The sequence below is a fragment of the Pavona decussata genome, unplaced genomic scaffold, assembly GCF_977016875.1.
Source record: "Pavona decussata unplaced genomic scaffold, jaPavDecu1.1 SCAFFOLD_336, whole genome shotgun sequence".
NCBI lineage: Eukaryota > Metazoa > Cnidaria > Anthozoa > Scleractinia > Agariciidae > Pavona > Pavona decussata.
This window is the reverse complement of record NW_028145724.1, coordinates 476,236-548,324: the sequence shown is the minus strand read 5'-3', so window position 1 is coordinate 548,324 and position 72,089 is coordinate 476,236. Positions and strand designations below refer to the sequence as shown.

General features: G+C 36.3%; 2 protein-coding genes, 1 long non-coding RNA gene and 1 pseudogene across 4 annotated transcripts; all 4 read right to left on the bottom strand.

Moving 5' to 3' along the window:
* Positions 1–32,788: 32,788 nt before the first annotated feature.
* On the bottom strand, positions 32,789–34,100 carry LOC146453358 (uncharacterized). Its single transcript, XR_014859524.1, has 3 exons — positions 34,027–34,100; positions 33,626–33,766; positions 32,789–33,341 (listed from the first exon to the last, which is right to left on the bottom strand). It is a non-coding gene; the product is annotated as an uncharacterized LOC146453358 (long non-coding RNA).
* Positions 34,101–34,107: 7 nt separating this feature from the next.
* LOC146453357 (Fanconi anemia group I protein-like) lies at positions 34,108–60,244 on the bottom strand. 2 transcript variants are annotated; one of them, XM_085096726.1, is made up of 9 exons: positions 60,151–60,244; positions 59,753–59,829; positions 59,068–59,118; positions 57,616–57,684; positions 56,746–56,848; positions 56,379–56,524; positions 35,690–35,734; positions 35,531–35,587; positions 34,108–34,623 (listed from the first exon to the last, which is right to left on the bottom strand). In XM_085096726.1, exons 2-9 carry the CDS (start codon positions 59,801–59,803, stop codon positions 34,555–34,557), a joined length of 591 nt encoding a protein of 196 aa, XP_084952852.1. In that variant the 5' UTR covers positions 59,804–59,829; positions 60,151–60,244; the 3' UTR covers positions 34,108–34,554. The 2 variants fall into 2 exon arrangements, 1 of the variants encoding a protein (XP_084952852.1); XR_014859523.1 differs by lacking the exons at positions 34,108–34,623; positions 35,531–35,587 and having other exon boundaries at positions 35,714–35,833; positions 56,182–56,524.
* Positions 60,140–62,828, bottom strand: LOC146453356 (Fanconi anemia group I protein-like). Its single transcript, XM_085096740.1, has 5 exons — positions 62,541–62,828; positions 61,694–61,796; positions 60,976–61,058; positions 60,309–60,431; positions 60,140–60,193 (listed from the first exon to the last, which is right to left on the bottom strand). The coding sequence occupies exons 2-5, from the start codon at positions 61,770–61,772 to the stop codon at positions 60,140–60,142; spliced, it is 339 nt and encodes a 112-aa protein (XP_084952866.1). The 5' UTR covers positions 61,773–61,796; positions 62,541–62,828.
* Positions 62,829–69,610: 6,782 nt separating this feature from the next.
* Positions 69,611–71,128, bottom strand: LOC146453355 (uncharacterized; annotated as a pseudogene).
* Positions 71,129–72,089: the final 961 nt, after the last annotated feature.

Sequence of the window (72,089 nt, the reverse complement as noted above, 5' to 3'; positions counted from 1 at the left end):
AGACTTGACGCAAATCGCATTTTTTGGCAAGAGAGCGTTAAAATTTTGAAAAGGAGAGTTTTCCAACTAGAAGTAAATTTAAACGCAGTTTTTAGGGGCATAATTTACTCTTTGTGCAGATTTGACCCAAAACCCATGTTTTGGAAACAGAAACTTAAAATTTGGCCAAAAAAGCTAGTTTTTTATCGAAAATTTTCGTTGTCCCGGGCGAGCATGGTTTCTTTATTCAAAGTGGAAAATATTCCGTGGAGTAATTGTGTGCTGCACACTAGTCCTTAATAAATATAAAAAAATTTAACAAGAAAAAAAATTTAAAAAATTAAAAAATAAATATAAATAAAAAAATTAAAAAATTAAAAAAAAAATTAACGAAAAAACAAAAATAAAAAAAACATCAATATACAAAAAAAATAAAAAAATTAAAAAAGAAATATGAAAAAAAAATTTAAAAAAATTAAAAAAAAATTAAAAATAAATAAAAATAAAATAAAAAATTAAAAAATTAAAGATTTGAAACAAAAAATTTAAAAATTAAAAAATTAAAAAAAAATTAAAAGAAAAATAGTAGGGTTTTCAACGGAATACTACGGTTTGCAAGGGTATACTAGCCCTTACAACGGTATGCTACGGTATCCTAGGGTTTGCAAGGGTATACTAGGGTTCACAAGGGTATGCTAGGATTTACAAGGGTATAGTAGGGTCAACAAGGGTATACTACGGTTTACAAGGGTGTACTAGGGTCTAAAAGGGTATGCTAAGATTTACAGGAGTATAGTGGGATTTACAAGGGTATGCTACGGTTTACAAGGGTATATTAAGGCTTACAAGGGTATGCTAGGGTATATTTATTTATTATTTTTTTTTATTTCTTTTTTGTTTTTTTAATTTTTTAATTAATTATTTTATTTTATTTTTAATTTTTTATTTAATTTATTTTTTTTGATATTTTTTTTATATATTTCGTTGTCCCGGGCGAGCATAGTTTCTTTATTCAAATTAGAAAATATTCCCTGGAGTAATTGAGGCTTAAAATTTGACAAAACCCAGTTTCCAACACAAACTAGAGAAAACCAGTTCTTTTTGGTAAGAGAGGCTTAGAATTTGATAAAAGCCTAAGATAACCTAAAGTAAAACGCAGTTTTTAGAAGCGAGTCATTCTTTGAACAAGGTTCACGCAAAATGTATTTTTTGATAACAGATGCTTAAACTTTGACAAAAGCCAGTTTTCGACAGAAACTAGTAAAACAGACAGCTTTTAGAAGCGAGATGTCTTTTTTGACCAGATTTTACGAAAAAATGCACTTTTTCGCAAAAGAAGCTTCAAATTTGGCAACAGCCAGTTTCCAACAAAAACTAGAGTAAAGCGCAGTTCTCAGGAGCGAGTTGTATTCCATGTGCAATTTCCACGCAAACCGCATATTTTTTGAATACAGGCTTAAACTTTGGCAAAAACCAGTTTTTAACACAAACTTGAATAAAATGTAATTGTTTATAGCGCGTTTTATTTTTTGTGAAGATTTGACGCAAAACACCCTTTTTGGCAAGAGAGTCTTTAAATTTAGCAAAAGTCAGTTTCCATCATAAACGGGCGTAAGACGGACTGATTTTGGCGCAACATACATATTGTGGCAAGAGAACATTAAAATTTAGAAAAGGGCAGTTTTCTAACAAAAAACTGGAGTTAAACGCAGTTTTTAGGGGCAAATTGTATTCTTTGTGCAGATTTGACGCAAAACACATGTTTTGGAAACAGAAGCATTAAAAGTTGGCAAAAAAAGCTAGTTTCTAACATAAACTGAAGTAAAACGCAGTTTCCAGGAGTAAAGCATATTCTTTGACTAACTTTAACCCAAAACATATTTTTTGGTAACAGAGGCTTAAAACCTAGTTTCCAACACAAACTAGAAAAAAACAGTTTTTAAAAGCGAGTGGTATTCCTAGTGCAAGTTTTACGCAAAATGGCATTTTTGAGCAACAGAGCCTTAAAATTTGGCAAAAACCATTTTTTGCACAACCTGGATCTAAAAGCAATTTTTCAGTAGCGTCTTGGACAAAAACGTAGTTTTCATGACCAAGTTATAGTTGCTTCCACAGGTTTGACGCAAAATTCTTTTTTTTTTTGGAAGAGATGCTTGAAAATTAACAAAAGCCAGTTTCCAACACAAACTAAAGTAAAACGCAGTTTTCAGGAGCGAGATGTGTTTTTGGCGCAGATTTGACACAAAACCTTTTTTTTCGGTAAGAGAGGCTTAAATTTGGGCTGCCATATTTTGAGATAAACTGGAGTAAGAGGCATTTTTCATGAGCGAGTTCTCTTCTTTGCGCAGACTTGACGCAAATCGCATTTTTTGGCAAGAGAGCGTTAAAATTTTGAAAAGGAGAGTTTTCCAACTAGAAGTAAATTTAAACGCAGTTTTTAGGGGCATAATTTACTCTTTGTGCAGATTTGACCCAAAACCCATGTTTTGGAAACAGAAACTTAAAATTTGGCAAAAAAGCTAGTTTTTTAACGAAAATTTTCGTTGTCCCGGGCGAGCATGGTTTCTTTATTCAAAGTGGAAAATATTCCGTGGAGTAATTGTGTGCTGCACACTAGTCCTTAAAAAATATAAAAAAAAATTAACAATAAAAAAAAATTTAAAAAATTAAAAAATAAATATAAATAAAAAAATTAAAAAATTAAAAAAAAATTAACAAGAAACAAAAATAAAAAAAACAGCAATATAAAAAAAATAAAAAATTAAAAAAGAAATATTAACAAAAAAAATTTTAAAAAAATTTAAAAAAAATTAAAAATAAATAAAAATAAAATAAAAAATTAAAAAATTAAAGATTTGAAACAAAAAATTTAAAAATTAAAAAATTAAAAAAAAAATTAAAAGAAAAATAGTAGGGTTTTCAACGGAATACTACGGTTTGCAAGGGTATACTAGCCCTTACAAGGGTATGCTACGGTATCTTAGGGTTTGCAAGGGTATACTAGGGTTCACAAGGGTATGGTAGGATTTACAAGGGTAAAGTAGGGTTTACAAGGGTATACTACGGTTTACAAGGGTATATTAAGGCTTACAAGGGTATCCTAGGGTATATTTATTTATTATTTTTTTTTATTTCTTTTTTTATTTTTTGTTTTTTTTAATTTTTTTAATTTTTTTTTTTTTATTTTTTAATTTTTTATTTATTTTTCTTTTATTTTTTTTTATTTATTATTTAATTTTTTTTTGATATTTTTTTTAGATATTTCGTTGTCCCGGGCAAGCATAGTTTCTTTATTCAAATTAGAAAATATTCCCTGGAGTAATTGAGGCTTAAAATTTGACAAAACCCAGTTTCCAACACAAACTAGAGAAAACCAGTTTTCAGGAGCGATTCCTTGTGCAAGCATTACGCAAAACGCTTTTTTTGGCAACAGGTTTTTAAATTAGTTTTATTATTTGAGCAGATTTGACGCAAAACAAATTTTTTGGGAATAGGGGCTTAAAGTTTAAAAAAAAAATTGTTTCTAACACAAACTGGAATAAAACGCAGTTTTTAAGAGCGAGTTGTATTGTTTTTGCAGCTTTGACAAAAAATGCATTTTTTGTTAAAAGAGGGTTAAAATTTAACAAAAGCTAAATTTCAACTCAAACTCGATTAAAACGCAGTTTTCAAGAGCGAGTTGTATTTTTTTAGACAGATTTAAAGCAAACCGAATTTTTTGGCAAGAGACCCTTAGAGTTTAACAAAAGCCAGTTTCTAATATAAACTAAAGTAAAACGCAGTTTTTAGGAGCAAGTCATATTACAACAGACGCTTTAAATTTGGCAAAAGCTAGTTTCCAACACAAACTGGAATAAGACGTAGTTTTTAGGAGTGAGTTGTGTTTTTTGGCACATATTTGACACAAAACCTTTTTTTTGGTAAGAGAGGCTTAGAATTTGATAAAAGCCAGTTTCTAAGATAACCTAAAGTAAAACGCAGTTTTTAGAAGCGAGTCATTCTTTGAACAAGGTTCACGCAAAATGCATTTTTTGATAACGGATGCTTAAACTTTGACAAAAGCCAGTTTTCGACAGAAACTAGTAAAACAGACAGCTTTTAGAAGCGAGATGTCTTTTTTGACCAGATTTTACGAAAAAATGCACTTTTTCGCAAAAGAAGCTTCAAATTTGGCAACAGCCAGTTTCCAACAAAAACTAGAGTAAAACGCAGTTCTCAGGAGCGAGTTGTATTCCATGTGCAATGTCCACGCAAACCGCATATTTTTTGAATACAGGCTTAAACTTTGGCAAAAACCAGTTTTTAACACAAACTTGAATAAAATGTAATTGTTTATAGCGCGTTTTATTTTTTGTGAAGATTTGACGCAAAACACCCTTTTTGGCAAGAGAGTCTTTAAATTTAGAAAAAAAGAAAGTTTCCATCATAAACGGGCGTAAGACGGACTGATTTTGGCGCAACATGCATATTGTGGCAAGAGAACATTAAAATTTAGAAAAGGGCAGTTTTCTAACAAAAAACTGGAGTTAAACGCAGTTTTTAGGGGCAAATTGTATTCTTTGTGCAGATTTGACGCAAAACACATGTTTTGGAAACAGAAGCATTAAAAGTTGGCAAAAAAAGCTAGTTTCTAACATAAACTGAAGTAAAACGCAGTTTCCAGGAGTAAAGCATATTCTTTGACTAACTTTAACCCAAAACATATTTTTTGGTAACAGAGGCTTGAAACCTAGTTTTCAACACAAACTAGAAAAAAAACAGTTTTTAAAAGCGAGTGGTATTCCTAGTGCAAGTTTTACGCAAAATGGCATTTTTGAGCAACAGAGCCTTAAAATTTGGCAAAAACCATTTTTTTGCACAACCTGGATTTAAAAGCAATTTTTCAGTAGCGTCTTGGACAAAAACGTAGTTTTCATGACCAAGTTATAGTTGCTTCCACAGGTTTGACGCAAAATTCTTCTTTTTTGGAAGAGATGCTTGAAAATTAACAAAAACCAGTTTCCAACACAAACTAAAGTAAAACGCAGTTTTCAGGAGCGAGATGTGTTTTTGGCGCAGATTTGACACAAAACCTTTTTTTTCGGTAAGAGAGGCTTAAATTTGGGCTGCCATATTTTGAGATAAACTGGAGTAACAGGCATTTTTCATGAGCGAGTTCTCTTCTTTGCGCAGACTTGACGCAAATCGCATTTTTTGGCAAGAGAGCGTTAAAATTTTGAAAACTTAAAATTTGGCAAAAAAAGCTAGTTTCTAACATAAACTGAAGTAAACGCACTCTTCAGGAGCAAGTCATATTCTTTGTCCGAGGTTCGCGCTAAACGCATTTTTTTGTAACAGAGGCTGAGAATTTGCAGAATTTAGGCAGATTTGAGAAAATATGCACGTTTTGGCAAAATAAGCTGGAGTTAAAGGCAGTTTTTAACGGCAAGTTGTATTTTTTGCGCAGATTGAACGCAAAACACATTTTTTGGGAACAGACGTTAAAAATTTGGTAAAAACCAGTTTTAAACACACTCGAGTAAAACGCAGTTTTAAAGAGCGAGTCATATTCTTCGACTGAGTGGAAGTGGAAAATATTCCGTGGAGTAATTGTGAGCTGCACGCTAGTCCTTAATAAATATAAAAAAAAAAGTAATAATAAAAAAAAAATTTAAAAAATTAAAAAAAATATATAAATGAAAAAATGAAAAAATTAAAAAAAAATTAACAAAAAAATAAATAATAAAAAAAACATCAATATAAAAAAATAAAAAACTTAAAAAAGAAATATTAATATAAAAATTTAAAAAAAATTTAAAAAAAATTTAAAAAAAATTAGAAAAATTAAAAAAAAAATAAAAATATAATAAAAAACTAAAAAATTAAAAAACAAATATAAATAAAAAAATTTAAAAAATAAAAAAAAATTAACAAAAAAAAATTATAAAAAAAACATCAATATAAAAAATAAAAAAAATTAAAAAATAAATTTAAAAAACATTGAAAAAAATTAAAAAAAAATTAAATAAAATAAAAGATTAAAAAATTAACAAAAAATATAAATAAAAAAATTAAAAAATTAAAAAAAATTAAAAAAATAAATAAAAAAAAACCTCAATATAAAAAAATTAAAAATTAAAAAAAATATAAAAAAAAATTAAAAAGAAAATTAAAAAAAAAATTAAAAAAAAATAAAAAAAAAATAAAAATAAAATAAAAAATTAAAAAATTAAAAAATTGAAAAAAAAAATTTAAAAATTAAAAAATGAAAAAAAAAATTGAAAGAAAAATAGTAGGGTTTACAACGGTATACTACGGTTTACAAGGGTATACTAGGCCTTACTATGCTACGGTATCCTATGGTTTGCAAGGGTATACTTGAGTTTACAATGGTATGCTAGGATTTACAAAGGTATAGTAGGGTTTACAAGGGTATACTACGGTTTACAAGGGTATACTAGGGTCTAAAAGAGTATGCTAAGATTTACAGGGGTATAGTCGGTTTAAAAGGGTATACTACGGTTTACAAGGGTATATTAAGGCTTACAAGGGTATTCTAGGGTATATTTATTTATTATTTTTTGTTATTTCTTTTTTTTTTATTTTTTAATTTTTTAATTTTTTTTTCAAATTTTTTTATTTTTTATTTATTTTTCTTTTCTTTTTTTTATTTATTATTTAATTTTTTTTTTATATTTGTTATTATGCAAATATTTTTTAAGGACTAGTGTGCAGCACACAATTACTCCAGAGAATATTTTTCACTTGGAATAAAGAAACTATGCTCGCCCGGGGCACAAAAATTTTCGTTTTCCCGGGCGAGCATGGTTTCTTTATTTAAAGTGGAAAATAATCCGTGGAGTAATTGTGTGCTCCACACTAGTCCTTAATAAATATAAAAAAAAAATTTAATAATAAAAAAAAATTTAAAAAATTAAAAAATAAATATTAATAAAAAATTAAAAAAGAATTTAAAAAAAGTTAAAAAAGCATTTAAAAAAAATTTAAAAAAATTTTAAAAAAATTTTAAAAAAATTTAAAAAAAAATTAAAATAAACTGAAAAATTAAAAAATTAAGAAAGAAATATAAATAAAACAATTAAAAAATTAAAAAAAAATAACAAAAAAAAAATAATAAAAAAAATTCAATATAAAAAAAATAAAAAATTAAAAAATAAATATTAAAAAAAATTTTTAAAAAAAATTTAAAAAAAAATTTAAAAAAAAACATTAAAAATAATAAAAAATAAAATACAAATTAAAAATTTAAAAGTTGATAAGAAAATTTAAAAATTAAAAGATTAAAAAAAAAATTGAAAGAAAAATAGTAGGGTTTACAACGGTATACTACGGTTTACAAGGGTATGCTAGGCCTTACAAGGGTATGCTACGGAATCCTAGGGTTTGCAAGGGTATACTAGGGTTTAAAAGGGTATGCTAGGATTTACAAGGGTATAGTAGGGTTTACAAGGGTATATTACGGTTTACAAGGGTATACTAGGGTCTAAAAAGGTATGCTAAGATTTAAAGGGGTATAGTGGAGTTTTTAAGGGTATACTACGGTTTACAAGGGTATATTAGGGCTTACAAGGGTATGCTAGGGTATATTTATTTATTTATTTTTTTTATTTTATTATTTTTATTTTTTTATTTTTTTATTTTTTTTAAATTTTTTTTTATTTAATTTTTTTTTATTTATTATTTAATTTATTTTTTTTTTTATATTTTTTATTATACAAATATTTATTAACGACTAGTGTGCAGCACACAATTATTCCAGGGAATATTTTCCACTTGGAATAAAGGAACTATGCTCGCCCGGGGCATGAAAATTTTCGTTGTCCCGGGCGAGCATAGTTTCTTTATTCAAACTGGAAAATATTCCCTGGAGTAATTGTGTGCTGCACACTAGTCCTTAATAAATATAAAAAAAATTTAAAATAAAAAATAAAATTAAAAAAAAAATTTAAAAAAACATAAAAAAATTAAAAAATTAAAAATTAAAAAAGGTTTAAAAAGGTATAATACGGTTTACAAGGGTATATTAGGGCTTACAAGGTTATGCTAGGGTATGCTAGAGTTTCCAAGGGTATACTAGGGTATACTAAGGTTTACAAGGGTATGCTAGGGTTTACAAGGGTATGCTAGGGTTTCCAAGGGTATGCTAGGGTTTACAAGGGTATGCTAGGGTATACAAGGGTATGCTAGGGTTTACAATAATATGCTAAGGTTTACAAGAGTATACTAGGGTTTACAAGGGTATACTAGGGTATAGAAGGATATACTAGGGTTTACAAGGGTATACAAGGGTATACTAGGGATTACAAGATTATACTAAGGTTTACAAGGGTATACTACGGTTTCCACGGGTATACTAAGGTTTACAAGTTTATGCTAGGGCTTACAAGGGTTTACTAGGGTATACAAGGGTACGCTAAAGTTATACAAGAGTAGCTAGGATTTACAAGGGTATAGTTGAATTTACAAGGGTATACTAGGCCTTACAAGGGTATGCTAGGGTATGCTAGGGTTTGCAAGGGTTTACTAGGGCTTACAAGGGTATATTAGGGTATGCTAGGGTTTGCAAGGGTATACTAAGGTTTACAAGGGTATACTAGGGTTTACAAGAGTACGCTAGGGATTACAAGAGTATACTAGGGTTTACAAGGGTATACTAGGGTATAGAAGGATATACTAGGCATTACAAGGGTATGCTAGGGTTTACCAGGGTATGCTAGGGTTTACAAGGGTATGCTAAGGTATACAACGGTATGCTAGGGTATACTAAAATTTACAAGCGTTTACTAGGGTGTACAAGAATATGCTAGGGTTTAAAAGGACATACTAGGGTATACAAGGGTATACTAGCGTATACAATGGTATGCTAGAGTATTCAACGGTATGCTAAGATATACAAGAGTATACTAAGGTATACAAGGGTACGCTAGGGTTTACAATGGTATGCTAGGGTTTGCAAGAGTATACTAGGGTTTACAAGGGTATACTAAAGTATAGAAAGATATACCAGGGCTTACAAAGGTATACTAGGGTATACAAGGGTATACTAGGGTTTACAATGGTATGCTAGGGTTTACAAGACTTTATCAAGGTTTACAAAGGAATACTAGGGTATAGAAAGATATATACCAGGGTCTACAAGGGTATACTAGGGTATACAAGGGTATACTTAGGTTTACAAGGGTATACATGGGTATAAAAGGGTATACTATGGTTTACAAGTGTATACAGGCGTATACAGGAGTAGGCAGGGTTTACAATGGTATGCTAGGGTTTACAAGAGTATACTAGGGTTTAGGGTATACTAGGGTATAGAAGGATATACCAGGGTTTACAAGGGTATACTAGGGTATACAAGGGTATGCTAGGGTATACTAGGGTTTACAAGAGTATACCACGGTTTACAAGGATCTACTAGGGTATACAAGGGTATACTAAGAGATACAATGGTATGCTATGGTATACAATGGTATACTAGGGTAGAAAAGGGTATACTAGGGTTTACAATGGTATACTAGGGTTTACAATGGTATACCAATGGTATATTAGGGTATACAAGGGTCTACTAGAATATACAAGGGTATACTAGGGTATACAAGGGTACGCTAGGGTTTACAATGGTAGGCTAGGGTTTAAAAGAGTATACTACGGTTTACAAAGGTATACTAAAGTATAGAAGAATATACCAGGGCTTACAAAGGTATACTAGGGTATACAAGGGTATACTAGGGTTTACAGTGGTATGCTAGGGTTTACAAGAGTATATCAGGGTTTACGAAGGTATACTAGGGTATACAAGGGTATACGTAGGTTTACAACGGTATACATGGGTATACAAGGGTATACTATAATTTACAAGGGTATACAGGGGTATACAGGGGTACGCTAGGGTTTATAATGGTATGCTAGGGTTTACAAGAGTATACTAGAGGTTACAAGGGTATACTAGGGTATAGAAGGATATACCAAGGGTTACAAGGGTATACTAGGGTATACAAAGATATGCTAGGATATACTAGGGTTTACAAGATATACTAGGGTATACAAGGGTATAGTAGGGTATACAATAATATGCTAGGGTATACAAGCGTATACTATGGTATACAAGTGTATACTAGGGTTTATAATGGTATAGTAGGGTTTACACTGGTATGCTAGGGTTAACAATGGTATACTAGGGTATACAAGGGTCTACTAGGGTATACAAGGGTATCTTAGGGTATACAAGGGTACGCTAGGGTTTACAATGGTACGCTAGGGTTTACAGGAGGATACTAAGGTTTAAAAGGGTATACTAGGATATAGAAGGATATACCAAGGTTTACAAGGGTATACTAGGGTATACAAGGGTAAACTAAATTTACAATGGTATGCTAGGGTTAACAATGGTAAAATAGGGTATACAAGGGTATGCTAGGGTATACTAGGGTATACAAAGGTACGCTAGGGTTTACAATGGTATGCTTGGGTTTACAAGAGTATACTAGGGTTTACAAGGGTATACTAGGGTATAGAAGGATATACCAGGATTTACGAGGGTATACTAGGGTAAACAAGGGTATACTAGGGTATACAAGGGTATACTAGGGTATACAAGGGTACGGTAGGGCTTACAATGGTATGCTAGGGTTTAAAAGAGTATACTAGGGTTTAAAAGGGTACACTAGGGTATAGAAGGATATACCAGCGTTTACAAGGGTATACTAGGGTTTACAAGGGTATGCGAGGGCTTACAATGGTAAACTAGGGTTTACAAGGGTATACTAAGGTATACAAGGATATACTAGGGTATACAAGGGTATACAATGGTATGCTAGGGTATACAAGGGTATACAAGGGTATACTAGGGTTTATAATGGCATGCTGGGGTTAACAATGGTATACTAGGGTTTACAAGAGTATACTAGGGTATAGAAGGATACACCAGGGTTTACAAGAGTATACAGGGGTATAAAGGGGAACGGTAGGGTTTACAATGGTATGCTAGGGTTTACAAGAGTATACTAGGGTTTACAAGGGTATACTAGGGTATACAAGGGTAAACTAGGGTTTATAATGGCATGCTAGGGTTAACAATGGTATACTAGGGTTTACAAGAGTATACTAGGGTTTACAAGAATATACTAAGGTATAAAAGGATATACCAGGGTTAACAAGGGAATACAGAGGTGTACAGGGGTACGCTAGGGTTTAAAATGGTATGCCAGAGTTTACAAGAGTATACTAGAGTTAAGAAGGGTATACTAGGGTATAGAAGGATATACCAGTATTTACAAGGGTATACTAGGGTATACAAGGATATGCTAGGATATACTAAGGTTTACAAGAGTATAATAGGGTTTACAATGATATGCTAGGGTATGCAAGGGTATACTAGGGTATACAAGAGTATACCATTGTTTACAATGGTATTCTAGGGTTTACAATGGTATGCTAGGGTTAACAATGGTATACTAGGGTATACAAGCCTCTACTATTTTATACAAGGGTATGCTAGGGTATGCAAGGGTACACAAGGGTTTACAATGGTATGCTAGGGTTTACAGAGTATACTAGGGTTTACAACTGTATACTAGGGTAAAGAAGGATATACCAGGGTTTACAAGGGTATGGTATGGTTTACAAAGATTTACTAGGGTATACAAGGGTATACTAGGGTGTACAATAATATGCTAGGGTATGCAAGGGTATACTAGGGTATACAAGAGTATACCAGGGTTTACAATGGTATTCTAGGGTTTACAATGGTATGCTAGGGTTAACAATGGTATACTAGGGTATACAAGCCTCTACTATTTTATACAAGGGTATGCTAGGGTATACAAGGGTAAACGAGGGTTTACAATGGTATGCTAGGGTTTACAAGAGTATACTAGGGTTTACAACTGTATACTAGGGTAAAGAAGGATATACCAGGGTTTACAAGGGTATACTAGGGAATACAAGGGTATACTAGGGTTTACAATGGTATGCTAGGGATAACAATGGTATAGTAGTGTATAGAAGGATCTACTAGGGTATACAAGGGTATACTAGGGTATACAAGGGTACGCTAGGGTTTAAAATGGTATGCTAGGGTAGACAAAAGTATAAGAGTATAGTAGGGTTTACAAGAGTATACTAGGGTTTAGAAGGATATACCAGGGTTTACAAGGGTATACTAGGGTATACAAGGGTATGCTTGGGTATACTAGGGTTTACAAGAGTATACTATGGTTAACAAGGATATGCTAGGGTTTACAGGGATATACTAGGGTATACAAGGGTATACTAGGGTATACAATGGTATGCTAGGGTATACAATGGTATGATAGGGTATACAAGGGTATACTGTGGTATAAAAAGGTATACAAGGGTTTACAATGGTATACTAGGGTTTACAATGGTATGCTAGGGTTAACAATGGTATACTAGGGTATACAAGGGTCTACTAGGGTATACAAAGGTATACTAGGGTATAAAAGGGTACGCTAGGGTTTACAAAGGTATGCTAAGGTTTACAAGAGTATACTAGGGTTTACAAGGGTACACAAGGGTTTACAATGGTATGCTAGGGTTTACAAGAGTAAACTAGGTTTACAAGAGTATACTAGGGTTTACAACTGTATACTAGGGTAAAGAAGGATATACCAGGGTTTACAAGGGTATACTAGGGAATACAAGGGTATACGATATCCTAGAGTTTACAATAGTAATACAATAGAATATCCTAGAGTTTACAATAGTATACTAGGGTTTACAAGGGTATACTAGGGTATAGAAGGATATACCAGGGTTTACAAGGGTATACTAAGGTATACAAGGATATGCTAGGATATACTAGAGTTTACAAGGATATTTAGGGTTTACAAGGATATACTAGGGTATAGAAGGGTATACTAGGGTATACGATGGTATGCTAGGGTATACAAGGGGATAGTATGGTATACAAGGGTATACTAGCGTTTCCAATGGTATACTAGGGTTTACAATGGTATGCTACGGTTAACAATGGTATACTAGGGTATTCAATGGTGTACTAGGGTATACAAGGGTATACTAGGGTATGCAAGGGTACGCAAGGGCTTACAATGGTATGCTAGGGTTTACAAGAGTATACTATGGTTTACAAGGGTATACTAGGGTATAGAAGGATAAACCAGGTTTTTCAAGGGTATACTAGAGTTTTCAAGAGTATACATGGGTATACAAGGGTATACTATGGTTTACAATTGTATACACGGGTATACAAGGGTACGCTAGGGTTTACAATGGTATGCTAGGGTTTACAAGAATATACTAGGGTTTACAAGGGTAAACTAGGGTATAGAAGGATATACCAGGCTTTACAAGATTATATTAGGGTATACAAGGGTATACAGGGGTATACAGGGGTACGCTAGGGTTTAGAATGGTATACTAGGGTTTAAAACAGTATACTAGGGTTTACAAGGGTATACTAGGGTATAGAAGTATATACTAGGGTTTACAAGGGTATACTAGGGTATACAAGGGTGTGCTAGGGTATACTAGGGTTTACAAGAGTATACTAGGATTTACAAGGATATGCTAAGGTTTACAAGGATATACTACGGTATACAAGGGTATATTAGGGTATACAATGGTATGCTAGGGTATACAAGGGTATACTAGGGTATACAAGGGTATACTAGGGTTTACAATGGTATACTAGGGTTTACAACAGTATCCTAGGGTAGAGAAGGATATACCAGGTTTTAGAAGAGTATACTAGGGTATACAAGGGTATACTAGGGTATACAAGGGTACGCTAGGGTTTAGAATGGTATTTTAGGGTTGACAAGAGTATACTATGGTTTACAAGGGTATACTAGGGTATAGAAGGATATACCAGGGTTTACAAGGGTATACTAGGGTATACAAGGATATACTAGGGTTTACAATGGTATGCTAGGGTTAACAATGGTATACTAGGGTATACAAGGGTCTACGAAGGTATACAAGGGTATACTAGGGTATACAAGGGTACGCTAGGATTTACAATGGGTGTTAGGGTTCACAAGAGTATAGTAGGGTTTACAAGGGTATATTAGGGTATAGAAGGATATACTAGGGTTTACAAGGGTAAACTAAGGTTTACAAGGGTATACTAGGGTTTACAAGTGTATACATGGGTATAAAAGCGTATACAGGGGTATACAGGGGTATACTAGGGTTTACAAGGGTGTGCTAGGGTTTACAAGGGTTTACTAGTGTATACAAGGGTATACTAGGATTTACAAGGGTATGTTAGAGTTTACAAGGGTATTCTACGATTTACAAGGGTTATCTAGGGTTTACAATGGTATGCTAAGGTTTACAAGGGTATACTAGGGTTTACAAGGGTATGGTACGGTTTACAAGAGTTTAAGGGTTAGGGTTAGGTTTACAAGAGTAGACAAGGATATACAGGGGTATACAACGGTATATAGGGGTATACAAGAGTATAGAGAGGTGTACAGGGGTATACAAGGGTATACAGGGGTTTATAAGGGTTTCCACAGGTATATTTTAAATACACTATAATAAGGGATACAAGAGGTACATACCGAGAAATGGCGAGCGAAGCGAGACTGCGATTTTTTGGGCAACCAAAAAATACGCTAGGCAACAAAAAATACAGACCTGGGTTGCCCAAAGGGCAATTTAGCAGGAAAGTTAGTGTCGAATACTGAGATCTGCTGTTGGTACCTCACAGCAAATCAAAGCAGCTGATGATTAAGAAAACCAAAGATTATAACCCTCAGCTAAGGTCTTCTTTCAGTTAAAAAGTAAATACCACTATTACACGTCTTAGCAACTCAATTTGCAAGTATTAGTTTTTGTGAGACAGAGGTGTCTCACTGAATTTTTTTCTGTAACGTGTCTTAAAAAAAACTACACATCTAAGCAACCCAAAACAATTAAGGCCAACAGTATCTGGACTTATTAATTTCGTAACTTTATCGTCTACTGTTTTTTAAAGCAACGTAGACTTAGTATTGTCAGCAGACTCTTGTTCATCCAGGAATCCCATCCAGACTCTAAATTAAATACCAACAAGTGCTTACATCAGTAAATTGAACCAAAAATCAAGCCAACACAGTGTGGATTAGCCTGCGAGAGAAGATACACTTTCTGCTTTTTTCACCTGCTAAGACAGCGCTTGAAAAAGGAGTCTGTTCTCGCAGGCTAAGTGTCCATCAAGATATCTTCAGTTACATACTTTGTCCTACTTTGTTAAATGGGCCAGTGACAGCAAGTAAAGCTAAATGATACAACCAAACATATTTTAATTGGCACCCCGGTATGAGACTACCTAAGCAGATACTTTGTCACAACCCCAAACACAAAGGAACAGTAATTTATTATTCAATAGTAAATCTTCAATAAGCAGATCTACAGTTTTCCAAAGAGACTTGCCACAAGCCAACTTCCAAAATGTGTCCCAAGTACGTTTTTTTGGACGCTCTTTCGATTGGCAACATTCCTGATTGAAAACAGCGACCTACCAAAATCGTCACTTTGTTTCCCCGTCCATATAGGGGTGTATATTTGATTTTGCCTTCGTCAGAGTCAACTAAAAACATTGAAAATGGAATCAGCATGCAAAAAAACCTACTATAGAGTAGGTTGTGTGCCTCCCTTGAGAGCAGACTCATAGAACTGCCCCTAAGGGGGTAGGGTAGGCCCATCAAAAAAGTGCACTTTTGGTTAGGTCGCCAGTTTCTAACAAAAATGTGTCCCAACTACGTTTTTTTGGACCCTTTTTCAACTGGCAACATTCCTGATTGAAAATGGCGACCTACCAAAATCGTCACTTTGCTTCTCCGTCCATATAGGGGTGAGGATTTGACTTTGCCTTGGTCATAGTCAAGTAAAAAAATTGAAAATGTAATCAGCATGCAAAAAAACCTACTATGGAGTAGGTTTTGTGCCTCCCTTGGGAGCAGACTCATAGAACTGCCCTGACGGGTAAGGTAGGCGAATCAAAAAAGTGCACTTTTGGTTAGGTCGCCAATTTCTAACAAGAATGTGTTCCAACTACGTTTATTTGGACGCTCTTTCAATTGGCAACATTCCTGATTGAAAATGGCGACCTACCAAAATCGTCACTTTGCTTCTCCGTCCATATAGGGGTGAGTATTTGACTTTCCCTAAATCAAATTCAGGTAAAAAAATATTGAAAATGGAATCAGCATGCAAGAAAACCTACTATGGAGTAGGTTTTGTGCCTCCCTTAGGAGCAGACTCATAGAAGTGCCCCTGAGGGGCGTAGGGTAGGCCCATCAAAAAAGTGCACTTTTGGTTAGGTCGCAAATTTCTAACAAAAATGTGTGCCAACTACGTTTTTTTGGACGCTCTTTCGATTGGCAATATTGTTAATTAAAAATGGCGACCTAACAAAATCGTCACTTTGCTTCCCCGTCCATATAGGGGTGAGTATTTGACTTTCCCTAAATCAAATTCAGGTAAAAAAACATTGAAAATGGAATCAGCATGCAAGAAAACCTACTATGGAATAGGTTTTGTGCCTCACTTGGGAGCAGACTCTTAGAAGTGCACCTGAGGGGGGTAGAGTAGGCCCATTAAAAAAGTGGACTTTTGCTTAGGTCGCCAATTTCTAACAAAAATGTGTCCCAACTACGTTTTCTTGGACGCTTTTTCAATTGGCAACATTCCTGATTGAAAATGGCGACCAACCAAAATGCTCACTTTGCTTCTTCGTCCATAGAGGGGTGAGTATTTGACTTTGCCTTGGTCAGAGTCAAGTGAAAACATTGAAAATGAAATCAGCATGCATGAAAACCTACTATGGAGTGAGTTGTGTGCCTCCCTTAGGGGCAGACTCATAGAACTGCACCTGAGGGGGGTAGGGTACGCCATTCAAAAAAGTGCACTTTTGGTTAGGTCGCCAATTTTTAACAAAAATTTGTCCCAACTACGTTTTTGGAGGCTCTTTCGATTAACAACATTCCTGATTGAAAATGGCGACCTACCAAAATCGTCACTTTGCTTGCCGTCGATATAGGGGTGAGTATTTGACTTTGCCTTGGTCAGAGTCAAGTGAAAACATTAAAAATGGAAGTGCACTTTTGGTTAGGTCGCCAATTTCTAACAAGAATGTGTCCCAACTACGTTTATTTGGACGCTCTTTCAATTGGCAACATTCCTGATTGAAAATGGCGACCTACCAAAATCGTCACTTTGCTTCTCCGTCCATATAGGGGTGAGTATTTGACTTTCCCTTAATCAAATTCAGGTTAAAAAACATTGAAAACGTTGAATCAGCAGGAAAGAAAACCTACTATGGAGTAGGTTTTGTGCCTCCCTTGGGAGCAGACTTTTAGAAGTGCACCTGAGGGGGGTAGGGTAGGCCCATTAAAAAAGTGCACTTTTTGTTAGGTCGCCAATTTCTAACAAAAATGTGTTCCAACTACGTTTTTTTGGACGCTCTTTCGATTGGCAACATTCCTGATTGAAAATGGCGACCTACCAAAACGTCACATTGCTTGTCCGTCCATATAGGGGTGAGTATTTGACTTTGCCTTGGTCACAGTCAAGTAAAAACATTGAAAATGGAATCAGCATGCAAGAAAACCTACTATGGAGTAGGTTTTGTGCCTCCCTTTGGTGCAGTCTCATAGAACTGCACCCGAGGGGGATAGGGTAGGCCCATAAAAAAGTGCACTTTTGGTTAGGTCACCAATTTCTAACAAAAATGTGTCCCAGCTACGTTTTTTTGGACGCTCTTTCGATTAGCAACATTCCTGATTGAAAATGGCGACCTACCAAAATCGTCACTTTGCTTTCCCGTCCATATAGGGGTGAGTATTTGACTTTGCTTTGGTCAGAGTCAAGTGAAAACGTTGAAAATGGAATCAACATGCAAGAAAACCTACTATAGAGTAGGTTTTCTGCATGCCTTGGGAGCAGACTCATAAAACTGCTTCTAAGGGGGGTAGGGTAGGGCCATAAAAAAAATGCACTTTCGGTTAGGTCGCCAATTTCTGACAAAAACGTGTCCCAACTACGTTTTTTTGGACGCTCTTTCGATTGGCAACATTCCTGATTGAAAATGGCGACCTACCAAAATCGTCACTTTGCTTCCCCGCCCATATAGGGGTGAGTAATTTACTTTTTCTTGGTCAGAGGCAAGTGAAAACATTAAAAATGAAATCAGCATGCAAGAAAATCTAGTATCAAGTAGGTTTCGTGCCTCCCTTGGGAGCAGACTCATAGAACTGCTCATGACGGGGTTAGGGTAGGCCCATCAAAAAAGTGCACTTTTGGTTAGGTCGCCAATTTCTAACAAAATGTGTCCCAACTACCTTTTTTTGGACGCTCTTTCGATTCGTATCATTCCTGATTGAAAATGGCGACATACCAAAATCCTCACTTTGCTTCCCCGTCCATAGAGGTGTGGGTATTTGACTTTGCCGTGGTCAGAGTCAAGTGAAAAGATTGAAAATGGAAACAGCATGCAAGAAAACCTACTATGGAATAAGTTTTGTGCCTCCTTTGGGAGCAGACTCATAGAAGTGCCCCTGAGGGGGATAGGGTAGGCCCATCAAAAAAGTGCACTTTTGGTTAGGTCGCCAATTTCTAACAAAAATGTGTCCCAACTACGTTTATTAGGACGCTCTTTCGATTGGCAACATTCCTGATTAAATATGTCGACCTATGAAAATCGTTACTTGGCTTCCCCGTCTATATAGGGGTGAGTATTTGACTTTGCCTTGGTCAGAGTCAAGTGAAAACATTGAAAATGGAAACAGCATGTAAAAAAACCTATTATGGAGTAGGTTTTGTGCCTCTCTTGGGAGCAGACTCATAAAACTGCCCGTGAGGGGGGTAAGGTAAGCCCATAAAAAAAGTGCACTTTTGGTTAAGTCGCCAATTTCTAACAAAAATGTTTCCCAACTACGTTTATTAGGATGGTCTTTCGATTGGCAACATTCCTGATTCAAAATGGCGACCTTCCAAAATCGTCACTTTGCTTGTCCGTCTATATTGGGGTGAGTATTTGACTTTGCCTTGGTCACAGTTAAGTGAAAACATTAAAAGTGAAATCAGCATGCAAGAAAACCTACTATGGAGTAGGTGTTGTGCCTCCCTTGGGTGCACACTCATAGAACTGCACCTGAGGGGGATAGGGTAGGCCAATAAAAAAGTGCCCTTTTGGTTAGGTCACCAATTTGTAACAAAAATGTGTCCCAACTACGTTTTTTTTGGCGCTCTTTCGATTGGCAACTTCCTGATTGAAAATGGCGACCTACCAAAATCGTCACTTTGCTTTCCCGTCCATATAGGGGTTAGTATTTGACTTTGCCTTGGTCAGAGTCAAGTGAAAACGTTGAAAATGGAATCAGCATGCAAGAAAACCTACTATAAAGTAGGTTTTCTGCATCCCTTGCAAGCAGACTCATAGAACTGCTTCTGAGCGGGGTAGGGTAAGCCCATCAAAAAAATGCACTTTTGGTTAGGTCACCATTTTCTAACAAAAAGTGTCCCAACTACGTTTTTTTGGACGCTCTTTCGATTGGCAACATTGCTGATTGAATATGGCGACGTACCAAAATCGTCACTTTGCTTCCCCGCCCATATAGGGGTGAGTAATTTACTTTTTCTTGGTCAGAGGCAAGTGAAAACATTGAAAATGAAATAAGCATGCAAGAAAACCTAGTATCGAGTAGGTTTCGTGCCTCCCTTGCGAGCAGACTCATACAACTGCTTTTGACGGGGGTAGGGTAGGCCCATCAAAAAAATGCACTTTTGGTTAGGTCGCCAATTTCTAACAAAATGTGTCCCACTACGTTTTTTTGGACTGATTGAAAATGGCGACCTACCAAAATCCTCACTTTGCTTCCCCGTCCATATAGGGGTGAATATTTGACTTTACCTTGGTTAGAGTCAAGTAAAAACATTGAAAATAGAATCAGCATGCAAGAAAACCTACTATGGCGTAGATTTCGTGCCTCCCTTGGGAGAATACTCATAGAACTGCCCCTAAGGGGGGTAGGGAAGGTCTATCAAAAAAGTGCACTTGAAATGGAATCAGCATGCAAGAAAAGCTACTATGGAGTAGGTTTTGTGCCTCCCTTGGGAGCAGACTCATAGAACTGCCCCTGAGAGGGGTAGGGTAGGCTCATTAAAAAAAGTGCACTTTTGGTTAGGTCGCCAATTTCTAACAAAAATGTGTCCCAACTACCTTTTTTTGGACGCTCTTTCGATTGGCAACATTCCTGATTGAAAATGGCGACCTACCAAAATCGCCACTTTGCTTTCCCGTCCATATAGGGGTGAGTATTTGACTTTGCCTTGGTCAGAGTCAAGTGAAAACATTGAAAATGGAATCAGCATGCAAGAAAACCTACTATGGAGTAGGTTTTGTGCCTCTCTTTGGAGCAGACTTATAGAACTGCCCTTGAGGAGGCTGGGGTAAGCCCATCAAAAAAGTGCACTTTTGGTTAGGTCGCAAATTTCTAACAAAAATGTGTCCCGACTACGTTTTTTTGGACGCTCTTTCGATTGGCAACATTCCTGATTAAAAATGGCCACATACCAAACTCGTCACTTTGCTTTCCCGCTCATTAGGGGTAAGTATTTGACTTTGCCTTGGTCATTGTCAAGTAAAAACATTGAAAATAGAATCAGCATGCAAAAAAACCTACTATGGAGTAGATTTTGTGCCTCCCTTGGGAGCAGACTCATAAAACTACCACTAAGGGGGGTTTGGTAGGCCCATCAAAAAAGTGCACTTTTGGTTTGGTCCTCAATTTCTAACAAAAATGTGTTGCAACTACGTTTTTTCGGACGCTCTTTCGATTGGCAACAGTGCTGATTGAAAATGGCGACCTAACAAAATCGTCACGTTGCTTCCCCGTCCATATAGGGGTAAGTATTTGACTTTGCCTTGGTCAGAGTCACGTGAAAACATGGAAAATGGAATCAGCATGCAAGAAAACCTACTATGGAGTAGGTTTAGTGCTTCCCTTGAGAGCAGACTCATAGAACGGCCCCAGACGGGGGTAGGGTAGGCCCATCAAAACAGTGCACTTTTGGTTAGGTCGCCAATTTCTATAAAAAATGTGTCCCAACTACGTTTTTTTGGACGCTCTTTCGATTGGCAACATTCCTAATTGGAAATGGCGACCTACCAAAATCGTCACTTTGCTTTCCCGTCCATATAGGGTTGAGTATTTCACTTTGCCTTGGTCAGAGTCAAGAGAAAACTTTGAAAATGGAATCAGCATGCAAGAAAACCTACTATAGAGTAGGTTTTTTGCCTCCATTGGGAGCAGACTCATAGAACTGCCCCTGGGAGGGGTAGGGTAGGCCCAGCAAAAAAGTGCACTTTTGGTTCGGTCGCCAATTTCTAACAAAAATGTTTCCCAACTACGTTTTTTTTGGACGATTTTTCGATTGGCAACATTTCTTATTGAAAATGGCGACCTACGATAATCGTCAATTTGCTTTCCCGTCAATATGGGGGTAAGTATTTGACTTTGCCTCGGTCAGAGTCAAGTAACAACATTGAAAATGGAATCAGCATGCAAGAAAACCTACTATAGAGTACGTTTTGTGCCTCCCTTGGGAGCACACTCATAGAACTGCCCCTGAGGGGGGTAGGGTAGGCCCATTAAAAAAGAGCACTTTTGGTTAGGTCGCCAATTTCTAACAAAAATGTGTCCCAGCTACATTTTTTTGGACGCTCTTTCGATTGGCAACATTCCTGATTGAAAATGGCGACCTACCAAAATCCTCACTTTGCTTTCCCGTCCATATAAGGGTGAGTATTTGACTTTGCCTTGGTCAGAGTCAAGTGAAAACATCGAAAATGGAATCAGCATGAGAGAAAACCTACTATGGAGTAGGTTTTGTTCCTTCCTTGTGAGCAGACTCATAGAACTGCCCCTGAGGGTGTAGGGTAGGCCCATTAAAAAAGTGCACTTTTAGTTAGGTCGTCAATTTCTAACAAAAATGTGTCCCAACTACGTTTTTTTGGACGCTCTTTCGATTGGCAACATTCCTGATTGAAAATGGCGACCTACCAAAATCGTCACTTTGCTTCCCCGTCCGTATAGAGGTGAGTATTTGACTTTGCCTTGGTTAGAATCAAAGGAAAAGATGGAAAATAGAATCAGCATGCAAGAAAACCTACTATGGAGTAGGTTTTGTGCCTCCCTTGGTAGCAGACTCATAGAACTGCCCCTGAGGAGGGTAGGGTAGGCCCTACAAAAAAGTGCACGTTTGGTTAGGTCGCCAATTTCTAACAAAAATGTGTCCCAACTACGTTTTTTTGGACGCTCTTTCGATTGGCAACATTCCTGATTGAAAATGGCGACCTATCAAAATCGTCACTTTGCTTTCCCGTCCATATAGGGGTGAGTATTTGACTTTGCCTCGGTCAGAGTCACGTCAAAACATGGAAAATGGAATCACCATGCAAAAAAACCTACTATGGAGTAGGTTTAGACCTTCCCTTGGGAGCAGACTTATTAAACTACTTCTGACGGGGGAAGGGTAGGCCCATCAAAAAAGTGCACTTTTGGTTAGGTAGCCAATTTTTAACAAAAATGTGTCCCAACTACGTTTTTTTGGACGCTCTTTCGATAGGCAACATTCCTGATTGAAAATGGCGACTTACCAAAATCGTCACTTTGCTTCCCCGTCCATATCGGGGTGAGTATTTGACTTTGCCTTGGTCAGAGTTAAGAGAAAACATTGAAAATGGAATCAGCATGCAAGAAAATCTACTATGGAGTATGTTTTGTGCCTCCCTTGGGCGCAGACTCATAGAAATTCCCCTGAGGGGCGTAGGAAAGGCCCATCAAAAAAAGGCGCTTTTGGTTACGTCGCCAATTTCTAACAAAAATGTGTCTCAACTACGTTTTCTTGGATGCTCTTTCAATTGGCAACATTCCTCATTGAAAATGGCGACCTACCAAAATCGTCACTTTGCTTTCCCGCCCATATAGGGGTGAGTATTTGACTTTGCCTTGGTCAGATTCAAGTGAAAACATGGAAAATGGAATCAGCATGCAAGAAAACCTACTACGGAGTAGGTTTTGTGCCTCCCTTGGGAGCTGACTCATAGAACTACCCCTGAGAGGGGTAAGCTAGGCCCATCAAAAAAGTGCACTTTTTGTTAGGTTGCCAATTTCTAGCAAAAATGTGTCCCAACTTCGTTTTTTTGGAGGCTCTTTCGATTGGCAATATTCCGGATTAAAAATGGCGACTGACCAAAATTGTCACTTTGCTTCCCCGTCCATATAGGGGTGAGTATTTGACTTTGTCCTGGTCACAGTCACGTAAAAACATGGAAAATGGAATCAGCATGCGAGAAAACCTACTATGGAGTAGGTTGGTGCTTCCCTTGGGAGCAGACTCATAGAAATTCCCCTGAGGGGCGTAGGAAAGGCCCATCAAAAAAAGGCGCTTTTGGTTACGTCGCCAATTTCTAACAAAAATGTGTCTCAACTACGTTTTCTTGGACGCTCTTTCGATTGGCAACATTCCTGATTGAAAATGGCGACCTACCAAAATCGTCACTTTGCTTCCCCGTCCATATGAGGGTGAATATTTGACTTTGCCTTAGTGAGAGTCAAGAGAAAACATTGAAAATGGAATCAGCATGCAAGAAAACCTACTATGGAGTAGGTTTTGTGCCTCCCTTGGGAGCCGACTCATAGAAATTCCCCTGAGGGGCGTAGGAAAGGCCCATCAAAAAAGGGCACTTTTGGTTAGGTCGCCAATTTCTAACAAAAATATGTCCCAACTGCGTTTTCTTGGACAAACTTTCGATTGGCAACATTCCTGATTGAAAATGGCGACCTACCAAAATCGTCACTTTGCTTCCCCGTCCATATAGGGGTAAGTATTTAACTTTGCCTTGGTCAGAGTCAAGTGAAAACATTGAAAATGGAATCAGCATTTAAGAAAACTTACTATGGAGTAGGTTTTGTGTCTCCCTTAGGAGCAGACTCATAGAACTGCCCCTGAGGGGAGTAGGGTAGGCCCATCAAAAAAGTGCAGTTTTGGTTAGGTCGCCAATTTCTAACAAAAATGTGGCCCAGCTACGTTTTTTTGGACGCTCTTTCGATTAGCAACATTCCTGATTGAAAATGGCGACCTACCAAAATCGTCACTTTGCTTCCCCGTCCATATAGGGGCGAGTATTTGAGTTTGCCTTGGTCAGAGTCAAGTGAAAACATCGAAAAGGGAATCAGCATGCAAGAAAACCTACTATGGAGTAGGTTGTGTGCCTCCCTTGGAAGCAGACTCATAGAACTGCCCCTGAGGGGGGTAGGGTAGGCCCATCAAAAAAGTGCACTTCTGGTTAGGTGGCCAATTTCTATTAAAAATGTGTCCCAACTACGTTTTTTTGGACGCTCTTTCGAGTGGCAACATTCCTGATATAAATTGGCGACCTACCAAAATCGTCACTTTGCTTCCCCGTCCATATAGGGGTGAGTATTTGACTTTGCCTTGGTCAGAGTCAAGTGAAAACATTGAAAATGGAATCAGCATGCAAGAAAAGCTACTATGGAGTAGGTTTTGTGCCTCCCTTGGGAGCAGACTCATAGAATTTCCTGTATGGAGTAAGGATTCTTATGTCTGGGGGTTGGTCTTCTTACTTTTGGGGGTTAGTAATTCTTACGTTTGGTGGTTAGTTTTCTTACGTTTGGGGGTTAAGGATTCTTACGTTAGGGGGTTAGTTTTCTTACGTGTGGGGGTAAGTAATTCTTACGTTTGGGTGTTTATTTTTTTACGTTTGGGGGTTAGTTTTCTTACGTCTGGGGGTTAGTTTTTTAACGTTCGTTGGTTAAGGATTCTTACGTTTGGGGGTTAGTGATTCTTACGTTTGGGCGTTAGTCTTCTTACGTTTGGGGGTTAGTTTTCTTACGTTTGGGGATTAAGGATTCTTACGTTTGGGGGTCAGTTTTCTAACGTTTGGGGGTTAGTAATTCTTTCGTTTGGCGGTTAGTTTTCTTAACTTTGGGGGTTAGTTTTCTTACGTGTGGGGGTTAGTAATTCTTACGTTTGGTGATTAGTTTTCTTACGTTTGGGGGTTAGTTTTCCTACGTTTTGGGGGTTAGTATTCTTACGTCTTACGTTGTTGGTTGGACTGTGGTACAAGATTGAAGGTTTCCCTTGCATTGTGGGTGATGGCGGATTTTTCTGACGAGGAACCCACAGTCCGGAGGTGAAGGAAAATTTTTTAAGTCTAAAACCAACTCTTCATTTCCCTAATTCGATCATGACATAGCTTTGAAAATGTGTCACAACTCACGGTAATACCGGCTAAACTAAAGATTACAGTGGACAGGAACATTAAGAGTTGCTGATAAACTTTCCGCCTGGATCGATCCACCACCCATCGCTAAAGCAATAGCGCTTAAAAGCTGTTTCAACGATGGAAGGATGGAAGACACGTTTCGTTTCTTTGAAAGGTGCCAGTGACTTGCGGGTATCGGGACTTAATGATGCCCTTCCACCACCAGGTGGTCAAAAAAATCAACAATAACTAAGCCACATAAATACGACATCGAACCGCTACGGATCTTCATTAACATAACCAAACCTTCCCGCTAAAAACGGCACAATGGTCCTGCCAAAATTATTCTTCTCCAGATTCGCTCTTCCTTTCATCCCTGGAGGAAGCTAGGCACCCACAAGTATAACTAAGGCAGATTTTATCGTTTTTTACACTTCCACATGAGTAAGTCACCATTCAAATCTTAACTCTACCTTTAATTTACTTTTTTAAAAGTTAAAACTTCTGGACCCGGTTGTTCAAAGAGCGGATAACTCTATCCAGTGGATTATTCGCTATCCAGCAGATAAAATGTACTCCAACCGATACATTGTATCCACTGGATTAGCGACTTATTCGCTGGATACAGTTATCCCCTCTTTGTTAAATCAGATTGTGATAGGCAATTCATGATAGGCCAACTAAAGTTTTTATTTAATACAACAAATATAAAACGTTTATTTTACATGTCACAGTACACAGTACATTTAATACAACAAATATAAAACGTTTATTTTACATGTCACAGGTCACAAATACACCTCACTTTGATAATTGTATACAACCAAGCTAAACAGGGTCTCCTAGCCCTAACCCCACACTAAACTTAGAAGAGCTAATTCAGGCCAAGGGCATGCTTTGACTCTTGGTTACATCCCATTGCAACATTGACCTGTACTAGTGACCTGTGGAATGTTACTTGCAATATAGACCTGTCCCACCATTATTGCATCTGTTGTTCATTCCCAACATAAAATGTCCAAGCATAGTTACACCCTGAAGTTGTATAGTGTGACAATTCAGTAGTCCCTTAATAACCCTTATAGCACTGCAGGCTACTCTGTTGTACGGAATGGCCTTTTTTTTCATAGCCTGAGGATGAAATTCTAAAGTCTGACCATTCAAACGAAAGCGAGCAAGCAGTACTTTCCCACAGTATTATTTGCTAATCTGTACATAGTGGTTCTCGAATCTGTGGAAATCGTAAAGTGGGCCCAACAAAATGACAGCTACTGAGCAGTACTTTCGTGTGGTACTGTTTCTTTCATAGTATCAAGTAGTTCCAGCTTTTGAGGTTGTTGATAAAACCCTTAAGTGTGACCATTTAAATAACAGCTGCTTAGCAGCACTTCCCTTGGTTGCTGTTTATTATGCTGCATCAAGGGTTTTAACTTTTGAGTCTGTGGATAAAATTCTAAAGTGTGACCGTTCAAATGTTGGATCACTTTGTTTACTGGAACAAGAAGAAAGGAACTACCATAGAATACCCTGCAATAAATAGTATAGAACAACATGGTAAATTAGGAGTTACACTACAGAATGACTAAAAAATTCACATTCCACAAATAATATATGTATATACCGGGGTAATTCGTTTTTCTTGTATACTTAGTTATTCTTGATGTATTTGTAATAATTGTGATGTATTTTTTTAGAAATGAATAAACATTTACATTTCAACAAATACGCAGTTAAACTCTAGTTGAACAAGAGGGTATAACCTGATTTTATCACCACTTGGGTTACAGGGTGAGGCATTGGACAAAAAAGTCTAAAATTGAAAAATTATGATTACAACTTGCTAGCCTCTCTCCCACTTTTTTGGTTCAACATTGACAGTTGCATAGCAAAGGAAGGTGTGGCTTAGTAGCTTTCCTTTGAATAATAACACCTTGAAAGAATATTGTAAGGGAAACATTATTGATGGATTTATCTTCTTTCAGAGTACAAATGTTAAACCTGAGTTCCCAACATGGAACAAATCCTCACCTGTGGTAAGTCCAGTAAGAAAGAGGAGGGTGGTGTTGAAAAATGGTAATGAAAAGTGAATCAGTGTTGATGGAGAAATCACTTGTGTGTAGTGTAAATTTTTCATGTGTTCCCTTGTGGCTCTCATGCTGTAAAGTCAACTTGAACTTGCTCCAATTTTCACGTAACAATAAACAGTTGTATGAATAGGACTGAGAGAAGTCAAGTTCAGTCTGTAATTCTACAAGTGATTGACAAGTGATTGTCCTATCTGTTCAGTTTTGAGACTCATTATTAGCGAAGGTGGAAGTAGTTTTGTGAATAGACAAATAAATAAAGGGGTGGGTAAATATTTTATTGTGGAACTGCACATTCTACAACTCTTAGAGATTATGCTTCTCGTTTGGCCAAGACATTTAAAAAGGTAAAAACCGTTACTTTACTATTTTGATCTTTAAACTGGTAGACAAGAAGAATCCTGGTTATTATAATTTAGTACTGACAACTTAAGTGAAGAAAGAAAATGTCTTAATTTATGACCACTGTACGGTAAATGCAAAAGTCAGCTGCTAAATTGAGTAATAATCAATTAAATGTATATTACTGTGTTCAATGTCACATAAATTACCATCCAATTTGCACATGTTTTTATAACATTTAATACACAAGACATCCTATTTGCATTAAACATTTAAAGAAAATCAGTTGCATAATGTTCTCTCATCCTTTCTTACCTTTAGAAGAGGAAAGTTAATGTTACAAAGAGAAATGTTTGGAGACTTGGGATGAGTATCAAGGTAAGCACTGATGTGATTAGCAATCAGAAACTTGCCTGTTTAGTCAGAACTTTACAGCTTTACTTTTAATATCTGGCAAGTTTTTTTGGTGACCATGCAGAATGACTGCATTTTTCACCATCAAAATATCTTGTTTATACGGAGGATGTGAAAGCAATCTTCCAATAGCTAACTCAAGAATATACAAGGATCAAGCAGGTATAGAAAACAAAAACATACTTCCGTGCATAACGTTGTCCTGCCCTGGCTGGCCCAGCCCGGCTCAGGCTGGCCTGTACTGGCCCAGGCTAGCCTGGGCCTGGCTGATTACTATGCCCAGCCTGGACTTGGCTGAGCTGGGCCAGTTCAGACTGGGAAAAGTTACTTTCCTTTGTGTTTACACTGGCCAAAGCTGGCCTTGACTGGCCGAGGCCTGTCAAAGCCAGAATATACCAAATTCTGACAACTGTTGGCTCTTCCAGGCCAGCCTGTGCTTTTTGGCACAGCCCAGACCAGTGAATCATACAGGGTTGACTATTTTTGACTTTTGTCAGACATGGTTAGCTACCAGAGTTATTTAAAAGCTTTTTCCCATTGTTGGCCAATTTTGGATTGTGGTGTCGTAAAGAGTGTTACAGTAGTCTATTCCTTCCATGTCGTAGTGATAATAATTTACACTGTAATCATAGGCAAAGATCAAGAATTTGAAATAATGTTAAAATAAAGTTACGTTATGTACAAAGGATAGTCACTACTCTGTGCCATGAATGCTCTTTAAAAATAGAACATAACTACATTTAAATTACATAATTTTCTTATAGTACTGTAAAATTTGGCAGTCTTTAGTTTAATTGACTCACTCCTTCAAACAACCAGATCTGTGAGTTGTTACTACACTAAATGGCATTGTTTATGACAAGATGGTTCACTCTGTGAAATAACAATTATCGAACAATAAAACTGTATTTTCATGTCTTAAAAGCACTTGCACTAAGGTAGATACTAGTTATGCAATGCATTTGAGTGGTATACTAACACAGAGAAATATCCCACGAGTTACTTGATATTTCTTAGTATACACATGAGCCTTTAGGCAAGTGTATACAGCTATTTCAGTTAACGTTGTCGGTTCAAAGCATAAAGCTAAAAGACAAGACCGAAAGTTTACGTGGGATTTTTATGAATAAATTAATCAAAATCAGTCATGCCTGGAGAAAACAATAGGTTGTAATTAGCAGTACAATGACCTGCAAGTGCAGGAATGATTTTGATGAAATTATTCATAAAAAATAATCCCACAAAACATTGCGGTCTTGTCTTTTAGCTTGATTTCAATCCGACAACGTTAATTGAAATAGCTGTATACAAACAAGAATCAAGTATGAGTGGGATATTCATGGTATTCCACGAGAAAGCATTGCATAACTAATTTATCCCACGCAACTCATACTGATCGGTTTTGTTTTCCTGTTTGACGTCTGATTCCAGGAATTCAAAATAAAAAGGTCAATACTGGGGTATTCTTCTTGCATGTTTTAGTTGTTGGCAGTAATTTTTTTCTGAATGAAAATTTTGACATGTCACAGGCTCTTCAATCCATCTTTTGGTGGGAAAAAATTGTAAGCCACGATGAACGCGGGGATTTTTTCATGGAATACTACCCGTTGCATACTGCAGAATATGCAATGGGTGTCTAGGTTTCTGATTGGCTGTATTCTCTATGGCATAGGATAAAATGTTATACATGTATGTTCTAGTGTTTTTGTAATTTTAATCAAGAAATTAATAATAATTCTACTGTCGTTTGCTGGAAACCATCGTGACAACGAAGTCTCACACATCACTATGGTCCTTAGTACTGGAGATCTACCTAAACACCTCATAAGATAGCTGACGTAACACAGTTATTTTGATTTTAAAGACTTTCCATGGTTTAAGTTTCCATGACTTTCCAAGTTTTTCATTACTCATACTAAGGTCATACCTAAGAAGGGTACCATTCTCGGCTTGTAAGTGAGAAATTTTGCTGATGCCGTGGCTTGACCAATGTTTATAGAAAACGGGCCGGTCATTTATTCGAATTAGGGAATTGTACCAGAATATGTTAAAGTTGTCAACGGGGGGCCACATGCCCACTTACTTCCTCTCTTTTCTATTTCATGAACCTCGATGCAAGATAAGAAAGGGCAGACCCAGTCATACACTTTAAGGCCAATACAGTGTCAAATAAGTATGTTTTAATGATCGATAATAAACTACCTGGTTGTTCAAAATCTAATCCCCAATTAAAAGTTAACTGAGGATTCAACTGGTTCAAAAACTCTTCAAAGCTAACTTTAAGCTCAAGGTGATGAAAATTGTAACTTAAAACTGAAGGGAAATTGTTTTGGAAAAAGTTTTATTACACCTTATGCCCTTCATCATCACGCAATAAAATTTCATTAGTGTTAAAAATTAAATCAATAAAGCGAATGTGTATTCATTGTATGATAAAATAGACAAACGTTTTAATTTTCGGCGTCATCAATAAGGCATTTTACAAAGAGAAGAACATCCATTAATGCGAATATCAGTTCAATTTAATGGAAATAACAGAGCAAACATTAGACACTTCTTAATGTTCTTTAACGAGCGGATATAAATCCAGTGAGAAATTAGTCAAAAACCACGAAACTAAAAATCTTTTGTAATTGAAATTTTATTCGCGCAATGGAACGTTAACCCTAGGCTAATGAATCTTCATTCGCTCTAAGGAGTGTTGTTTTCGATAGAACGCTATTTTAATTGCCCTTAATGAATCTTCTTTTCATTTTGTAGCTAAACTTATTTAACATTAATTTTATTGACCAATATTTTCGCGCAAATGAAAATTTATTTCCTGATAATAAACGGCAAAAGGTGATATTACAAGATGGTTCCAAACATTCAAGTCCAATTGAAGTCGCGTGTTCCGTTTCACGCACCGTTACCCAGGTTGAGTTTTGTTGGGGATGAAACAGTTAAAACAATTCAGTTAACTGCATCAATGATAACATGAACGACAATAACAACAGATTAGAAGTGTTTCTACAAATTTATTTTACACACCAGGGAGACTTTTTGAGGTCATAGTAACCTTTGTGAAAGAACCTACACGCCTTAATAGGTCTGAAAAGAGAAAATCTTAGTTGCGATGGAAGGTTTTGATCCCCACGCTGAATGAGCATAGACTCCTGAGTTTGACAAATTTTTTTGGCTTGATCATAAAGTATATCAAACACTCCTAATGATGTCGCCAAGAAACCGCTTGGACGTCTCAAAAAACCTGCAGCTTGTGACAAGGCCACGTTGAGTTGCTTAAATTTGCCAAAATACGAAAAGAGAGGGTAACCGTAATACACAAATCGTGGATTCCTGGTGAGAAATGCAATCGTTGCCGAGTTAAAGGTTCAAATTTTTTTTCAAACTGAAAATTATTTTTTGTTATTTTGGACAGCCTAGGAGAAAAAGATTTAGTTAGGAGTTATTTAAAGCTAACTTAGGCCTAAGTTACAATTATGATAACAGCAACTATGATAACCTCTAAACTGCCTTTCAAGATGCCTTTTTCTTCTTTCCTTTCTTTTTATTTTATTTTATACGTATAGATCTTTGTGCAATAAAGCTTGATATGTCAGGATGCTAATTCTAAACAAAGCTTACTTTAAACGCAAAGAAACAATGAGGTAAACCTGTTTAATCTCGGTTTGTTAGACCGCGTTCACACTAGGCCGAATTATGTTTATCACGTTTGAAACATGTTTGACTAAAACAAGCGTTCATACTTGATGACTGAACGCGCGAAACTAGATCGAAACATACTTACAATAACCAACATCGAAACCACCTCGCGAGGTAGTTTCGATCGTGGTTTTTGTAAACAACTTCAAGATGGCGGACAGTGGCGTTTCTTTGGTCGCTGGGAAAACACAAAACTGGGGCTTTGTTGAGACGAAAACACTCATCGGTCTTTGGGCAGAAGAAGATATTCACCGCCAGCTCGCATCCATGGGTCGTAAGAAAAACATTTGGGAAGGCATAGCCATAAAACTTCAAGAAAGCGGCTATAGTCGAAGCGGCGACCAAGGCAAGACCAGGATGCACAACTTGCAGGAGAGATATAAGAAGGTTAAAACACTGAACAATACCTCGGGTCAAGGAAAAATCTCTTTTCCCTTCTATGAGGTAATAGATAAAGTGCTAGGTCGCAAACCAAGTATAACTCCACTGTCAACATTGTCGTCAGTTGCGGGGGGATCGTCAAGCAGTAGTGACAACACGTGGGATGCACTGGAAACTGAATCTGTGTTGTCCAGTGTCGACGGCTTGGACGAGGAGAGATTTTTGTGTGAGGCTGTCACTGCAGAAAACGTCTCTGTCAATGGTAGCGAAGACGACGATGCACCTACCCTACCTACTTCTGAAAATAATTTAGAACAAAGCAGGCAAGAAAGGTAAACAGCCAAAGTCAACACCTGCTGACAAAATCGAAAGTTTCATGGAGAAATTTTTTGAAATTCAGCAAGAGTCCGAGAGACGATTCCTGGAGTCTGAAGAACGTAGACGTAAACAAGAAGCCGAGCCAGAAGAGAAAAGACGACGGTTCGAAGCAGAACAGGATCAGAAACGAGAAAACTTTCATCTGCGTGTTTTATAAACCATTGCACAAGGCGCCGGTGGCAGCAAAAGTTAAACTAAACACTCAGTTCCGTTCTAGTTTCTTTAATTGCCTTTAAATTATGTTCCCTCTGACTTCAAATAATAGCTTTTATTCTGTTGTGTTAAGCCTAAACCAGCAGAAGTGAACTGCCGGCTCAAATATTGACAAGACTTCCAGTGGGAACAATCTTTTTGAGAACACGTTTGGGAAAAACTTGTTTCGTCTAAAGCTGTTCAAGTTGAACTTAATTCCCTCAAGTGTGAACGCAGTCTTACAGCCTGCTTACGTATGCTCAAACAATCAGCAGTAATGGTGCTTTTTAATTTAGTGTGGAAAGTATGGTACGTATTTGCTTTGAACTCTGATTGGTTCATTATGCTGTTTCTGCTTGATGTGACTGGTTGATTGATTACTTTTGATTTGTTTTGCGTTTATAATCTCAATCAAAAACCGCTCCAATGTCAAGAGATAAACTTATAACAAACTAGAAGTTAAGGTAGGACTAAGAAATGTTACTATTTGTTTCACGTGAAAGAGGCTTTGAATTCTTCTGTTTTAAACTAAGCTTGCTCGCTTTCTTCTGTAATTCCATTAGTTTTTCCTTTTTCTTTGGAGGTTCTTTGTTTTCTTCTTCATCAGACCTATTCTGTGAAGTAAAGATAAACCACGTTTTTAGCAATGTTTCTGATAGGTTGTTACGTACAGGTGAAACTTGGCAAAGATTGTGAATCATTTTCTTATATCCTAAATTCTTGACCTTTCACTGGCTCGTCAGATAGAATATTGGGTCGCCCTGACTTAAATGCAAAATTCCCTGACTTTTCCCCCGCTTTGAAGAAACTGTGCTCTTCCTTGAGTACTCCCCGTCCGTCACAATCCTGATTGAGGCCTGTATCAAGTTTACTAATTACTAATTAACTAATTACTTACCTCATCTTGTTCATCATTATCGCCATCATCCTCTTCCTCCTCATCTTCACTTGATTCCTCTCTCAGTGCAGCCTCCAGTGTAGCGCCATTGATTTTAAAGTCTCGTGCTGTACTGCGCTTAAAGTGCTCCATCAGGTTGATCTACAGAATCACAACACGTGGAAATATTTAAGGTTTTATGCAAGTGAAGATGGAAGATACCGGATGCCAAGGTATCTGCCATGAAGCAAAGGATGCAACAGAGCAGCATATTGTGAAGGATTGCAATTTGAATGGCGGCTTGCATCCAATAATATCAATTGGAAGAATTGTTATTTATCACCATCCTAGCATAAGCATCTGTGCTTATTTTGGGAATGGGTGCAGAAAAGTGGGGAGGGCCGGAGAAAGTTTTAGCTCACCTTCGACTTCTTAGACAGCTGTATAAGGTAGCGCTCGTACTGTTCAATGGCATAAATCAGGTTTGGGATTGACTTGAGTTTGCTTAGTTTAAAATAATTTACACAATGTTAGGCGCCAAGGTGGAAAATTAAGAAAACCCCACAAAACGTCTGATGCTATCCTGCCTCTCAGACTGCCACCAAAAAAGAAACTGGCAGAATATTTAAAGAAGCAATTGAGATGAAAGATCCTTGTAACACACTGTACTGTCAAACCTGTGGTAGGGGGCTAGTACGCATCGTCATAATGTCAAATAATCTGGAAAATATCCATCAAAACTACCGAAAGGAAATAACAACTGTATTCCAAAATTAAAGTCGAAAATACACCCTTACATTAGCTTCACAACAAAATGCAACGCTAAATCTTTCTAAGTGCATACTGGCATGCACTGCTTACCTTCCCTGGCACGGTCTGTCCTCTGGGCGCCTTTTTCTTGTCCTTAGGTTTATTCTTGGCTATAGTACTCTGCTCCAGAAGAGTCGGGTTTAAGTGGCCTGTATATAAGTCAGAAGCGCATACACTTGCTGGGACAAGTGGGTGCCTGTCATTTTGACCTGCGGATCAATTTTAAAAGGTTACATGTCATGTTGTACTTTCTTTTGTTATTCCTAATGCGGCTTAAGTAGCCAGGTTGGCATACATAGCAAGAAGGCTAGCACATTTGAAACTGAGTTGTGGTCATACGCACACACCCTGCAGTTGTTGCATCTAACCTAAATAATACAGTTATCATATATTCACTTGAGCATCCTGGAAACTAAATGTTCTTTAAAAACTCATAAAATCGAATTAATAGTACAGCAAAGAAAGAATCAGTTCTGTATTTTTTAAAAACTCAAGAGAGTGAAAAGACATTTGTGGTCAGTTGTTTCCTATTTGCAGCTAAGGGCAAAGTCTAGAGCTTGAGCATGAAGAGTATTACCTCTCAGACGGTACCCATTTATACAACAGGGTAGAGCGACACGTTCCTGTTTAACCTAAACCAGTTTTGGTTGATTTGTCTGAGGTTCCCTATAGAACACTTTTCCAACCGTCAAAACGCAGTTGTGGCTGGGAATACTCATTTCCAGACTTCTTCAACTTCTTCTGCTAAGACTCGTTGCTTCGGTTGTTCTTCAACAACTATTAGATGAAGTGGTTGCGCCATCACAAAATTTGTTTTCGTGTTAGTAGAGATCAGTAGTTTGACACTTTCGTCCGTCCAGCTTGAAAGTCTCGTCCTCAGCTCACAATAAACACATTGCAGTTTGATTGCATTAAACGTGACACCTCTCTCATGTCAAAGGTCTGTAAACCTTTGTTTCAAAAGACCGCCATTGTTGTTCGTTGAGAATTTGACCGTGACGACATGTGCACGACACGTTTACTATATGTGGTTTAGTGATAATGTAGTGACAGGATGATAAACTACAGATCTGGGTCCTTTACCTGAATCGATATAAATATAGTCTCTGTACTCACCAACTTCTCAAACTTAGCAGGCAAGTAACCAAGTTTCTGACTGTACTGGGACAGGTACTGTAACGACAAACCATTGCAGCAGTTAACGTTCACGAGCAAAATGACAAATTTGCAAATGATAAATTTTGGGTCTATTCGCCTTAACAAGCTTTTACTTACATATCTTGCGAGACAACCAAGGCTAATGTACACTTTTGTCAGCACCTAAAAAGACATACCACATTATTGCACGGCGATTGCACATACCACCAACAATGACAACAATTACAACTTCATATCAACTACATTTTATTTGCATGCAAACTAGTAGTTAGATAATTGGGCGTATAAGCACACTTTTGAAAATATCACTGAATTCATACCTGATTCAACAATGAACTCAAAAACCTAAATTTAGGTTTTTCAAAAACCTAAATTTTTATCCTCGTTTATGAAAAACCTAAATCCTCGCTTTCATAAATGACACCAAACTGATCCCCAACTCACAAACAATCATCGATTAAATCCAACCAACTCATCAATCGCTGATTTGAATGATGAAGAAAAAAAACCGGTTATAACCGGTTTCGAAAAATTATGTAATCTAATTTATATGAACAACCAATTTGATCATAATGATAAAACATATTTTATTCATCCAACATTTGAAAATTACGGAGCCTCACATGATGGTTACATAATCAATCGAAAAAGATTAGAACCTAGAAAAGGATACTTATCTGAAAATGGTTATTATATAATTTCTCCGGGACGTAACAATACATGCCCCGCTCGTCGATTCGTCTATGAGGCCGTAAATCAGACACATATTCCACCTGGAATGCAAATTCATCACATTAATTGTGACCGCCAAGACAATTCAAGTGAAAATCTTTCGTTGGTCACAGCATCTGAAAATATCAAATATATGCAACAAGCCAGAAAAGAATTTTTGAACAGCTCATACTCTGAAGAAGAATTGAGAGTTGTCAATAGATTAATGGATTTTCCACCAATGGAAGACAATGATTGTGAGTTTACACGCACAGAAAATAAAATAATTAATAAGATGTTTTACAGAATGTGTAACGATTTGGATGACATTAATTTTCCACTTTACAATGATGAATCATCAATGCATACAAGGGTTGTTTGGCTATATTTTGATTTAACTATGAATAATGGGGTTTTGGAAATCAATTTGACAACATTTTTAAAACCAAAACTACTTGAAGAGATAATTATAGTATACATTAACGAGAAAAAATGAAAAAAAATCAAAAATCAAAAATCGCATATGTGGATTCTTCTGCTGGTGAGAATCTAGCTAAGACAATTCCAGCCACAAAGATTATTATTCATAATGAAAAAACATATTTTTGTCATCCATTATACGACAATTATGGAGCTTCAAAAGGTGGTCATATTATTAATCGAAAGAGATTGATTCCAAGAAAAGGAAGATTACATTTAACTGGGTATTTGCAAACAACTGTTCACAATAAAAATAGTGAAAAAAAATATAAATCTCATCGATTTATTTGAGAATCAATAAAACAACAAATAATCCCAGTTGGATATGAAATACACCATATCAATAATGATAAACAAGATAATTCAATTGTTAATCTTGAGCTTGTAACACGACAACAAAATATGATATACGATGGAAAAATTAGACTTGGTAAACAAAAATCAAAAAAGCAAAATGTTCCAATGAAATGTGAAAAATTTTATTATCATCATATATATACCAACTTTGGAGCCAATAAATACGGTCAAATTTATAATAAAAAAACCAAAAGATGTTCAATTGGTAATCTTCAATTAAATTGTTATTTTAATATAACATTAAATCAAATTGGATTACCATCAAAAAAGGTTTTGGTTCATCGTTTTGTCTACGAATGTTATAATGGCAATATTTCTGATAAATTGCAAATCAATCACATTGACTCCAATAGACAAAACAATTGCATTAATAACCTTGAATTAGTTACACAATCAGAAAATGCTAAACACGCTCTTGAAGCCAGGAAATACAAAACAAAGATTGAAATTAAAACTGAAAAACCAATTAAATCAATCAAAATGGACATTGAATTGGAGGAATCAGATGATGAATTTACAGAATATGAGAAACAAAAAATTGATAAAAAATACAATTCAATGATGAAAAAAATCGAAAATGGAAACTTTCCATTCAAAAAACAACTTCAAGAACATTTACCAAGCATTGAATTTTGGTAATTATTGTGTAAACATTTCCTGAGTATGCTCAAATGAGTGTATTCAGGGCATGTCCCACAATAAAATAACACGAAATTGGATCCGTCCAGGTGGTCCACAAACTGCTAATCCTGGAATGAATGTTGTTGGCAGTTAACATTCATTAGCAAATCTGTCAAACGCACCGAATAAAAATAATATAACATATAATATTATGAACAAATCTAATCTATCCAAATTAACGAAAGAACAGTTAATTGAATTATTACTCGCTAAACAAAAACCGGTTCCAAAGCCTCGAACCAAGAAAATGGTTCCAATTCCAAAGCCTAGACAATCTGTCAAACAAATGGTAAAAGATTATGAGAATACAATCATCAAGCCGCCAATGCAATTCAGAGATCGACCAATTGTTCAACCAAGAAACAACATTATTCCTCCTCCAAAACAATTTGCTGATACACCAGTCCCGAAGCCAAGGATGAAGAAAATGGCTCCAGTTCCAACACAAAGAACCCAAATCACAGAAGTCGCAAGAGCATTCAAGGGATATACAAAATCTTATGAAGTTGGAATTAAAAATGAAACAGATCCTTTGATTCAAATGAGTTCAACCAGATTAGCTATTGCTCATTTTATGAAACAATTATTAACTCAAATGAAAGGAATTAAATTTATTGAAACTTTGACAATTTATTTTGAACAACAAAAAGGAAACCAAACTGTCTCCAGAATTGGATATTTTAATAGTAAACCAAAAACAATAACTAATGCCAATGATTTTCAAGAATCTTTGGATGTTAATGTTGAACAAATTATGAATGATATTCACAAATGGATTAGTGAAGGTTCAGCTTGGATAATTAAATCAATCAATGGACATTACATCAATATTATCAAATATGAGCCTCTTACTGGAAGTTCTTATATTCAACTCCCAACTGAACTTCAACATCACAAACATGGATTGATAAATCTCAAGAATAAAGACAATGAATGCTTTCGATGGTGTCACGTCCGTCATTTAAATCCACGAAATGACAATCCACAAAGAATCAAAAAAACTGACAAATCATTTGTCAAACAATTGAATTATGATAACATTGAATTCCCTGTTTCAGTCAAACATTATAATAAAATTGAAACCCAAAACAGTATTAACATCAACGTATTCGGTTATGAAAAGAAACAAGCTTATCTAATTTATGTTTCAAAAGAAAAGTTTGATGATGTATTGAATTTGCTGTTAATCTCAGAAAATGAAAATAAACATTACTGTCTTATCAAGGATTTTAATCGATTTATGCACCACAAAACCAAATCACATCAAAGAAAACATTTTTGTATGCATTGTTTGCAATGTTTTTCATCAGAACGAGTTTTAAACAAGCATCAGGAAGTGTGTATTGAAATCAATGGTGAACAATCAATCAAAATGCCTGAAGTTGGCTCAAAAATAAAATTTACAAATTATAATAAACAAATGCAAGCGCCATTCGTGATATACGCAGATTTTGAAGCAATCACTGAACCAATTCATGGTTGTAAACAATCTAACCAACAATCTTTTACTGAAGCTTATCAAAAACACACTGATTGTGGTTATGGATACAAAGTTGTTTGCTGCTATGATGACAAATATTCCAAACCAATAAAATATTATCGTGGAGAAAAAGCTGTTTACAAATTCATGGAGGCAATGCTTGCTGAAGTCAAATACTGCAGACAAACTATTAAATACAAATTCAATAAACCATTAGTTATGTCTCCAGAAGATGAAGACAAATTCCAAAAAGCAACATCTTGTCATATTTGTGGTAAAAAATACAAGAAAACAGATAAACGTGTCAGAGATCATTGTCATATTAATGGTGAATTCCGTGGCTCAGCCCATAATCAATGTAACAGGGATTTTACAATAACTGACAAAATCCCTGTAATATTTCATAATTTGAAAGGATATGATAGTCATTTTATAATGCAAGAAATTGGTAAAATTATTGAGACCAATACTTATGTGGATAGAAAAGGTGAAACCAGACAACACAAAATTAATGTAATCCCAAATAATATGGAGAAATACATGGCCTTCATGTTGGGTTATAATTTAGTATTTATCGACAGTCTTCAGTTTATGAATCAATCATTGGCTAATCTTGTAAAGAATCTACCAGAAGATGCATACAAATATACCAATGAAGTCTTCAAAGGTGAGAAATTTAGATTAATGAAACAAAAAGGAGTTTATCCGTACGATTATATGAGTAATTTTGATAAATTCAATGATACTCAATTACCAACCAAAGATGAATTTTACAGTCAAGTGAATAATGAGCATATTACTGATGAAGAATACAGTCATGCACAAAATGTTTGGAATACTTTTAATTTGAAAAATATGGGCGAATACCATGATTTATATCTCAAATCTGATGTTTTATTGCTGGCTGATGTATTTAAAAATTTCAGGAAAACATGTTTGGAATATTATAGATTGGATCCATGTCATTATTTTACATCTCCGGGATTATCTTGGGATGCAATGTTGAAAATGACTGAAGTCAATTTGGAGCTTATAACGGATATTGATATGTATCAATTCGTTGAAAAAGGAATGAGAGGCGGAATCAGTTACATTGCCAATAGATACGGTAAAGCCAACAACAAATACATGCAAAATTGGAATCCCAATGAAACAAGTAAATATCTCATGTATTTGGATGCAAACAATCTCTATGGTTGGGCTATGTCACAATATCTTCCAACTGGGAATTTTAAATGGTTGAATAAACAACAAATAAAAAATATTAATTGGAAAACAGTTGACGCAGAAAACAAAACTGGATATTTATTGGAAGTTGATTTGGAATATCCTCATGAATTACATGACCTGCATAATGATTATCCATGTGGTGCTGAACAAATCAAAGTGACACAAGATATGCTGTCAGATTATTGTCAAAGAATTGCAGAAAAATTTGGAATCAAAAGTGGACAAGTCAGCAAGCTGATTCCAACATTGGGAAACAAAACAAAATACGTTTTACATTATAGAAACTTACAATTATACCGTGAATTGGGACTCAAATTAACTAAAATTCACCGTGTTCTGTCATTTTACCAATCACCCTGGTTGAAGACATACATTGATTTCAATACACGACAAAGAACTAATGCAAAGAATGCATTTTAAAAAGATTTCTTCAAACTGATGAATAACTCAGTGTTTGGTAAGACTATGGAGAATATCAGAAAACGGGAAGACATTAAACTGGTGACTAATGAGAAACAATTATCGAAACTGACTTCCAAACCAACATTCATCAATAGCAAAATATTTAATGAAAACTTGGTTGCAGTCCACAAAATCAAGGAATCATTGACTCTCAATCGACCAACATACGTTGGTATGTGTATCCTTGATTTGAGTAAGACTCTCATGTATGACTTTCATTACAACTTTATCAAAAGAAAATATGGTAACAAAGCCAAATTACTATTCACTGATACTGATAGTTTGACATACGAAATTGAAGCCGAAGATGTGTATCAAGATTTTTGGAATAAAAAAGAAATGTTTGATAACTCGGATTATCCATCAAATCATCAATATTTTGATGCAACAAATAAAAAAGTTATTGGAAAATTCAAAGATGAAGCCGCTGGTGTACCCATTACTGAATTTGTGGGATTGAGATCCAAGATGTATTCATACATCAAAGATAACAACAATGGTGGCAAAACAGCCAAAGGAATCAAAAAGAATGTAATAAAACAAGAAATCAATCATGCTGATTACAAAGATGTGTTGTTTAATGAAAAACAATTGTACCACCAAATGAAAACAATCAGGAGTAACCATCATGAACTTGGTAGTTACACCATCAACAAAACATCATTGTCATGTTTTGATGATAAACGATATCTACATCCGAATGGTCTTGATTCATATGCTTATGGACATTTTCGTTTCTAAACAAAATTTGTGACAAAACTTGTGCCTCAAACTTTGTGTTTTAAACTTGGTTTTCGATTTTCATTCAATTTCATTTTTGTATTTTTATCTATTTTTCGACTATTTTTTCATCAATTTTCGAATGTTTTGTTGGGTGTATGCCCCATAAAACAAATAACAAGAATGGTACGATGGGTGCCAGACACATGCCAATCCCCATCAAAGATGATTCCATGCAGGTGGATTCATCTCTCTGTCAAACCCTGCATTGCTATGATTATTGCTTCTTTTGCAACTATCACAAAGAATCATCCAATAAAACATCAAATATGCCACAATGCTGTGAAAATCAAAACATTCGAGATATCTATGGTCAATTGACTTGTGTGAATTGTGGACAAGTGATTGGTGAGGATTTCAAAACAGAATACATCAATTTTCATGCCAATTTGTTCAAAATATACAAGAAAACAGTGTATAATAGAAAATACCATTTGTCGCATACATTAGATCAAATTATTTTGAAAAACAAAGTTGAAATCAGTTGTTCAACCAATTTCAAAATTCATAAAATATTCGTTGAAATAAACAAAATACTGCCACAAATCAATGGCAAACGAAAGAGAATAATCAGTTTGAAATATCTTTTGCATAGAATATTGCAATTTATGAAAATTGATTCTTCCCAAATTGAGTTGACAAAATCCAAAAAAACAATGAAATTATACAATGTTTATTGGGATAAAATTATGGACATTATTGGCCCCCAAATCATGCACATTATTAATCATACATAAGTGAATATCTGATATTTTTTATCATATTTGTCACCCCATTTATCGACAATCGGCGAATTATCCAAAATGAAATCATCATTTTGAGTAAGCTTGTTTGTCAAATCATCTCTATCAAAATGTCCATTTCTCATTATTTCTTTTATTTCATTTAATAAATGTCCGTAAGTTTGAAAAGCATATTGGCATTGATACAACCTTATTTCAATATTTTTATGCTTCATATAAGCTTGAATTACGACAGAAACTGATGATATTGCCAATAATGAAGCTCCACTGGTTGCAATTGATGATGCAATACCACCAGTTGCAAACACAATGGATGAAATATTACCAGCAAACTCCCATTTTTTTAATCTTTTGTATGCACTTTTGTACATCCACATCTTTTTGTGATATGACATGTAATAAGCTTTCAATTCATCAATTTCTTCTTCTGATAATCGATTTGAAATATGATTGAAATCAATTATTAATTTCTTCTTTTGCATATATTATATGGTTATCTTATTTTTGATGCAATAATAGAGACCAGTTATTTGACCCAAAAACATGCATTTTTTCATCCAAGGATATGTTTTTTTCTCATTAATGGTGTACATGTATCCTTTGTCATGATGATATCTGTTGTAAAATTGGCCATAAGCATCATGTAGTATTCCATGAGACCTGATATATGGTTGCCAACCAAATAATCGATGGAGAATAGCTGTTAAACATCCATCTCCAGGTCCAATTAATCCGATTCCATCATGAATTAACTCTTTGTAAACTTCATCAGGTAAACCTGTGTTGTAATATTTTTTATGCAAATATGTGAATATTACGATACTTTTTATCTTGCATTCCTGTCTGGGCAATATTGGAAGACTCAATTTACGGTGAAAATCTATCATCGATGTTCGAATGTGTTCTTGCAATTCTGACAATTCTTTCATTATACAATTTGATTACAATATTTTTATTTAGTTATTTTATAAAATAAAGTAACGGAGTCCACGACCTAGTGGTCATTATTGTCAGGTAATTGTATCCTAATATATTCAACAAAATACTTCATTGTCCAATCAGATGGATGATTGTTGAAGTAGCAATAATAGTTTTCAAATGACACATCAAAGAAGAATTCCAATTGATCAAATGATGATGACACCAAATCGGATTTGGAATGATGATATCTGTCATTTCTCCTGATATATGTGTTTGTCACAATAATCTCTTGCAATGTATTGATTCCTTTAATGTCATCTTTACTCAATAATTTTATCCATGTGTAATTTGTTTTTGGTATTGTACCACTTTTTCTTCCTATTCTCATTGCAACTTGATTGTTGAGAAACGTTACAGCTTCCTGAGCTTGTTGAGCTTTAAACTGAGCCAGAGCTTGTTGTATTTTTGTTTCAACATATGGTTTGATGATGTCTTCATTGTTGTTTATTAATTGTTGGAGTGAAATTGCATGATTTGAATTAACTCCATCTTTTATCACCAAATGTCTATTTTCTGTATCCAAATGACCATCATCATTCAGATGTATTGGTTCTCTATATTTGAATCCATCTGGTAAATTTTCATGAGTTACTGTGAATTCAATTTTATTTCCATTTTCATCAAGAATATGGTTTCCATTTTTATCTTCAATGTATGGCATTATATTAATAGTGTTGATAAATAAATTTCAAAAGTTCCTGTGACTTCTCTGTTTAGACTTGGTGAAGTAAAACTTGGTCTTCTTTTAAAAATCCCCATTTGAATTATCCTGGGTTTGATTGTTGTATTTGTAGTTACAAAATTTCTCCCAATTTTCATATTAAATGGTATTAAATGGGAAAATAAAGTTTTACTGTTAGCAATGGCGACAAAAGAAACTTGGTATTGATTTTTTGTATTAATTACAATATTTTTTATTTTAACCGGGCCTAATGTTCCAAATTTGTAACCATGTACATTTTCAAAAACTCCATTTTTTATGTCGCCGTTAACAACACTTGAAGTTTCAATATTTGACAACCAACTTTTATTGACAGCATGATATCTTTCAAAAAAATCAGAGTATAATACTTTCAATTCAAAAGTTCCATTAACAGCAGTTCCTGCTCCAATATTATCCAATATTGACATAGAATCAATACTGACAAATTTTCTTGATTTGGGCAAATCAAATGTATTGCTTCCACTTATTATGTTTCCAATTCTGTGGTATGTGTCAGTGTTGGTTGTTTCACCTTGTTTTTTCCCATTTATCAAAATTTGTGCATTTGCAACTTGTTGATTGCTTTGGAAAACAATGGAGTATAGATTGAAAAAGTTATTTCCATCAGCAGCGATTTGAAAATTATTTGTTGGATTTGTTCTTTGGAAAACACCACTGGTAATAGTTCCAGTGTATTTCGTTTTGAATAAGTTGGTAAAATAACCCAAATTCATTGCTTCAGAATCATATAACGGATTTATTAAACCAGAAATAATCTTATTATTCATATCCAAATTGACTTTCATCTCCATATCTCCATTTTTATATTCAAACATTACATTGTCCAAGCCATCATACACTCCTGGATAAACGCTATCTGACCAATCTTTGACACCGTAAACAACCAAATGACATTGTACTGGAGTCGCTGTAGCTGTTCCATGCATCGTCAAATAGATGTAATTTGGAGTTTGTTTGCTGTTGTTATTGAATTGAACCAATAGCTTGCTATAAGCAGTGAAATCACGCTGTACAGCTTTGTGAATGTATGCTTCAGAAGCATCACATGATAATTGAATATTAGTCATTTCTGGTGGGTAGAATTCAAACACAATTGTGTATGTTCCAATAGCAAGAGTATAAATATTGAAACCTATCCTTGATCTGTAATCATTACTTCCACTGTCTTTAATCAATGTGATATCATAAGCTTTTTTATTCTGATGTGGGGATTGATTGAAAGCAGCTATTCCATACACTGTGATATTATATTCTGAACTGCTTTCATCGGTATCTGTAAGATATTTGAATTCATTTGTTTTATGGCTGCTGACAAGATGACTTTGCTCCAATTTGTCATCAAAATATTTTTTGGTAGTAGCATCATTATCATCAGTTGGTTGAGCCATATCTTTGATTTGTTTATTATTCATATCAAGGTTTCCAGTCATTGCAACACTTCCATCTTTTTTCAAATATACACTCAAATCACTTCCAACAGATGGTATTTTAGCTATTTCTGTATCAACATATGCTTTAGTGGAAGCATCATTGGGATTGGAAGGATTTCCAAGAACGATTATTTTATGACCTCTCATATCTAATTCACCACCAAGAGCATTGGGTGTTAACCTGTTGAGAAAGTTATGATCAACGTAGTGTTTATTAACAGCATCGTTATCATCAGTTGGTTGAGCCATATCTTTGATTTTATGATTGTCCATATCGAGGTCACTATTGGAGACTTTTTGTAAATATTTAGTATCACAGAAACCTAAATTAACGACATCATATGTATTTTGTATATTGGCTCCAAGATTAGTAATTTGTTGATTACCCATATCCAGATTTCCAGTCATTTCAACAGTGCCATCTTTTTTCAAATATGTAGACAAATCAGGTAATGGTATTTTTTTAATCTCATCATCGACATATTTTTTATTCGCCGCTTGATCGTTATTATCAGGTTTTAAAACACTAATATCAAAAAATGTTTTCCGTCCAGTAATATGTTGTTCTGTTGATGTAACCATTATTTCGCTTTTAGCTCGTCCACCATGGCCATCAAAGTTTTTCAAATCTGGTATATTAAGATGAATGTTTTCATAAGACTGATGCTCAGTCAATAATCGAACATCATTGGAGCTACCAGCCCCGTCTGGCGTGTCTTGTAGATAGATACTATTGGTATGAACACTTCCACTGTTGCTGTAAATTACTGCTTTATTAGCTCGCACATCACCACGAGCATTATCCAACAATTTTATTTGGCTCTTTGTGACAACATCATTGGGATCAGCTCCTTGTTTAACATTAACAAGTTTTTTGTTTTGTATATCATAATTGCCATTTTGGGTCAATTTAAACCCTATTCCTTGAGGCCCAGCGGCTCCTTGAAGAGGAACCGTTCTGAATCCTCCTGTTGTGAAAGAAGACGATGAACTATGTTCGTTGAATATTCCCATTTATATCATTTGGTTATATTGTTCCATAAAAATTCCTGTTAATTCTTTTCAGGGGCTTATCAACATATAGAAATGAAAATGGCTCGTTTGTTGCTTTAATGTATTTATCCTTTTCGAAACCCAACTCACGGGATATCAGACCTCTTTCATTGCTGCTAGGAAAGTCATAGACACAGAAATGAGAGCAATTGAGTCGAATATCTTTTGGTGTTTTGTAGAACGATTGGCTCAGATAAATAACAGAGCAGTTTTTGTGTCTGCCACGAATGAAATAATCAATCAATGGTTTCTGGTTTTTTTCACAAATAAAGTCATCAAATATGACTATCTTCTGGGCATCATCATCCTTCAATTCCTCTACTGGAATTATATCATCATTGCTACAAACAAGGACACTATACCCGACACTATTTGATATATCAGTCAATGTTTGTAGCATATCCTTGTATTTTTGTTGCTCCAAATTTTTGGCATATAAATGTATTCTATCATAATACAAAAGTGGTTTCATCAGCATATGGTACAATAAATTTGTCTTTCCAGATCCTGAATTACCACATATTAACACCCGAAACGTGTCACTTGGCATGTAACCATACAATCTTTTGAAATTAGTGTTTTTATCATGTCTGTCATAATTTGGGATTTCCATGTATATCAATACATTATATAAGTTGAGAAAAGTTAATATAAGTTAATAATATAATGGATTTACAGAGATTAAAACAATTATCTGAAGCCAAGATTAAGGCTGGAACAATAACCAAACAAGTTAGAGATACATTGAAGGAGTACAAGCATGATAAACAAGATTTACAACAAGGTTTATCAGAAACTTTCAAACCAATTATTAAAGCTCAAGAGGAAACAAAACAAACAATTGATGAAAAACAAGACAAACTGATTGAACAATTGGAGAAAAACCAAAAAGCGTTGACTTCAGGTTTGGAAGACATTGCTATGTTAACTTATCAACCTGAAACAAAACCACAACCACAATCACCAGAAGCAAAGCTACCAATTGGCTATCAACCAGCAATGTCAAATTTGGATGCTGGTTTTGATGATGATGAGTTCCAAAAATTGATTCAATACGATCTTGCACCTCCGAGTTCTGTTCTCCAAGCTTCTATGCAAGGAGATATTGACATCAAGGATTACGATGCTAATATTGGCAAAATGTTGAAAAAACTTGGAACAAAGAAGGGTCCTTTATCCAAGGGCCAAGGAAAGACCAAGAATAAAGACAAAATTGATAAAATAGATGAAGATATAAAATTATTACAAAAATACAGAGGGCGCATTAAAATAATCCCAGAAGGAATGAAAACCATCAAAAAAGGTTCTGGTTATACTCAACCAAAGAGAAATGCATACAAAATATCATCTTCTGGGAAATATGGTGGACTCATGATTGATATTCCAAAATTAATGGGACAACTCAGACTTGTGGCAACAAAAGATAAACGCAAAGTTATGGACAAAAAGGTTGATTTCGATACAATCGATTTATTGACCAAGAGATTTAATTCAAAGAAGAAATACAGTGATATTGCCAAAATGGTATTTGATGAATTGAATCAACTCAGTGAGATTCCAATCCATAAAATCCAGCAAAAAATTCAAGAAATTGGGCTCTGGTGTTGTTTATTTCAATGATGCTAATGATTTGATTGACAGAATGGAATTGCTTGGTCGATCCACTTTGGCTGCCAATAATGGAGTCAAAGAGGAATTTTCACAAATAGCCCATAAATTGAATCAACTTGCCTTGATAAACAACGAACAGCTCATTGATTTATTGCAACAATATATAATCAAATAATATATGCAAGAAAGGGCGATACATATTTCATCTGTTAACCGACAAAAAATAGGCCGAAGTCGGCCTGAAGACTTTATTATCAAATTTGATCCACCATTGAAGCTTGACACAACAATGAGACATGAGCTACCTGTAGATCGAGTGTCAATGACATATTCATGGCATAATGTCAATGCAGGATACAACAATAATACAATAAAATACAGCCCAGATAATGGTACAAAATGGAAGACAATCACATTTGTTGATGGAATGTATTCATATGATGATCTTGATGATTATATCACTCAATCAATAATTCAAAATGGAGATAAACCATCTTCCAGCAAGGGCATCAATCTATATTTTGTGCTTTCATCATATAGAGTTGTCATTGAGCTAGACAACCAATGGAAGCTTGATATTAGAAACTCTAATTTTGGAGCGCTTATTGGATCTGAAACAAAGTTAATTAACCAAACTGAACATGGGACAAAATTGCCAAATATTACCAATGATATTGACGTTTTGAACATTAATTGTGATATAATAACTGATAGCCTCAGTGATGGACGATTCACAAATACACTGATAATGATACCCACTGACAATTTAACAAGGAGTTATCCCTTTACTTTTGAGCCAAAAAGAGCATTATTCAGCCCAGTTTCCAAATCAATTATTTCAGAAATGGGGATAACAGTGACTGACGCTTTGGGTCGGCCAATTGACTTAAATGGCACTGACTGGTTCATGAGCTTGATTCTCAGGTCTAGTTTAATATAATATATCAATATATGGTACGACAAAGTGAATTTAAGCCACGTTTTGACCCAGAATTGGGTCGTTATGCGATGAAACATATTCATGGTGAAGGAATTATGGATGTTTTCAGATCAGTTGGATCAAAACTTTTCGGGAAAACAGCAAAAGAATTAGCTAAGAAAGGAGCCAAAACTGCAGCTGAAAAAGCAGTCACCAAAACTGGTGAGTTTGCTGGTAATAAAGCAGGTGATAAAATAATTCAATTATTGAGCAAAAAACAACCTTCCAAAACAAAATCAGTGACAATGAGCCAACCAAAAATGGAGCAGCCACTGACTGATTTTCAAATAGCTGAGAGAGTCAATCAGATGATATCCGGTGGAAAACTCAAAAGAAGGAGAAAATGAAAATAATGTAACATATCTGTATAAATGAAATCATTCAGAAATCCAAAATACATTGAGAGATACGAAGATGTCTTCTTCCAATTGGAGACACCATTGAATACTGGTAATCCAGGAAATAATAGGTCACAAAAGAAAGATGGTTATCGTTTTGTTGTTGACAACACAGGAGAAGTAACACCATTTGATTGGTATAATGCAAGAATATCAGTTGGTTTTAAAGTCCAAACAATGCAAAATGTGAATATAGCAGCTGAAGACCATAATGGTATTGTTAATGGTTCACACAGTCTTATACATGATTTCGATGTAAGATTGAATGGTAAAATGGTATATGATTGTAATGATGCAAATCATTGTGTAAATATTAAGAATCTATTGGAATATAGTCCAGGATATGCTCAATCAACTGCAACAAATGAGTTAATCTATCTGGATACAAACCGACACGCTGAAGAACGATCGGCTGAAGATAACTACAACAAAGGATTTGCTGCAAGAAAAGCGCTTTTGGGTCTATCAGCGGTTGTCAATACAGAAATACCATTGAATCGATACGCATTCTTTGAAGCATTGAGAGATGAGTTATTGCCATCAACACGATTGGAATTGAATTTGGAGATCGAATCTGATGCCAATCTTATTTGGCAAGCTGGGGCTGATTGTCGTGTAATGATTACTAGAATGGAGCTTATTGTACCACGAATCACTTTCAATTAAGAGGGGCAATCACTGTATATGAGTCAGTTTTTGAAGCCACATAAATGGGTTTATTTGCGAGAAAATATTTAGAGAAGTAATTCTTCAACACAAAGAAGTGGCCATTTTCAGATAACAAGTGGGATTTCAAAGCCAAGACTGTGTTTGTTTTCATTATCAATGATGCAAATCTTGCTGCACAAACAGTACATCCATTTTTGTACAATACATTTAGTGTATCAACAGATCCCAGAACATTGCTAAATTGTCATTTATCTGTGGCTAATGGCAATGAATATCCTGATGTACATTACACTCCAGAAGCTGATTTGACTCGAGTTTACAGAGATGTCCTCAAATATGTGCATGCAAATAATGAATACAGTCAGGGGACTTTGTTGAATATCAATAACTTCAAAACACTATTCCCATTCTTGTATTTCGATTTAACAAAACAAAAAATGGATATCAAAGATGGTACCACAAAGCTGACATTCCACTATGAATTATCTGGCACAACTGCAACTGCATATTCAGTTTATGCATTGACATTATATGAACAAGATGCTGAGCTCATTCAAAAAGATGGCAAACTATTGTTTCGATAAATGGAATAAATTTTTAATGTAACGTTAGTTATATAAAAGATATGACAACTTATCATTCACATGGAGTAACACTATCAATTGGGCAAAAAGATAAACTAGCAAAAGCATTAAAAAACAACTCAGCAATAACAATAAGATTATCAAATTCTGAATTAACTGGACCGGATCAGCTGATGTTAACCAATACACAAATAAATAGGTTGAAAAAGGCAATACAAAACAAAACTGGAGCAGATATTAAAATAAGCAAAACACAGATACGAAAAGCTGTACAACAAGGAGGCAGTCTTTGGTCATCATTATTCAAAATTGGCACAAAATTACTACCAATGGCAGCAAAAGCAGTTAGACCATTAGCTACTGGAGCACTTTCTGGGCTTGCAAATGTGGGTGTCAATAAAATATTTGGTAGAGGACAAGTTGGTGGTTTCCTCATTCCTCAAAATAAAATTGATCAATTAATAAAATACAAAGATTGGCTCACTGAAGCACAAAAGAAGCAAATTGTCAATGCAATACATACTGGTGGACAGATTGTAATTAAACCAACTAAGACACAATCAGGAGGTTTTTTGGGGACATTATTGGCTTCAATTGGCATTCCAATGGTTTTGAATGCATTAATGGGTAAAGGGTTGCAGGTGGATAGAAGTAGATCCAGAAGATCGGTCCCAGTTTTTGTTCCAAACACAACCAAAAAAGATGGTGGTTTGGTCCTACCAGTTAATTATAGGCCGCCTCCATTTTTCGCTACATGGGATCAATATGGCAAAGGGAAAAAAAAACCCAAAAAAGGAAAAGGTCTGTTATTAGGCAAAAACAGTCCATTCAAGGGGATTCCATTAATCGGTGACATTCTGTGAAATTCATAAATAAACCACTCAGTAACTTTGAACTCATTGATTGGGTCAAAAAACTCAAAATAAAACACTTCAGAGGCATTTACAGCAGAGATAATCTACCACAAAAGATGAAAAAAGATGAAGTTGGTATCATTAACCTGGATTCACAGATTGGAGCAGGTACACATTGGGTTGCGTATCGAAACGGAGACAAATATGCAGAATATTTTGATAGTTTTGGGTTAATTATGCCAAAAGAAATTATGCAATTCATGTCAACAAGTGGCAAACGATTAATGTATTCAGGTGATGAAATCCAGGAAAGAGATTCAGTATTATGTGGCTATTGGTGTTTGTATTATTTATTTGAGAGACAAAAGGGTACAAGTATATTGAAAACAATCCACAATGCACATTTTGACATGAACAATCAAAGCGTCAATCATAATTTTATAATCCAATATTTTGAAAAATTATCTAATTAATTTGTATAATGGTTGATATAAGATATTGTGAAGAGTGTGATGAATACACAGAATTTTCAGGAAAATTATGTTTATGGTGTACATTGGTAACAGATTCTGAGTCAGAGGATTATGAGACGGATTATGAGTCTGACTCTGATGATAATTAATCTAATATAGTGATATAAAATGGTCAAATCATATTGTGTTAAACAAAAGAAAGAAACTGAATGTATTGAGCCTGCAGGTTACAAGCAAGCCAAAAATGGTCGGCTCATGTTCTTCTGTACATGTGCTGAATGTGGTATAACTAAAACCAAATTTGTTAAAAAACAGGGAAACTAAATAGCCCGTTCGAAGGGGCGGGCATAATGGATACTTTAGCATCAACTGGTGCTGATATGTTAATTCAACATGCATTACCATGGTTGGGAAAGAAAGCAGTTGAAATGGGTCGATATTATGGGTCTGAAGCACTTAGAAACCCTAAATTGCAGAAAAAAGCTATTGATTATGCTATCTCTAAGGCAACACCTTTTGTTCAAAAGACTGGATCAGAGATGTTTGATAAATTATCAACCAAAGTAAGGCCAAAAAGAAGGTACAAAACTGACCGAAAAGAACTTGATGGTGGTAATTTGAATACAATTTTGGAACAACTCGGTACACCAGGCAAGGTTGCATCGAAGTCGATGGATGTTGTTGGAACATTAATTCCATCAACAAAGGAAGTCTTTGATAGATACAAATCTGGAGACATTGCCAAAAGTGCATTTAGCACAGATACTGGCATATTGTCGAGTCAATTTTGGTCTGGCAAGGCTGGGAAAAAGACATTAGAAAAATACAAAGATTATCCTTGTGAAAGCATGGTCAAGATTGGAAGCAAATATCACAACACACCGAAATGCTCAAGTTATGATGCAATTGGTTGGCACCCACCAAATTGGGATGAGTATGAAAAGGGAATCAAAGGACGACCCAAAAGCGGTGGTTCAATTGATATACACAAAATGATTGGAAAGCTCCCAAAACCCAAAGCTGGGTGGGTACTGCCCGGACATAGATACACTGGTCCATACAATGATTCGGAAAAAAGAGTAAAATATAACCCCAAAACAAGGCAAATATTGGAAATATATGATAAACCAACAGGCAAAACAGATGCAATAGCCATGCAACATGATGTTGATTATTCAGTCTGCAAAGATGACAAAAAATGTAAATTAAAAGCTGACAAAAAGATGGTAAAGTCATTGGATGCGATTCCTTATAAGGATCGTCAATGGGGACATTGGTTGGCAAGAAATGCAATCAATACAAAATCAAAATTGGGACTTGGGGTTCCAAAAAACGTCAAAAGCCGTCGGGTAAAGAGGAAAACTGGCAAGAAACATTAGCTAATGAGCTGCATAAACCCATAAGGCGTAACTTTACTCGGCGGCGTGTTATTGTAAATAATATTGATGAAATATGGGCTGCTGACCTTGTTGAAATGCAACAATTCAGTAAATGGAATAAAGGTAATAGGTATCTTCTCATGACTATAGATGTTTTCAGTAAATACGGTTGGATTGTCCCATTAAAAGATAAAAAAGGTGAGACCATAACTAAAGCATTTCAAAGCATATTCAAAGAGGGTCGAAAACCAAAGTATCTGTGGACTGATAAAGGCTCAGAGTTCTACAACAAACATTTCAAAGACTTGCTCAATAAACATAACGTTACACTGTATTCGACTGAAAATGAAGAGAAGTCATCAGTTGTTGAGCGCTGGAATCGAACGATTAAAAATAAAATGTGGAAACGATTCACTGCCCAAGGCAATACAATGTATCTGGATATTTTGCCTAAAATATTGAATCAGTATAATAACACTAAACACAGTTCAATAAAAATGACACCGACAGAGGCATCTAAGAAAAAGAATGAAGGAACTGTTTACTTCAATCTATTTGGCAATTTAAGACAATCGTCATCCCAAGCAAAATTTAAAGTTGGTGAAAAGGTTAGAATATCAAAGTATAAAAGAAAGCTGTTTGATCGAGGTTATACAGAAAACTGGACAGAAGAGGTCTTCATTATCGATAAGATTTAATACACTACACCAATCACTTATAAACTGAAAGATCTAAACGATGAACATATTAAAGGGAGCTTTTATGAACCAGAATTATTGAAAGCCAAACAGGAGATATTCAGAATCGATAAAGTTATCAGGAGAGATTACAAGAAGAAACAAGCTTTGGTAAAGTGGAAAGGATACAATGATGCCTTTAATTCTTGGATCCCAATCAAGGATTTAGTCGATGTGCAAAAATAAATAAGCTCATTTCACGGCCTCACGAATATTCGATAGCAAGTCGATCCAATAAAAAAATCTATTGTTGTGTGCAAGATAAATGATATTCTTACCTCAAAAAGCGTCTACAAACATCAGAACGATGAAAGTGGAGAAATAAATGTCCAATATATCCCAAAAACATGAACGATAAACATGAAAACACAAGCTCTTCACAAAATGGCGACAAAATGGCCGACACGTGTATTAACAAACTAGTGTCCAGTCCGCTTTGGGTTGTGTCATCGTGAACATGCATGAAAGCGCATGCGTGTTAATCCAAATCAAGCAATATTACGCAATATACAGAAAAATAGCACCACAAGTGTAAAAATTTCAGAACTGAGTGTAATATATAGGTAATCGGGCCATTATTATATTAGTTCACAAACTCTGGTGAAGCTTTAGGGTGGTGTCAGTTGGCCCCTGACTGAAACCTGTTTAACGGCTTGTGCAGATGGTGAATTACTGAGTAGTGTGGGATGTCTTCCAGTAGACGGTACCTCCAGGGTGAGCCCGCTCAGGCCCTACTGGTTTACAGCGGGGTGCTCAGAGTTCGTCCCAGGACTCAACCTCTGTCCCAGAGGTAAACTGGGAAGGGACAGCCGCATTTGTCCAGCGGCGGGAAAAAGACCTGGCTGGGGCCAGGCAAGTAGACAGCCAACCGAGCACCCCACGTCTAGGGTTTTGTCCATTTTCGTGACTTGTCACACAACGTCACGCGTGACAGTAACGGCATCCAGTCACACAACATCCATAAATTTGAATTATTTATGATTATTTTTTTCTTCATAACAGGTTAATTATATCCAAATTGGTTTTCAAAAATATTGTATTCAGCATTCAAATCAGCGATTGATGAGTTGGTTGGATTTAATCGATGATTGTTTGTGAGTTGGGGATCAGTTTGGTGTCATTTATGAAAGCGAGGATTTAGGTTTTTCATAAACGAGGATAAAAATTTAGGTTTTTGAAAAACCTAAATTTAGGTTTTTGAGTTCATTGTTGAATCAGGTATGAATTCAGTGATATTTTCAAAAGTGTGCTTATACGCCCAATTATTATTCCACTATTATGTCATTTCACCAAATAAGGTCAAGAGAACGCGCAAAATATGAGACCGTAATACACTGTAGTGTCCCGGTTTGACCGGTTTACAACAGAGCGAATACGGACGGAAAAGGCAGAAAAAAGGAGCAACAATGTCCGGACTGGACGAAGAATAGTTTTTGAAACGATGCAGACTCGAAAACAAGTTTCACTTGTCATTTATCTTTTCATTTTATCTAATCAAATTAAAGACATTTAACTGGCTTTCTGTGTTGTTTACATCATTCGTACGCGCCATATACCGATGGACAGTTGATGCCGGGTGCATTTGAAAACTGTTACCAAAACAGAGAAGCCAAAATAACAAAATCTTTTTGTAGTGGAATAATAAATCTCTTATTCGATGGTTTTACATATAATACTCGCGGACATTTTGCTCATTGCTCGTATTTTTCCTCGCCCCTTCGGGGCTCGGAAAAATACTACGCAACTCGCAAAATATCCGCGCGTATTATATGTAAAACCATCGAATAAGATATATTTATCTAACTACTCAAACTGTTTTGAACCGCTGTTTCTTAATGTCCTACTGATATCGATCACGAGGAAATTCAATTTAGTTAATTTTTACAGTGTTTCTGATAAGCAGCCAATCCGGAATCAGTGACAAGCTTTGACAAAGTTTGCCTATTAAGCAGTCAAGCAAAAGGCAGGCAAATTTGTTAATAGGCGATTACGGACAGTTTGTGTAGTGACCTTGAGCGTTGCTTCTGTGCAAGGACCATCTGGTAGAGCAGACTGGGACAGTTCATGAAGAGTAGCTACTACAGTGCAAAGACGATGGCATATGGCTTGCTCCAACATACCACGAGGACAACTGTCTGGGGAATCTGACACCTTCTCTTCTAACAGGAAAAACAAACAGCGCTTATTTCAACCCAGTTAAAAACACGGAAAGCAGTTCAACGAACAGAATAATCAGTGAATGCGTCACATTAAATGTCTCCCTTTTCGTTTCCCCAACAGGTGCTAATTGCAAAGCCAATACAAAGATATTGTTAAGGTTCATCTGCAAGCGAAATGTAAACTTCTACTTTTCAAGTGTAATTACTTTTTTTGGTACCATTCTTACCTGATGTTCTTTTTGACATCATATCGCCTTTCACCTTCACTAATGCCCAGTCCATTTCATCCACAATTTTCTCAATTTGATTCACCAAGAGGAGCTACAGATAATATATCAATGCACATTAGTTTTAAAAATAAACTACAAGACAGCTTCGTGAATAATTTCAATAATCTTTCGACGACACGTAAAATCATATCACCTACAGACTTCAAAGGGAAGAGATGTGGATGTTTGCCGTTGTGTAATGCAAAGATAACCCTGATGTTTGCAATACTGCTGTTTTAGTTACAAGCAGACCCGCTTGTTTGATTTTGGCATGGGTGAGTGAGTGGCAAGCTACAAGTTAAGTTACAAGCTGTTTCAAGCAAAGCAAGCGCGTGAAAGGGGCTGGGAAGGCCAATAAGAGGATGCCTCAAGCTTTAGCTCGTGAACCCTTACTTTTCTAAAACAGGATAGTAAATATCAATGTATGCATATAAGGTTGTTAAATGATGTTTGTGAAAAATTTTAAACATTTCATATCCGATTGGTCTACAAACACTACAACAACATTTACTTCCTTGGATGTAACCGTAAATGATGTACCTTGATTAATGGCTACAGATAATTTATGCATCATGTCCTGTACACCCTTGGTGATAGCAGAATCAGTAATGTACACTCCTATTAGAGGCCCTTTAATACAGGAGTCCCTCTCCTGGGTAAGCAACTCTCACCTTGGGTACTGAAATTGAAAACCTACGTGAAACCAAAATAAGGAAGCCAGCTTTCCGACTGATGGTGTGAATGGATCATTTAGAAATGCAGAACACAGGCATTAACTACACATTATATCTTTGCTAAAGAAGTGTTGTTATTACTTACAGCTACAGTGGGTGCAGCAGTCCTTGGGTTAATTATAGCGTAATGAGTTCTGTCTTCAACCTCAATTTCCTGACAAAGCAATCATTAGTAAAAGAAACAGACCTAAATGAATGTCTTTTCTTTAGTACTGTTAACAGCTACAGTCGAACCTGTATATAACGGCCCTGTATTAAGCGGCCAGTTTTCAAAGTCCCGATTGTTCGCTCATACAAACGCTGTATTTGTTACCTGTATTAGGCGGCCACTTCCATTAAGCGGCTGTGGCCACCCTGTAGCAGTCCTATGTTTGTCTTTCTTTGTTATTTTTACCTGTATTAGGCGGCCACCCTTGAATGGAAACTAAGCCATATGTTATTTTATGCGGTATTTTACTGTGTTTAAAATGCGATCCAGCCTGTAAGCTGATACTCGGCCGTTTAATATCGTTAACGCTTTTCAGACGTCCGCAATGTGCTGAAGTACAGTACCATATCACGAACGCTAAAAAAGTTTGTTTTGAATATGCTTCACTCTTTAGCAAGAAATTCCTCTTTAATTAGCTTGTTCTTCAGCCATGTGACATTGAACATTGAGCGTAACAACTATGAAATAACGGAATGAGATATTTTGTTGTGAACTGTAAGTCATAGAAATAGAGCACTGTATACCGTAGAAGAGTAGAGGACACTTTATTTCATAGTACTTTTACACAATGTTACGTATATTATACCGTTAAGTTACAAATTGGCACTAAACTTTGTTTGAAGTATTGATTGCTTGAAAGAGTGTTCATTGTCCTATTGTTTCCTTATGTGAAGTGTTTTTGTATGAAACGCCATTAAAATTGACATTAGACAACGCCCAGTGAGTATTTTTAGTAATCCTGTATTAAGCGGCCAGCTCCTCAAGTCCAGAGGGTGGCCGTTATATACAGGTTCGACTGTACAACAAAGATGATGACTAGGTGCTACCGGTAATTTTTATTAAGTACTCTATCATTGTTAAGTGGCACTCTGTACAACAGGTCAAAGGCACTGTTGAGACCACACCACCATCAATGATTGCACTCCAACAGCACACCTTGCTGTTTGCTTCACCTAGAGCGACCTGGACGTCTGCACAAGCTGTGAACCAAACCGCAGTTTGCAAAACATGGCTTTTCACAAGGGACTTGGGAGTCACGGTGGACAGGGTGGTAAAATGGGCAGCTCAATACATGGAAGGTTGCATTGCAAAAACGAAGTACATTTAAGAAAACATTATTTGCATTTAAGTACATTTACGCAAAATAATCTGTTCTCAGCCAAGTTCTTCCATTTTGTTATTATTATTTAACACTGTTCAATCCCAGTGTTTTTTAATCTAGTAACATACAATGACTGACATGATACAAGTCTGTAGCAGCCTCTAAAAGAACATGCCAGACAACTGAACCGTAGGTGATCAATGTGTTGTGAAGAATATAATATTTACTTGGTCAACATCGCCAAGCTGGCTGTGAACATCTTGGACTACATCACGTACCTAACGACAAAACAAATTTGAACATAACTGTTAAAAGTGTGTTCACCCTTACTCTTGCCAGATGCCTCCTCCTTAAATCTAGACCGAGGAGCTGTACATAGCAAATACCGCAATAATGAACTCAAAGCTAACGAGGACTGCAGTGCGTAGAATGCCACAAGTTCATACATGATTTTATGGAACAAGTGTTGCTTGATAAAAGACAGTCCTGGTTAATGAGAAATGGGAATGTCACCAGAAGAGCACATTTGTGTTTAAAGAAGCCTAGGATAAGAGCTGATAGCCCTTTATTAGTGTGACACCAATCACAACATGCATTTAGTTCTTTCAAGTAGTGTATCCAATGTGTTATCACAGAAAATATCCATACCTCCCCCCATGAAAAAGTTTTTGGTTTAAATTCATCTAGACAATATGGAAATGCCACTTTAGGTTCATACTTTCCTTCCCCACAAATTTCTGGTGTCGACCGTGACCTTCTATGAGGAAGTTTGGATAATTTCCTGAACATACATAATATTCCATGTTAAAGTCTGTACATTGTTGTATTGTAAACTGACGGTGGATTAAACAGTTATTCTCTGACTGAAGTTTGAGGGAAAAAAGACATGCATAAGATTTTATTTTATCTTACCAAACCTGCACTCATTTTGGACTGCAGTGTCAAGGAATACAATAGGGACATCAAGCACTTTGTGAGTGAAGGGTCATCTACAAAACACAACATTGCTCAAGCCATTACTCTCCACTTACATATTCGAAAGAGCATCTTATTTTTTTTTTTCAAATTTTCAAACATCTAGAGTATTTCAGCAGGGTTGGCACAATGGGAAGAGGTAGACTTAGAACTGTGGTGTGAGTCCATGACTGGACGCAGAAGATGCTCTGGTTTCTTTGACTATTCTACAGTTTTCCTGCCCCCATAAAAACTGGAACAACTCCTCATTCCAGTATGCTTTGGATGCACACAATTTATAACAAACAAGTGATTTTTTTTTCCTATTTTACTATAATGAATCTTTTACTTCTTACCAACATTGTGATCTGCACAAATTCTCTGAGCCCAGGCCTGTAACTGGTTAAAGTAGAGAACAAATCAAAACAGGATGAAGCCCATTAATAACTGAAAAAATGACATTTGCTGTACAGAATAACTTAAGCCCTTGAATATCAGAGTTTTGAGGAGTTACCTGTTGTCTATCGGGTTCCAAATGATGAGCTAACAATGAGATGACATTTACAAGTGATTGGCTGTCCTTCAAACTAATGTCCCCATCCTCATCAGGGGAAGATATGATGCTCACAATTAAATGCTGAAAAGAAACGTTTACATCGTTTACACAAATGAAAAACTAATATGCAAATTTGACCTTTGCTATTGAAATTCAGGCGTCAGGTTCCCGGTTTTTTTTTTTTTTATCTGGTTTAGCATAGCTAGTTTAAACAGAGTCCTGGTTAAATAGGAAATAAACAAATAACAGAAAATCAATACAAAATAGCGCACTAACAAAATACACAGAGACGCACTATTATTAATGGGATTCCGTACAGAAGCGCTTGAAGTGGCGTTTCGCCAGGGATTTGAACATACTAAAGTCAGTTGCTGATCTAATATTAAGTGACACCATTAATCCTGAAGCTTCCCTGGTACTTGGTTGTTTTAGCTCGGGGCAGTCGTAACTCGTCACGATGCCTGGTGTAAAAGGATTGAATGCCTGTTCTAATCCAACCAATTAGTTTTTAACCAATGTTCCTTTCCATTTGATTTATGTGCCTGTATAATTTTAATGCTGAGCTCCACTAACACCTTGCAATGTAACTTTTCTACACGACTTACTTGTATGAATTGAAACAAACCTGGAATTTCCTTATTTGAGAATAAACAGTTTCTTGGTTGGGTGCCTCAACAGTTGTATCTTTTTCTCCTTCCTGGCTTGAATCTAGAAAATAAAACTTTTTTTCATATTGTGGTAATCTCTTCTGATCACCAAGCGACGCAAAAAAGAAAAAAGGATTCATGTAGGATAATAAACAATAGCTTCAAAAAAATACCATAGCTAGTCGAGGATTACCCATTATTACAGACCAGCGGCACTCCACAATATGAACACATAAACAAATGAATCCTGTTCCATTGTCGAACAAAATAACTTTCCATTCCTACTGCCTACACGAAACCTGATATCCATTAGAGTTACCTTGGAAAAATCGTCAATAATATCTGTCAAGCCTGCCAAAACTAAGTATTCTGTTCTCCCTAAAAATGAAACTCATAAAAAAGTTACAACCATCCAAATATTTGAATTGAAAGTTAGATAGCAACAGAGTTTGTATGCATTAACACTACTTGGAATTTTTAAGTGAACTACCCCTCAGAGAGAGTTGCCTGTATTAATAGTATTGGTGCGTGTATAAGGATATTTGACTGCTGGTAGTACCATTTACTTTCAGAAGAAAAAGAACCATACCAAAGTATTTTCACACAAAACTGAGCCTTAATAAGGTGTTTCTGTCATGTAGCACTTAGTGATTGCAGCACCATGAAACGACCCCCTGAATTGGTTTTAAAACCCACCTATCATGTTCATGAAGTGAGGCAACTTTTGAGGAAACCGGCAGCACATGATGTTAACCACCAAGCAGAATCCCTCCATACACAAACTGTTGATTTTCTTTCCCTGAATAACATTAAAGTAAACAGTGTGAATAAGGAACTGCAGATTTGAGGAAGATTACAGTTAACTGTGAACTAAATGACATAAAGACTAATTCATTCTTCTTAGTTAGTGTTCTAGAAGTGGAAAGAAAACAGCCACCAAACTTTGGACATTATATTTCTCTTAATGTGTGCAAATGTATGGCAACCAAAATAATAGATGCTAGTGACGGGGGGAGGGAACAGCTGTTGTCAACAAGAATATCTTAAAAAGGTATGGCAATAGAAGCAACCATTACCCATTACCCATTATGAGTTTGAGGTTTCCCTCGAGGATATACTTGACGGATCATGTGTACTATGGGTGGTCTCGGTCGATATGTCGACTGATATATCAATTGACGGATCATGTGTACTATGGGTGGTCTCGGTCGATATGTCGACCGATAATCGACCGACTATCGGTCGCTAGTCGGTCGATATATCGACCGATAGTTGGTCGATATATTGGTCGACAGTCGACCAATGTATCGGTCGACAAATCAATGGGTATTTAGCGATCGACTGTCGGTGAAGTATCGGTAGATTGTCGGTCAAATATCAGTCCAATATCGGTCGAATATCGGTCAAGTATCGGCTGACTATCGGTCAAGTATCATTTAGCCAACGTACCTCAAACAGTTATTTAACCTTAGTTCTTAGCGCTACAGATGTTAATTGTAATTTGGACTCGGCGAGAACTTTAGATAGTGTACCTTACAGTTACCTTTATTGTAGATGAGTTTTCGATTAAGCGGAGAACTCAAATAAATGGAAGGCTAGACAGGCCCACAAAATATCTTAAATAAAAAAACCTTGCTACTATACGCAGTGCTGCAGTCGTTGTAATTAACATAAAAACTGTATATAAACTTCACGAATAAAACTCGTTCTTTCATCCACTGCGGGAGTGTGGCTGCCTCGTCCCCAGTCGCCCGCGCGATAGTAAAAAAAGCAAGCGGAGAGGGGGTTTGGGGAGGGGAGGGGTGCAAGGAATGCTTGGGAGGCGAGGTAAAGCGGAGAGACTGGCAAATCCTGCATCCAAGATGGCGGAACAAGTAGTGGCGGATGTGTTCATGAGGCCTTCAGAAGGAAGAAATTCTATCCTCTTAAAGTTAAAAAAAGGTCTATCCGCTTTATGCCACACAAGTCAAGCGGGCATTAACACCTTATAGGACACTTTCTATTTGTTTTCCACTAGTCGAGAATTAGTGACCTTACAGAATATTTAAAAATGACTGACGAAAATTACATTGGACTTTAATTGGACTTTGTCAAACTTCGGCATATGGAGTGGAATCGCAATTTTTTTCTCCTCTTAGAAAATGTCGGATCTTGTGGACGAATCCGTGCATTAAAATTTGACAAAGGGCGGATGTTTCGAAAACGAAGACCCCAAAAGCGAAGACCGAAGACCTAAGACCCCCTCATCGAAAACGAAGACCCTTTGATCGAAAACGAAGACCCCCTGATCGAAAACGAAGACCCTTTCGCCTCAGCTCAGACCTAAAGACAAATTCTGTCAAGTGCCTTTGTCAGTATTGACATACACAACACAGCATTTGTATTAAACTGTTAGGGGAAAATTAGGTATCATTACAAATCCTGGGAGAAGAAGGAGTGGGTGGACAATACTCGTGTTCGTTTACCTAAAACATGGAATCCGGAATCCGGAATCCGGAATCCGGAATCTGGAATAAAAGAAAAAACAAAAATGAAAATTCGTCGACATGAAAATTTCAACGAAGGTTAAAGTCACTTGGGAAACAGTTTTTATAGCTTTTGGAAAATTGTAATATCAGTCAGGAGCCCAGTGAAATTTTCAAAAGTTTCCCTTAGATTTCAATTGCTTAGGCAGTTGAGCCACTGATTTGGAATAAAGGTTCCCAATCTTCAAACGTACCCTTAAATACCCCCACACCTCTTCCTACTCGATAACGTTTCCACCTGCCATAGCACGTAGATAGACAATGAAACGTAACTAGAGAAAAGAGTCAGTGTTGCGTTTATCACTCATCAACTCTTCGCAAGACTCACTGTCTTTGCATAATAATATAAAAAGTCTTGAAACAAATCCGTACTGGGGTGGCTTAGATTTCATCTTTAAAAAAAAAACTTTGAATTGGCACCGACCCTGGGGCCCGTTTCTCTAAAGTCCCGAAAATTAACTGGCCCAGAAAGCTGTTGTTGTTTACATTCAAGGTCGAGGTTTCAATAGTTTTGCAGATAATATGACAAAACTATCAGTTAACAAAACAAAATGGACTGGTTTGTTAGCTACGACCCGCACTTTTATTCTTTAGATTTTCATTTGAATATTTGATTTCAGGCCCGATAAGTTACCGGGACTTTCGAGAAACGGGCCCTTGGATAGACAGCGGGCAAAGTTATTTATTCATTTATCAACTCATCCGTCCGTCCGTTCGTTCATTCTTTCATTCCCTTCGTTCCTTCGCTCACTCACTCACTCGGTCGTGGAACTGTCATGCCTGCCGGCATACATTCGTACGTTCAATCATGTATGCATGTATTCATTTATGCACCTTTTTACAAAAGAGTGTCGAGCTGCCGGTACAAAGGAAACGTTTTATGTCGATGGCCTTTTTTTGAAATACAGTAAGAACTTCAGGAGCCTGTGAACGATTTCCCATAATTTAGTAATCACAATAGCAGGCTGTAGATAACAAATTATTTTATATCCTCTAATTCTAGATACCTTGGAAGCTTGTAGATCTATTGATTTTGATTTAGAGGTAATAAGTCTAAATATTTTAAGCCCCATTCCCACCCTTATGCCCAAACAATTTGTTGAGCCGTAATATACGTTAGTCACAATGTTATGACATGTGTAAAGATATATTTCCATCGTCACCATTGTGAATGCGCTAATTTGCCTACTGTGCCTGTCAAAACACCACCAATCGTACACATCCCTCTCCCCTAGCTTTTCCGAAAGAACGAAAATCCCCTACTCACAAGCCAATCAGCATACGGCAAGTTGCACAGAAAAAGAAAAATAGAAAGAAAAGAAAGTCTTTCCTGATTTACGGATTCCGTTTATTTGATTTTATAAAAATAGATAGGTGTCGTTTTGGTGTGTTTAAAAGTTTTACGCTTTAAAGGGACTGTCTTAGAATACTAACACTTGAGCAAACTTTTGAAAATTTCACTGGGCTCCTGACTAATATTATAATTTTTCAAGAGCTATAAAAACTGTTTCCCAAGTGACTTTAACCTTCGTTGAAATTTTCATGTCGACGAATTTTCATTTTTGTTTTTTCTTTTATTCCAGATTCCGGATTCCGGATTCCGGATTCCATATTTTAGGTAAACGAACACGAGTATTGTCAACCCACTCCTTCCCCTCCCAGGATTTGTTATGATACCTAATGATCGCAGTTTAATACAAATGCTGTGTTGTGTATGTCAATACTGACAAAGGCACTTGACAGAATTTGGCTTTAGGTCTGAGCTGAGGCAAAAGGGTCTTCGTTTTCGATCAGGGGGTCTTCGTTTTCGATCAAAGGGTCTTCGTTTTCAATTAGGGGGTCTTCGTTTTCGATGACGGGGTCTTCGTTTTCGATGAGGGGGTCTTCGTTTTCGATGAGGGGGTCTTCGTTTTCGATCAGGGGTCTTCGTTTTCGATGAGGGGGTCTTAGGTCTTCGGTCTTCGCTTTTGGGGTCTTCGTTTTCGAAACATCCATCCACAAACGGCAATGAACAAGATTAACCCTAATATCCAGAAGAATGTTTTCAAGAGCACAAAGGATTCTTAGACGTATCAATCCCTTACGGCTTTCTGATAGAATATATCGAAGCGTTTAGCTTTATTAAAGTGGATATTGTTCAGCAATGTCCTGCAGTAATCTGTGGAAGCATACATTTGGGTGAGGATCCCCATACCACCTTCTCCACATGAATTCTTGAAGGTACTCCAACAGAAAGTTTGGATTGGTGTGTTTGAACTTCACGTGTTTGAACTTTTCTTTGGCTGCACACCAATTACTTTCAGCGTGTTGCGTGTGCGCGCCAGTAGCCGGATCAACGAAGTGTAGAGAGTGGTTGACCCCTTGATGGAGCAATCCCAATCGTCGTTGTAGCTGCCGATAAGCTGCCCACTCGACGGTCAGTCAAGTATCGGTCAAGCATCGGTCAAGTTTCGGTCAAATGTCGGTCTAGTGTCGGTCCATTGTCGGTCGAGTATCGATGATCTTAGTTTATATCGGTCGACGTATTTATTCGTCGACCATCGGTCGATAGTCGGTCGACTATTGGTCGACTGTCGACCGATAGCCGGTCGACAGTCGACCGATAGTCGGTTGATAGTCGGTTTGACTGCTGGGTCAATAAATTTACTCCAGGGTTATGTTAGTGAAGTCTTTCCATGTGAAATGAAACCATAAATTTTCCATACATAGGTTAAAGTGTAGCACAATGTTCGGTTGGAATGTGTCATACATAGCACTGTTCTTCCTTTCACATCTGTTAAAACTGTCACCAACATTTCCTCCTGCAATCTAATGCCAGCTCAACATTCTCAACTTTGGACTAGCACATTCCAATTGTCCACTTAAAATTGTTTTCTTTGCCAGAGCTGGACAGACATTTTGGAGTGGGCACAAAAACAAAAGAAATCCAAGGCTCCCTGCAAAAAACCTTAAATTACTTGTGATAAATTGCTAGATTCTCCTTCCAAATTGTCTTGTATTCGCTTGTAAAACAAAAGGAGAAGTTGACCTTACATCAAAAGTCCATCTTTTGCTCTATAAATCAAAATTTAGTTCATGGGATTCTTTTAGTAAGAGCATTATAATTCACTCAAATGAAAATACAAACACATTTTTCTTAGTAATCCTTATTTAATTATGTTGCATCAATTATTAAATTAATTAATTTTTCGATTAATTTGCATGCATTAAGCATAGTAATGAATATGCACTACCACTGAGCTCAGGGAGACTCGTGGGAGCTAAGGCCATTAAACTAGGTTCATGGGGCAAATTGAGATTCCATCTATGGATATGTGTAATGGTATAAAATAATGTGAGGGAATATTTTAAGCTTTGTGAATAAACAAGAATGATGTATTAGTTAGTAAGTGACAGAGGCATACTAAGAACAAATCCCAGTGTTTCTATAAGGAGTCGAAACTAAGACCTGATTACTAGTTCAAATGCTCTACCACTGAGCTGCAGGAGACTTGTGGGGGCTAAGGCCATTAAAAACATACTTCAAACTCTTATACACCATGTATTAACCTGTACAGCTTTAAACACCCATACACCCTATATCACCTGTACATTTTTGACAACCTGGTGGCCCCAAATAATGTTGCCTGATATGTTCATGTCATTTACATTTTGCATCTTTTATGGTACAATTATTACTATGAAAGGTGTTTGTCAGTGTAGTTTGAAATGACAACCTTTTTCCCACGGTCCGCTCTCTTCCTCCATCAAGAAAGGACTCTCTCTGGTTGCAGTTGATCATGGGACTGAACACAAAACTTTTTCCCCAGTTGGGGTACACTGGTTCTATTGTTTTCTTTGCAAGAGCTGGACAGATATTTTTTAGTGGACACGAAAACAAAAGAAATGCAAGGGTGTCTTAAATTACTTGTGATAAATTGCTAGATTCTCCTTCCAAATTGTCTTGCATTCGCTTGTGAAACAAAAGGAGAATTTGACATTACATCAAGTCACATCCTTTGCTTTATAACTTGAAATTTAGTTTATGCGATTTTTTCAGTAACAGCATTATAATTCACTAAAATTAAAATACAAATACATTCTTGTCAATAAGATTTATTTATTTAATTAACTTTTTATTTATATATTTAATTAACCTAATTAATTTGCATTAACTGTTAAACTAAAAATTGTGGATTTATTTGCATTTAGCATAGTAATGAATATTTATTTGGTTAGCGATTTCCTATACAAAAAAGAAAAAAAAAATTATCACAATCAATGCTCTGAGCTGATCACTGTGTTTCATTTAAATGATACGTCGCGCATGGGAAATAACTTAAAATCAAAAGTACCTTTGAATAATTATATTCACATGCAGCTTCCTTCAGTCAATTGTTATTTCTGGTAACATCCTTCATACTGCTAGGATCGGAATGTCATGATGGGCATTATATATGCGCAAATGGACTAAATGTGATGGAATATTTTAAGCCTGGGAAATAAATGAGAACAATGTATCATTCAGTAAGTGACGCAGGCATACTCGGAAAAAATTTGAGTCCACCTTTTAGGAGACGAACCTCAGACCTTCCATATTACTAGTTTGGATGCTGTACCTGTGCCTGAGCTACAGGAAACTTGTGGGAGCTAAGGCTATTAAAATAGCTTCATGGGAAAAACATCCTGCATACTGCTAGATTACATGCAGCTTCCCTCAGTCCATTGGTATTTCTGAACAATGATACTTAAGATGAATATGCAGCCTCCTTAAATTCTATTAAAACCCTTAAGCTCTGTACCGGCTATACACAGCCATTGAGATGAGCTGGTCTTCTGCTTCCTGAACTGTATGTGTTGGAGTGTGGCCAATGTGCGAGCCAGCGAGTCCTGCGAGCCAAACGTGCGAGCCATGCAAGCTAAACTTGCGAGGCATGATTAACCCCCAACATAAATGCTAACCAGGGAGCTATTTAAGCTAACCTGAGTGCTATTTAGGCTAACCGGAGTGCTTTTTAGGCTAACCGGAGTGTTTTTTAGGCTAACCTGAGTGCCTCGCTTGGCTCGCTGGCTCGCAGATTGTCAAGACCCTACGTGTTGGCACATGCGGCATCAGCTTTGGGTCTCAGGGCACATGGGATGTGCAACAGCTTCTGGCTGTATTCCTATAATAGATAAATTGCAAGGCATGGACCACCTAACATCACTGTCTGCTTTTATGACTGGTTTGGCACTTATTTACTCATCGCATCCAGAGAGGCTTCTGTCACATCAGGTGTACCCCCAAGGATCACTCTTGGGAATGCTGTTGTTCCTATTGTTGGTTCACAACTTGCCTTATTGCTGTGAGTCATCTCAGATGGCATGCTTTGCTAATGATACAAAAATCTTTAGACGGTTGTTTGTGGCAATGATACTAAGGCCCTGCAGACTGATTTAAACAACCTTACCGTTTGGTCAGAATCATTAGCTCTAAAGTTCAACCATTACAAAAGTGTTGTCTATGAGGTGACCAAATAAGAATAAGAGCTACTTCCAATCTAATTGTAAAAGTAAAAAATGAACCAAAGACAAATACAGCGTAGATCAAATTTTCATACTTGCACTTATCTGTCATATAATCACGCGCTCTCAATAATCACACGACGAAAGGTTTGGGCAACAAGTTTATTGAGTCAGATTCGACTGCTGTACACTGAGTAGCGAATGACGTCGTAGCTGAATCAATAGACTCCCGTGGGAGGGAGGGTTGGGTTGACGTGCTTGCCCTATGAAAACGAGCTTATGACTGACCGATCAACGAAGCTCGCGTTACGATAAGCTTACTGACGTCATATGATACGCACTTAATTAGCAAAAATCACTACACGTAATTTATGCTCAATCACGCGCTCTCAATAATCACACAACGAAAGGTTTGGGCAACAAGTTTATTGAATCAGATTCGACTGCTGTACACTGAGTAGCGAATGACGTCGTAGCTGAATCAATAGTCTCCCGCCAAAAGGCCGAAACCCAAGTTGGGTGGTATTGAAGGGGCGTGATTGTAAATAGAATGTGATAGCAAAAATAGCTAAATATATATAGGTAAGAAATGAGAGACTATAGGTTAAGGGCGAGACAAACGCAGAACATTGGCAGCCATAGTCTTGACTGCAAGGTGCTTTTGAGCAGGAGTCATCTCAAGATACACGAGATAGGTGTCGCTTTGCCAATCACCTTGCCACTGTATAAGCGGGGCGGGAACGTTGCATTTAAAAGCAAAACTAGCACCGCCGCGCCTAAAGCTGTGAGGAGAATAGTGGGCAGGGACTAAACCGAGTGCACTAATGGTCTTGGAAAGAAAAGCGCAAAAATGGCGATACGTAAGAGGAAATAAGCGCTGAGGCGTGGGGGAAATGACCGAGAAAAGCGGCGCGTGAGACGGACCGGAGTTGAGCCGCAGATGATGCCGTAAAGCCGTGACGGGACAGAGAGGGGAACCAGGAATGCGAGGCAAGGGGATTGACAAAGAACGCTGGTGATATTGAATAGTCTTAGAAGCCCGAATATGCAGCGTGGCACCTTGGGAGGTGAAGGCTAAATCAGATCGCAAGGGAACTTTGGAAGAAATGCAATTCGGCGCATCAGGAACTAAATTAGATTTACGTAAAAAGGTAAAAAACGCGACGAGAAATAGCGCCCACATCGCGGCATGTAGAGGCGTGTCTAAGGTAAATAAGGGGTATACTTGAAGCAAGAGCTCCGGCGTAATGGGATGTTTCCGAGTAGGAGCCACGCCGAGGTATCGCTTGGCGCCTCGAAGAACTAACTAAAAACGATAATGTGAGTCCCAGACCTTACCAAAACCTAAAAGCTGGTTAAAGTGCTTAAGGCTGCTAAGATGGTTAATGATTGTGCCATAAGCTCGCCCAGAGAGGGTAAGATAAGCGACGTAGCGTATAAGAAAGGGAATTTGAATAGGGAAGGGAGGGCAAGAAACCGAACGGCAAAACTTAGTATAAACGCTAACGTGAGACTTCATATTCCGATGAGTAGAATCGGCAAAGGCAAGCTCAAGAAGACGCTGGGCAAAAGCATCGAGTGTAGGGATGCTGATGAAGGACCCTGAAACGAAGGAGAAAAGAAGAAAAAAGAAAAAAAAATATATATATATAGAAATAAACCTATAGAGAGATATAAGCCATAAATGTGCATGAAAGTGACGGAAAAAAGCGATATATAGATATACAGTGCTTGCCCTATGAAAACGAGCTTATGACTGACTGATCAACGAAGCTCGCGTTACGATAAGCTTACTGACGTCATATGATACGCACTTAATTAGCAAAAATCACTACACGTAATTTATGCTCAACATCATTTACTGTATTGGAAAGTCTTAAACTAATTGAGCCAAGTGGAAATCTATTTGAAAAAAATGAACCAAAGACAAATACAGCGTAGATCAAATTTTCATACTTGCACTTATCTGTCATATAACATCATTTACTGTATTGGAAAGTCTTAAACTAATTGAGCCAAGTGGAAATCTATTTTAAAAAAGCGAAAAAGAGCTTATCAAGGTTTACTACAGCCAATCCATATAGCAAAACTTCCTTTTACTTGCAACTTGAACATTCAACATGGTGGACTACAAGAATGTGCTTCCTACAAACACGATTGCGGGTAACCGCTGACCAGCTGACCAACACTATTTGATGTAAGTCAACTACTCAACCAAACTGAAAAACCACAGCCAACAACTAGACTGCAGTTGTAGTCACTAGCAACATATGTTTAAAAATTCAATATGGTAATTGGCAGTTTTCAACACTGCATGTTTTTTCCATGGACCCTTAATTTAAATGAAAGGTTTTTGAGCAATATAAGACAATTGCCACAAAAGATAACAGACTTTAATTGATTCAAACGCTTTTACAAATTAAACTGTTACTGTTTGAGTGAATTTATGTCATACAAGAACTCTTACAACTTTAATTAACTACGTGTTAAAAATGATAATGGTGATAATAATATTAAAAATTACAGTAATGATAATATCTATGAAAGTGAATAATATTATTACTATTATTAATTAAGCTAATGAGATAAAGATTTCAAAGCAAATTTAACAGGTCATCAAAATTATGCAAATCAATACCAAAAGATTGTAACTTGCATCTCCCAGTCAAATGGGACTGGATGTACATGCTGATGTCTGTATGTATATTATGAAGGAAAAACAAAGTCTTTAATATTCATCATCATCAATCAAGCAAAGTTCTTGAAAGAAAGGTTGTGTGGTTTTTATGACCATAGACACTTACTAATTTGTGGTACCGTGTAAATTGTCTGTGTTGCATTATCCCAAATGAAGTAAATGAGGCACCTTTTAAATTTGCCAATATTATGAGTACAGGTGCTAGACAATTTAAACAGGCATTTAAACGGTTGGAAAGACAGTTATAAAACCTTGGTTTGATAAGGAATGGACTTTCTGAAATAGATTCTTTCTTTGGAACTGAAAAGATATGAAGGCTATAATCGTGAGTAACACTGATAGTGTGATTAGCCAAACTGTTGTATCTTTAGACAGTTCAGACTCT

Excerpts from the sequence above, each read along its gene's own strand:
- LOC146453357 (XM_085096726.1), bottom strand. The coding sequence starts at position 59,803 with ATGTCCCTATTGTATTCCTTGACACTGCAGTCCAAAATGAGTGCAGGT. Across the intron at positions 57,685-59,067 it reads AGCTTGGCGATGTTGACCAA|GAAATTGAGGTTGAAGACAG; the intron begins GTAAATATTATA and ends TTGCTTTGTCAG. Across the intron at positions 56,525-56,745 it reads AAGAACATCAGGTAAGAATG|AGAAGGTGTCAGATTCCCCA; the intron begins GTACCAAAAAAA and ends TCCTGTTAGAAG.
- LOC146453356 (XM_085096740.1), bottom strand. The coding sequence starts at position 61,772 with ATGGAGGGATTCTGCTTGGTGGTTAACATCATGTGCTGCCGGTTTCCT. Across the intron at positions 61,059-61,693 it reads TCACTTCATGAACATGATAG|ATTCAAGCCAGGAAGGAGAA; the intron begins GTGGGTTTTAAA and ends TTTATTTTCTAG. Across the intron at positions 60,194-60,308 it reads TGGAACCCGATAGACAACAG|TTACAGGCCTGGGCTCAGAG; the intron begins GTAACTCCTCAA and ends TACTTTAACCAG.